General features: G+C 38.3%; 1 protein-coding gene across 2 annotated transcripts; it reads right to left on the bottom strand.

Annotated features, from left to right (window-relative positions):
• Nucleotides 1-38068: 38068 nt before the first annotated feature.
• Tmem168 (transmembrane protein 168) lies at nucleotides 38069-65057 on the bottom strand. 2 transcript variants are annotated; one of them, XM_027389927.2, is made up of 5 exons: nucleotides 64921-65057; nucleotides 58843-60094; nucleotides 49763-49905; nucleotides 47684-47958; nucleotides 38069-40058 (listed from the first exon to the last, which is right to left on the bottom strand). In XM_027389927.2, the coding sequence occupies exons 2-5, from the start codon at nucleotides 59968-59970 to the stop codon at nucleotides 39511-39513; spliced, it is 2094 nt and encodes a 697-aa protein (XP_027245728.1). In that variant the 5' UTR covers nucleotides 59971-60094; nucleotides 64921-65057; the 3' UTR covers nucleotides 38069-39510. The 2 variants fall into 2 exon arrangements, with proteins under 2 accessions (XP_027245728.1, XP_027245729.1); XM_027389928.2 differs by lacking the exon at nucleotides 64921-65057 and adding an exon at nucleotides 64598-64732.
• Between the last annotated feature and the right edge of the window lie 7032 nt (nucleotides 65058-72089).

The raw sequence follows: 72089 nt of genomic DNA, 5'->3' as shown, positions 1-72089 counted from the left end.
TATCCATGGGAGGTCTGCCTGCATCTGAAGAGAAACAGACTGGGTAGGAGTGATGTTTCAGGGAGATGAGAGGCTGGGAAACAGAAGTGGGAAGAGACAGAGAAGGGGAAACTTTGCCTGGATTGTAAAAACAAACAAAATAATTAATTTAAAGAAAAGGAAAAAAGAAAGGGGATTGGAGGCCAAGCGTGGTAGCGCGTACCTATGACTGACCCCACCAAACAAGAAGCTGAATGAAGTAGGAGCCTAGCAAGCTCAAGGGCAGCCTGGGCTACATAGAGAGACTCCATCTCAAGTAAAGAGAGATTCCAACAGTGTGGAAATACAGTCCAGTGGTCAGTCTCATCTGATAGTTCAAGAAGCATTAAGAACCAAAAGCAGCAGCGACAGAGGGTAAAGGGGACCGAGCAGTCTAAGAATCTTGGAAGAATGGGAAGGGAGTAAGAGTCAGCTATGACGGTTTAGAACTGTAAGAGGGAGTGTTCATGGAACAGATAAACTGTTGTCACACTGGGAGTGTTAGCATCCAAGGTCATTTGTCGTCTCACCTCTTGCAAATTTTCCCTTCCAATTCAAGCTGGAATCATTCCAAAGGCGGCTGTCACAGAGCGATCTGGAGCAGCTGCCTGGGGATTGTGGTAGCGGAAGGGAAATTTACTTTTCTTACAGGCATCTTTGATGTTCCTGAAAAAGCAATTATGTGCTTAAAAAGCTCTTTGGAGTGGAGACTCTTCTGGTATCTCAGAAACTGATCTATACACAAAAGTCTTGCTTAGTAGCCGATGCGACAGATTTTTTTTTTTTTAAAGAAATGATTTAATGCCAACATAGCTGTGATGCCCAGGCTGATGATAATCTCTGATGCAGATTAGACAGGAACTGTGCTTGGGAGTAGCAGAGGCTGCAAGAGAAGCCAAAGTGAGTTTGCTTTGCCATGTGTTAGAGTCTGCTCTGAATCCTTTCAAATGTTAATTCCTTTAACTCTGACAGCAGACTTCCTGAGAGGTCATCATTGCTCACATTTAGTGACCTGTTCGCATTTCACTCGCTGGTGGTATTTTAGATGGATTAAGGGTTTTTATGTAAATCCTGTAGTGAGTCTCTTCATGGTACTTAGAAAAAAGTGGAGCCAACTCATGCTCTGAGATGAAGTCAGTAATGGTACAATTTACATCTATTCAATGAGCTTCGTTAATCAGAATCGGAGAGGGTCCTGGGCTGACAAGAGGATCTCTTAGGATGTGTCGGCAACTTCTTCGTGATTTGAAAAGAAATCGTTTAATTTGAGAAAGATAATCTTTAATTACTGTAGACACATAAAGCATAGCACTGTGTTATTTTACAAATACAAGGAAAGAGTTATGGCGCTGCCGTCTGGGTTACAATTTGTGTTAGTCACTTAGCCCAGTTTGAATTCTAGCTTGTACTTTCTCATTTTCTCCTAGGAAATGAAATGGAGACATGGGTAAAATAAACAAACTACGTCTGGAATTAATTCTTATACCAAGAAAGTAACCTGGTTTCATGACCGTGCTTTCTGTCTTTCTACTATAAAGATCATATAATAAAAAAAAATCTCACTTTATTAAATATCATTTTATTAAGGAAAAAATAAGTTCAAAATGTGCATGTTCAAAATTTATGAGATCAGTAATTATTGAGGATGCTTGTGACACCCAGATCCATGTAGAAAGAGTAAGATAAAATATATGAGGTCAATGATTTCTCTTTTCACAAACAACTTAGGACAGTAATAGGCAGGTTTAACACAAGAGATCAACAAATCTCTTTCTACCTAGGTGCATTAGGAACAATGAGAATCAGGTGTGACAAAAGGAAGCTTTGATGGAGAAATGACTGAGCTATGCAGAGCTTGGAAATGCCTTTCAGCTAAAAATTTCTGCTACACATCTGACCTGGCCCTGACTGATGGGCAGGGAGCCACAGAAAAACTGTCTTTCACCCACATCTTAGCACCATGTTGCATTTTGTTTTGTGATTCTCTCTCCCACTTGCCTGACATCCATTTAGCTTCCATCAAAGAGTAAGAACAAAGGAATGGTAGCATAGTAATGAAGGACTTAGTATTCCAGATTGAGTGCTGCGAGGGAGAGAGTAGGACCCACAGAGGTAGACCACACCAGGAGTCATGCTGAGCCTGATGGGTAAGTGATAACCGAAAGCTTTGGCCACCGCGCTGGATATCACTGAGAGAAGCAAGCACCAGACCCAGAGCTTGTCTGTATCCACTCAGCTTTCCCCACTCACCTGGGGAACGCATCACATGAGAAATCCATCAGGATGAAGTCTCAATCTGAACATCTATGCCACAAATACAAAGGCATTCAAGTTCATAAAAGAAACATTATTAAAATTCAAATCACACATAAAACCTCACACACTTACAGTGGGAGACTTCAACACCCTACTCTCACCACTACACAGGAATGCCAGACAGAAACTTAACAAAGAAACAAAGGAATTAATAGAAGTTATGGCCCAACTGGGTTTAACAGATATCTATAAAACATTCCATCCAAATACAAAAGAATATAACTTCTTCTCAGCGCCACATGGAACCTTCTCTAAAATTGACCAAATACTTGGCAACAAAGCAAACCTCAACAAGTACAAAAAACTTAAAATAACCCCCTGTATCTTATCAGACCACCATGCTTTAAAGTGAGAGTTCAACAACAACACAAATTGCAGAAAACCTACAAACTCATGGAAATTGATTAAAGCCCAATTGCACCATTCTTGGGTCGAGGAAGAAATAAAAAGAAAAGAAATTAAAGATTTCTTATAATTCAATGAGAATGTGGACACAACATACCCAGATTTATGGGACACTTTGAAGGCAGTGCTAAGAGGAATGTTCATAGCACCAAGTGTCCACATGGAGAAACTGGAGAATAATCACACTAGAGAATTAACAGCACAACTGAAAGCTCTAGAACACAAAGAAGCCAATGCACCCCGGAGGAGCAGACACCAGGAAATAATCAAATTGAGAGCTGATATCAATAAAGTGGAAACTAGAAGAACAATACAAAGAATCAACATAAAGAGTTCTTTGAGAAAATCAACAAGATAGACAAACCTTTACCCAAACTTACCAAGAAGCAGAAAGTGAACATGCAAATTAATAAAATCAGGAATGAAAAGGGGGACATAACAACACACACAGAGGAAATCCAGAGAATCACCAGATCATACTTCAAAAACCTGTATTCCTCAAAATTCGAAAAATCTAAAGGAAATGGACAATTTTCTGGATAGATTTCACTTACCAAAATTAAATCAAGAACAGATAAGCAACTTAAATAGACCTACAATCCCTAATGAAATAGAAGCAGTCGTCAAAAGTCTCCCAACCAAAAAAAGCCCAAGGTCAGATGGCTTCAGTGCAGAATTCTATCAGAAATTCAAGGAACAGCTAATACCAATTCTCCTCAAAGTATTCCACACAATAGAAGCAGAAGGGTCATTGCCAAAATCTTTTTACAAGGCTTCAATATCCTTGGTACCCAAGCCACACAGACACAACAAAAAGAGAGAATTACAGACCAATATCCCTCATGAACATTGATGCAAAAATACTCAATAAAATACTGGCAAATCGAATCCAAGAACACATCAGAAAAATCATCCACCATGATCAAGTAGGCTTCATCCCAGGGATGCAAGGATGGTTCAACATATGAAAATCCATCAATGTAAGCCACCATATAAACAGACTGAAAAAGAAAAACCATATGAACATCTCACTAGATGCTGAAAAAGCCTTTGACAAAAATCCAACACCCCTTCATGGTAAAGGTCTTGGAGATATCAGGGATAACAGGAACATGCCTAAACATAATAAAAGCAATATACAGCAAGCCAACAGCTAACATCAAACTAAATGAAGAGAAACTCAACATGATTACTCTAAAATCAGGAACAAGACAAGGCTGTCCACTCTCTCCACACCTCTTCAATATTGTTTGTGAAATTCTAGCTAGAGCAATAAGACAACAAAAGGAGATCAAGGGTGTACAAACTGGAAAGGAAGAAGTCAAACTTTCACTATTTGCAGATGATACAATAGTCTACATAAGTGACCTGAAAAATTCTACCAGCAAACACCTACAGCTGACAAACACCTTCAATAAAAGTGGCAGGATACAAAGATTAACTAAAAAAAATCAGTATCCCTACTATATACAGATGATAAATGTTCAGAGAAAGAAATCAGAGAAACATCACCCTTTATAATTGCCACAAACAACATAAAATACCTTGCGGTAACACTAACCAAAAGAAGTGAAAGACCTGTACCATAGAATTTTGAGTCTTTGATGGGGAATTACTGTGTATGTTTATTTTATTGGTTGTTGAATAAAATACTGTTTGGCCAATGGCAGCAAGTTAGGCAGGACTAGGAGTCAAAGAGGATTCTGGGAAATGTAGTAAAGAAGTGGTGTTCCAGGCAGGAAGTGACATAGCAAGGAGACTCATATTTAAGAAAAGGAAACAGGAAGTGCCCCCTTTTCCCCTTCGCATCCTCCAGTGGCAGGATGTGAGCCACTGGCAAAGAAGGACTCCAATAAGGCATCCGATAAGATAAGTCTTACAAAATATATGGATTTATGATAAGGCTGTGCTAAGAGATAGGAATCCTAGCCATTGGCTAAGCAGCTTTGTACCTAATACAAGTGTCTCTGTGTATTAATTTGGGCCCTAACTCAGGCGGGCGGCTGGCGTAAAGTATACACGTGACAGTGGGCTCGGCGGGTTATGGTGCAAAGATTTATTGTAACAAGTCTTTAAAGAAAGAAATTAAAGAAGATACCAAAAATGTAAAGATCTCCCATGTTCTTGGATAGGTAGGATCAACATAGTAAAAATGGCAATCTTACCAAAAGCAATCTACAAATTCAGTGCAATCCCCATCAAAATCCCAGCACAATTCTTCACAGACCTTGAAAGAACAATTCTCAACTTTATATGGAAAAACAAAAGACCCAGGATAGCCAAAACAACCCTGCACAATAAAGGAACTTCTGGAGGCATCACCATCCCTGACTTCAAGCTCTATTACGGATCTATAGACCTGAAAACAGCTTGGTATTGGCACAAAAATAGACAGGTAGACCCATGGAATCGAGTTGAAAACCCTGATATTAACCTACACACCTACAAACACCTGATTTTTGACAAAGAAGCTAAATTTATATGATGGAATAACAAAAGCATCTTCAACAAATGCTGCTGGCATAACTGGATGCTGACATGTAGAAGACGACAGATCCATGCCTATCGCCATGCACAAAACTTAAGTCCAAATGGATCAAAGACCTCAACACAAATCCAGCCACACCGAACCTATTAGAAGAGAAAGTGGGAAATATCCTTGAATTAATTGGTACAGGAAACCACTTCCTGAAAATTATACCAGTACCACAGACATTGTGATCAACAATTGATAAATGGGACCTCCTGAAACTGAGAAGTTTCTGTAAGGCAAATGACACAGTCAAAAAGACAAAACCTCAGCCCACAGACTGGGAAAAGATATTCACCAAGGCCACATCTGACAGAGTGCTGATCTCCAGAATTTACAAAGAACTCAAGAAGCTAGTCTCCAAAACACCAAGCAATCCAATTAAAATTGGGATACAGAAGTAAATAGAGAATTCTCAATAGAGGAATCTAAAATGGCTGAAAGACACATAAGAAAATATTCAACATCCTTAGTCATCGGGGAAATGCAACTCAAAACAACTCTGAGATACCATCTTGCTCCTGTCAGAATGGCTAAAATCAAAAAACACCTATGACAATTTATGCTGGAGATGATGTGGAGAAAAGGGAACACTCCTCTATTGCTGGTGGGAGTGCCAACTTGTACAGCCACTTTGGAAATCAGTATGGTGATCCTCAGGAAAATGGGAATCAGTCTACCAAAAGATCCAGCAATTCCACTCTTAGGCATATACCCAAAAGAAGCACATTCATACAACAAGGACATGGGAGGAGGGTAGTGAGAGGGAACTGGGATTGACATGTAAAACAATCTTGTTTCTAATTCAAATAAAATTTGGGAAAAAAATCCACATTCTTTCCCATACTCAAGATATCCCAACTTGAATATGTACAGCCTGTCTGCCTTGCTGTGGACACAGATCATATCTTCTTAGCTTTATCTCTGAAGCTTCATTCTCATTCTTGTGCCCCAAAACTAATATCTGCGAATTCAGCCTTCACCCATCTGAACTGCCCTAAATATCTTTGCCTTGGCTTCCCTTCATGTTCTCTATCTTGAGCCTGGATGACAACTTCATTTATTCAAAAGGGATCCTTGTAACCTACAGCTATGGATATGGCTATATCCTGCTAAAAATCATCCGATTGCAACATGAATCAAATGCTGATCTACCATGCTGGCCACACTCCTTGCCACTCCCCAGCTCCTTTCCTCAGCCCTGAGTGCCAGCCTATCGCCATATTCCCTAGGTTCTTACCTGTGAGAGATTCCTCCCTCTGGACTCACTTCTTCCACATGGCTCTGGTAAGGCCAACTTATTTTCGAACCTATTCAAATGTGACTTTTTTCACCCTACAGTCCTTGACACATCATATTGTGCATTTCATGCATGTGAATGTGTTTGTAGGTGTGATTGTAAATTGTCTGATTAACATGATCTTTTTACTGTCTGTCCCCACCACTAAAGCAGAAACTATATCCATCTTTTCACTAGAGTCTTCAGGGATATTCAAACTAGTAGGTATTCAGTGCATGTATGTCACATTTGTTGAATATTTTAGAAGGCTATAAACCAGTAATAAGAAATTAAAATTCATGCAGTAAATGATTTGATGAAAGAGGAAATACTCATGAGCTAATTAGAAGGAATCGATTAAGTAAAGATTTTATTGTCCAGATGAGAATAATGAGTTAATGAAACTATGGCAAATGCAGATGTATATTAAATAAATAAGAATAATAAAAAGATATTACAGCAGCTCCAGTCTGAAAAAAGTAGTGATTAGAAGGTCAGTAATGATGAGAATGGCCTTTACTGTGTAAAAGGAACCAGAAAACCTCACAAGACTTCCAACTGGAACCTTTAGGGACCTGTCCAACACAGGTCTCTGAATTTATGGTTGCATTGCAATCTGAAAATCTGATTCGGCTAATGGAGCTATGTAGAAGAAACATGAAATGCCCAGGACAATGTTTCATTCCACCTTTGCTTCTCTAATGACATATCTAAGGTACAAAGAATTTATAAAAAAAAAAAAAAGATGTCTATTTGATCCATACATTTGAAGACTGAAAATCCAAACAGCATGGTGTAGGCTTCAGTGACAAACCACATGGTACATAACAGAATAAGTAGCCAGTGTGAAAAGTTCCAAGCAAGAAGCCAGAAATGATTGGGGTCCACAATACCCTCTGTTGACACATCCTCCCAATAGACTTCAAGTGGGCTCCACCTCTTAAGGGGCCTACCACCACACCTAGAACTAAGTCTCCATCATTGGAACCTTTGGAGGACAAACAAACAAAACTTGAACCACAGTAGGCAGTTAGTAAATAGAAAAAAATTCTAACCTTCATGCAGGGAGTCTTGCAGTGGCTTTGAAATCTGCTTTAATATACACACATTTTTAGTGAACTAAGAAGCTTTGTGATTGAGAGTGGACTAGGATAGAATGTGAATGTTATCTTCACATACTTCCTGTTGATATCCAATTTCAAGAGAATACTAGTCCCAAAATGACTTGATGGACAGTAGCAATTTCTTTTCTTTTTGTAATAATTTCATGATGGGAATATCATGACTTTAAGTATTTTAAATTATTTTTAATTTGAAATTATTATTTTTCAACCTCAAAGGATAGAATCCATCCTGTTTTCTTGAGAGAAAACGTATCTTACGTTTCTGAAGGCTTGGTATTTAATTAAATAATTAACCCCAAGTATATGAACTTGGAGATACATAGAATATGTCTCTTTTATATTTTAATCCCCAAATGCTGAGTACAGCACTCAGAGTCTGATGAATACCAAATACTATTAATCTGTGTCCTATGGAAGTGCTAATGCTGGCCTCTTAGGGAAAATCACTCTTGGAAGTTTCAGTTGGTATTCATAATGGTTTTTTCTTTATCCCTTTTCTCATGTTTCACTGGTGGCTTTTATTCATTTTCCTCTACTTAGTTTTCCTTACATTTAATTTAAAAATCTGCTTATTTACTGACCCTCACAAATGCTGGGCAAGCACTCTACTACTGACATACACCCCCTAGCCATCTATCATTATGGTTTTAGTTTGCTTTTCAGGAATAATACTGAACATCTTTTTATCAGCCAATTAGTTATTCATATATCTTGTTTCTCAAAGTTGTAACCCACTTATAAAACTATAAAATTGCTCACATGAATAGGATATGCCATAGTTACTTTTCTATTGCTGTGAAGAGCCACCATGTAGTAGAGAGGACATGGAGCCTGGGGATCAGACTGTGAATAATCACCACTTTTTTAGCAGCACTAAGTCTCCCAGTGTTACAAAGAAGTGGCACCTCCTTGCTCTCCAAGTGTTCACTGATTTCCTTTAGCTGTGTTCTGGGGAGGAGGTCTGTGCCTCTTTCATCATCAGTAATTTATTCCTGAAAAGTTTATAATTCCTAATGCTTAAGAGGAGCTTAATTTCCTAAGGGAGGGAAATTGATATTGTAGTTTCTTTTCAGATTATTCATTGCTAGAATACAGAAAGTTTGTGTATGTCCATTATTTCCCTAAATCTTGCAAACCTAGATTATCAGTTTTAGCAAATTTTTATAGATTCACTAAGACTTTCCCAAATAATACCAAACTATCTGCAGATAACATGATTTTTATCTGCCTTTCTACCCTGTGTGGTATTCATTTCTCTCCTTGCCTAGCTGTGCTAGCTAAAGCCCTGATACAATGTTGAGTGGAAGGAGTGGGAGTGGACATCCTTGTCTCTTCCTAGACCTCAGCAGGGAAAGCATTCACTCTTCCACCAATATTCCTTTGACTATGGATTATGCTTGTTTTTACTTGTTTGTTTGAATGGCTGTGGTCAAGGCAGAACTATCATTGACACCTGGTAAACTTGAAAAGCCTTCAAATGGCATAACCACAAGTTCCTTCTCTACTCATGGCTCATGAATAAGTTCCCACAACCAAGGAATGGTCACCAAACAGCAGGTGCTTTTGCTAATTGCCTCTGAAGAGTGGTATTCCAGCTCTACAAACCAGTAGGATTAATCAACAAATAAAATGACATCATTCTAAAAGTATCAGGCACCCCTTAACCTCTGGATATTACAAAATCTGTAATATCCTGTAATCCAAGGTCCAGGATGTTCATTCTATACCCAAGGGCCACTTCCTGTGGCCCACTGTGACAGGTGGTATCTTTTTACCATGACTGCAAATGTGTGGGATTGATATACTACAGATATCATATGTAAAGTACCTGTGACTAACAGTTCTGTCTACTCCCAAACCCTCCATCAAGAATACCTCCCTTAAGGGTGGGGTGCCTGGGAGACAGGCTGAGAAAGTATAGCTCTAATTGTAGCTTGAGAGATCTGTTTGTGAATTGAAATTAGATTTGTCTAATTATTTTCCTGAATTTATTGTGTTAATCCACTGGTGGTTTTTTTTATGAATTCATGCATTCATACAGTAGAATACATTAATTGATTTTCATGTATTAATCAAGTTGCATTGTTTGAGTGAATCTCACTTGATCAATATCATAATAATTCTCTTTAAATGTTTCTAGATTAAATGTCTAATTATTATTCAGTATTTTTTTGTAAATATGTTGGATCGATGCATTTCTCTCTTCTTTTGTGAGTGCTCCCTGGTTTTATTTTTATTTTATTTTTATTTTTTATGTAGGCAGGGCTGCTAAGCAAAAGATGTTTAGTTCTTTATTTATTTAAATATATTTTTCATTTTACATACTAGCACCAGTTCCCTCTCCCTCCCCTTCTCCTCCCCTACACCTCTCCCCATCAACTCCTCAGAGGGGGTAAGTCCTCCCTTGGGGAGTCAACAAAGTCTGGCATACCAAATTGAGGCAGGACCTAGCCCCTTCCCCCTGCATCCAGGTTGCACAAGGTATCCCACCCTAGGGAATGTGCTCCAAAAAGCCAGTTCTTGCATCCAAGATAAGTTCTGGTTCCAGTGCCAGGGACCCAACAGAACTAGTCACATAACTGTTACCCACATTAGAGGAACATACCTAAACATAAGAAAGGCAATGTCCATCAAGCCAACATCAAACTAAATGGAAAGAAACTCAAAGAGATTCCACTAAAATCAGGAAGACATAGATCTCTACTCTCTCCATATCTATTCAATATAGCACTGGAAGTTCTAGCTAGAGCAAATATGTTTATAAAAGGAAATACGCATTAGAAAAGAAGAAGTTAAACTTTTGCTATTTGCAGATATTAGCATACATAAGTGATCCTACAAACTCTACCAGGGAACTCCTGATAAATCAAACTTCGTAATGAGGCAAGATAAAAGATCAACTCAATAAACAAAAACAAAAACATCAGCAGCCTTCCTATATACAAATGATAAACAGGTTGAGAAACAAATCAAAGAAACATCACCCTGTAAAATAGCCACAAATAATATAAAATATCTTGGGGTAGCTTCCTGGTTTAAACATCAAGGTAAGATGATACCATCAACCTCTTAGAATAACTGATAAATTTTCCCTACTAAATACTTATTTCTTCTTTTCTTTAAACTTTATTTTTATTTTATTTTATGAGTCTGGGTGTTTTACCTGCACACAAGCTTATGTACCATATGTGTGCCTGGTGTGGGTGGGAGTCACAGGTGGTTATGGGCTGCCTTGTCGGTGCTTGGAACCAAATATGGGTCTCCTGAGAGTACAGCCACTGCTCCTAATTCCTCAGCCATCTCTAATTCCTCCTCATTTCATCTTCATTTGGATTTAGTTTGATTTTCACCTAGTTTCCTATAGGCAAAACTTAAAATATTGACTTGAGTTGTTTTTTTTTTTTTTTTCTACTTTTCAAACTACATGGTGGAGCCATACCCTTCCTATTAAATGAGGCATTACTTGTTTCCTATATTTTCAGAAATGGCTTCTATCATTCGGGTTGAAAGTTTTCTAAGATACCTGGTGACTTTCCTTAGTTGTATATAGTGCTCAGAACATTAATTTGCTCACCACATTTGGGCGGTTTTCATACTTATTCCTACTATTGATCTGCATTTCAATTTCACTTTAGTTGGAGAGCATCCATTCATTCAGAGTTTGGCTTGGGGTCTCCCATGTGGCCTATCCTAAAGAAAGTTCCAGGTGTGTTTGGAATGAATATATGCTTATCCACTGGAAGGGATATAGAATAGCAGTTAAGTTAAATGAGGGCAATACTTCAATTCTTTACTAGCTTCTTTGATTCTTTTTCCTTTTTGTCCTGCCAATTATCGAAAGTGTGACATAAAAGTCTAGTTATAAAACTGATGCTTTCATGATATGTCGATATTTCACTGTTATGAAATGCCTGTTAGTGTCTCTAGTAATATTTTCCTAATGTCCATTTTTGTCTTATATTAATGTATCCATTCTGGCTATTTTAAACTCTTTTTATTTTTAATCAGTTGAGTCTTGCAATCTGTAGTAAGCCCCTTTTAAATCCAATTTAAGAATTTCTGCTTTTTGGTTGTTGGAAAATCACACTTGATGTAGTTACTGATTTCGCTGAATGTATGTTTGCTGCTTCTCTTCCTGTCTTCCAAATATCTCATGACGCCCCTTTTACGTCAGAATTTTAGTGTGCCTTTTTAATGCCTGTCAATTTTAATATGTCACAGTTGTGTGTGTCCACATGATATGTTTAGAGGGACAGAGTCCACACACTTTTGTGTAGTGATAAGTTGGCAAACCTTAAGAGTCCATTTCCTTCTTTCTCCTTCATGCAGAGTTCAGAGATCAAACTCAAGTCTCCATCTTTAACATGGCAAGAACCTTTACTTGTTGACTCCCCTCAAAATGTTTTTGTGTGAGATTTTTTTATTTATTTATTTTATTACTTCAAGTTAGGGAACAGGCTTGTTTCACATGTAAGTCCCTTCTCCCTCTCCCTCCCCTCACCCCCATCCCTCCTCCACCACCTGCAACCTACCCCCCACCCCATCCAACCACCATTCCCCAGGTAGGGTAGGGCCCTCAACAGGGGCTCTGCAAAGTCCACCCATTCTTTCTGTGCTGGGCCTAGGCCCTTCCCCATGTGTCCAGGGCCAGAGTATATCCCTTCACGTGGGATGGGCTCTCAAAGTCCCTTCTTACACCAGGGAAAAATGCTAATCCACTTCCAGAGGCTCCCTGGAGTGCAGGGGCCTCCTTATTGGCATACATGTTCAGTGGGCTGGATCAGTCTTGTACTGGCCTCCCGGATAGCGTCTGGGTTCGATATGCTTTCCCTTGTTCAGGCCAAGTGTTTCTGTGGGTTTCTCCAACCTGGTACAGACCCCTTCAATCTTCATTCCTCCCTCTTTTCAACTAGGTTCCAGATTTCAGCTCAGTGTATTTCTGTGGATGTCTGTGTCTGCTTCCATCAGCCACTGGATGAGGGCTCTAGGATGGCATAAAGTGTAGTCATCAATCTCATTTTAGGGGAAGGGCTTTTAAAGTTACCCTCTCTTCCATTGCCTGGATTATCAGATCGTGTCCTCCTTATAGGTCTATGGAGATCTCCCTGGTTCCAGATCTCTTCTCGGACCTATAGTTGCTCCCTCTAATATGGTATCTCTCATCCTGCTCTCTTTCCTCTGTTCTTCTCCCTACTCAATATCTCTGCTCCTCCATTTCCTCTCCTCTACTCCTCTTCTTGTGCTCTTATTGTGGCAGCACCCTCTCCCCTACCCTCATGCTCCCAATTAGCTTGGGAGTTCATGCAACTTCCCATTCCTGGGGACCATTTATCCCTTAGAGTCCTTCATGTTTCCTAGTTTCTTTGGTGAAGAGGATTATAGGCTCGTAATCCTTTGCTCTATGTCTAAAATTCATATATCAGTGAGTACATACCATGTTTGTCTTTTTGTGACTGGGTTACCGCACTCAGGATGGTTTCTTCTAGTTCCATCCATTTACCTGCGAATTTCAAGATTCCATTGCTTTTTTCTGCTGAGTGGTACTCCATTGTATAAATGTACCACATTTTCTCTATCCATTCTTCAGTTGAGGGGCATCTAGGTTGCTTCCAGGTTCTGGCTATTACAAGCAATGCTGATATGAATATGGTTGAACATATGTCCTTGTTGTATGAACATGCATTATTTGGGTATATACCCAAGAGAGGAATGGCTGGATCTTGAGGTAGATTGATTCTCATTTTTCTGAGCAACCACCATACTGATTTCCAGAATGATTTTACAAGTTCACACTCCCACCAGCAATGGAGGGGTGTTCCTTCTTCTCCAAATCCTCTCCAGCATAGGTTGTCATTGATATTTTTGATTTTAGTCATTCTGATAGGTGTGAGGTGGTATCTCAGAGTTGTTTTGAGTTGCATTTCTCTGATGGACAATGATTTTGAGAACTTTCTTAAGTGTCTTTCAGCCATTTCAGATTCCTCTGTGGAAAATTCTCTGTTTAGTTCTGCACCCCACTTTTTAATTTCATTGTTTGGTGTTTTGGTGGCTAGCTTCTTGAGCTCCTTGTATATTTTGGATATCAGCCCTCTGTCAGATGTGGGGTTGGTGAAGATCTTTGCCCATTCTGTGGGTGGTCGTTTTGTCTTACTGACTGTTTCCTTTGCCTTACAGAAGCTTCTCAGTTTCAGGAGGTCCCATTTATTAATTGTAGACCTCAGTGTCTGTGCTCCTGGCGTGATGTTCAGGAATCAGTCTCCTGTGCCAATTTGTTCAAGGGTAATTCCCACTTTCTCTTCTAGAAGATTCAGTGTGGCTGGATTTATGGAGAGATCTTTGATCCATTTGTACTTAATTTTCATGCATGGATATTTTGGCTTAGGGATTTGTTGGACTTGAGGTTTTCTTTGGTTGATGAATGTATATCCTCTAGTGAGTCTTCAATAGCTGAGATCCTCTCTTCTGTCTCTTGAATTCTATTAGTTATACTCACGTCTTTAGTTCCTGATTGTTTATCCAGTCTTTCCATTTCCAGCATCGCCTCATTCTGTGTTTTCTTTATTGTGTCTATTTCAGCTTTCATGCTTTGAAATGTTTCAAGAGCTTCCTTCACTTGTTTGGTTGTTTTTTCTTGGGTTTCTTTAGATTCTTTAAGAGACTTGTTTATTTCTTGAATTTTTTGGTTTGTCTTTTCCTCCATTTCGTGTAATTTTTTGCTTGCTTTTTCTTCTATTTCTTTAAGAGATTTTCTTGTTTCCTCTTTAAAGGTCTCTATCATCTTGATGAGATAATTTTTGAGGTCCATCCCTTCTTCATGCACTGTGTTGGGCTTTTCAGATCTTGCTGGAGTGGAGTCCCTAGATTCTGGTGGTGTCATATTGGTCTTTCTGTTGTTGAGAGAGTTCTTATTCTGTCTTCTTCCCATATTTTTTTCCAGTGAGTGCAGGTGGGGTCTCTCTGTCTCCTCTTGTTACCCAGTAGTGTGTGTGGGCCAGGAATTCAATGTCCACAGCTCTGGATGGTCTTGCCTCTCCTGGTAGTCTCCTCACTCTGAAGGAGTTAGGCCTCCATAGGGGTCAGGTGTGTGTGGGGGTGCAGGACAGGAATTAAGACTGGGATGTTTCCAGGCTCTGGGAGTTCCTCGCTGACTGGGCAGGTCTACCCCAAGCAGGAGCAGGCCTGGGGAGATCTGGGTGGATGGGGCTTTGGAAGGGAGTTGGGTAAGAGCAGTAGATCACTCACCTCGTAGCGAATCGGTTGGTGGAAAGGAAGGAAGAGTAGCCTGTACCCAGATTCAGGGAGCTCCTCCCTGCCTGGGCGTGTCTACTCCAAGGAGGCACAAGCCTGGGGAGATCTGGGTGAATGGCGCTTTGGACAGGAGTTGGGTAAGAGCAGGGGGTCACTCACCTCGTAGCGAATCGGTCATCGGAAAGCGAGATGGTTTTATATGTAGCCCAGTCTGGCCTGGAACTTGTGACACTCCTGTTGTCTCAGCCTACTAAATGCTTAATTATATATATCAACCACACCTAGCCCTTTCTATCAAACCAATAAGCATATATTCTGAGTTATTTTCTTAGGGCTATGCTATAGATTACTGTATTCTTATCAATAGTATATAATTTATCACACTCCATATCAGGTTAATGCACAGGAGGTAAATCCTGCAAAATATTGAAAATTTTCTTCAGGATGGGACCTTTTCTTTCTCCTTTGTGTTAATTGTCCCACACTTCACAATTAACACCAGTCTCCTAACAGTATGCCATCATAACAACTGCTTTGTACAACTTCGTGTCTCTTAAGAGTTCAAAGCACAAATTTATTTTTTATGCATTTTCAAACAATTACATCTTTACTATATCAGTTCATCTTATGGATTCAAGTTATCATCCTGTATTATTTCCCATTAATCCAAAGAATTTTTTTAGTGTTCCTTGTAAGGAACTTATGAAGTAAGGAACTTACTTATGAAACATTTTCCTAGATGTACAACTCTTAGTTGATGGGTGGTTTTCCTTCTAGTACATTGAATACTATTGCTTACTGTCCATTCTTAAGATAATCTTGAACAGAACAGATTTATGCCTTCTTCAGATCAAAATCTAGGTGCTTTCTGCCTGGTGTTCTCACCCATTCTTTGTCCCTGTGGTTGGCTCTCCTAGCTTACATTTCTGACTAGCCCCGGAACCCCTGGGTCTTGATTATTACATGTTCCCTTTATTATAGGACTAACATGTAGAAGAAAAGGTCAACTTAATTTTACTTGTTCACAAAAGCACTGATTGCTGCTTTTCTTGCAGAGAGCCAACAGCTAAGTCTAATTTGAAAATAGCATTATTGGCTCCCAAAGTAGCCATTGTTCTCTTTATAGAACTGTCTTCTCACCATCCTTTTAAACCTCTTAACCTTTCTAATAGCAAATCATCAGAAACAAACCAAGGACTTCTGTTGTTGTTTTGTGTGCATTTTGGTTTGGGTTTGGGGTTTTTTTGGGGGGGGTTGTTTGGTTTTGTTTTTAGCTTTGAACACCACCATCTTCATCTTATTTACCAAGACCAGAAATAGAGAAGGGAGACCTACTGTCTGGGATTTTTCTGACATATGATTTCTGTTCATGCAGTAACAAATCTAACTGTTGTTCATTTTTACCATAAAAGAAAGAAAATTACAACCTTTACAATAAGCATATTTTACTCCCCAATAAAATATAAAATGATGGCTTCCATTCCTGTTGTTAAAAGAAACTTCAGATCTAACCAAAAAAAAGTTAAGTGTGATGGGAAAATATTTAGTAACTCGGGAAGAGTTTGACTGACTTAGGAGGCGTAGGGAACATAATAAGAGACTTGGTCTGTATCCATTGTCTCCACTAAGATCCTGTCAGGCTACAGCTATTATACGCTAGATACTTAACAGAGAAAATATAACATGAGGAATTGTTAACTAGGTGACTGAAAAGGCAAAAACAGAACATGAAATAGCAACTGCAAGAAACAGCTGCCACCCTTGGGTGGGGGAACAATGGAAAGAGGCTGGTCATGGCAAAACTTAGAAGCCTGGAGAAGAAACCCCATAGAGCTTAAACTCCCACCTTGCAGAGAGGTCTCCAGACAAGCTGGTCCTGGCATCTCTGAAAAGGCACAAGCAAACAGCTTTTGCTAGTGATATGATGGGAGGAAATTGCCAGCTCAGAGAGCAGCAGGAGGCAAGGCTGGTGTTCCCAGGAATAGGAAGGAGACAGGAAGCTTCAAATAGTTCCTTCCTCCTCCCCACATCTTGTACCCTCTAATCACCACCCTGCGCAACTACCATCATCCACATCACAACCAACAGAGCTTCATAGTAAACCAGCTGGTAACATGGAAATGTGGTTTGTGAAGTGCCAGCTTCAGCATCACGAAGCAGATGGTAGGAGACACTTGGAGCTGAGATACAAAACTTAGTCACTGGCACACTCATTTAATTCTCTTCCTGCATGCATTCAGTCTCTTTGTACGCCATACACCTGCTACCACCTGAGTATTCTGGAATGACGGTAGAATTAAATAATCAAATATCATAGTCACTTGTAGTTTCCAACCTTTTCACCAAGGCTGAATCAAAGTTAATGTTTCCTTTCCATTACTGCAGAAGATAAGGGGACATGGGGAAGAGAAGAAAGACAAAAAAAGATTACTTTTTATTTCTTTGTGGTTTTGTGTGCTTTTGTATGTGTGTACATAGGTAGGTAAGTAAGTGTGTGTGTGTGTGTGTGTGTGTGTGTGTGTGTGTGTGTGTGTGCAATGCATGTGTTGTTCACATCAAATAAGCAGGAGATACACGACAGAGAAACCACAATATAAAACTACAATATAAAAAAGCCATCTTTTAAAACGCTTTTATATGAGTAGGGAGGGCATAGGTCCTAGTGGGGAAGCTATTGCTGTTCTTCTACAAAATGAACATGATGTGCCTGTCAAATTGCCTCAGAAATAACTGTTCTTACGCCAGTAGAACTGTTGTTCTATCAGATTCGCTCAGAGAAGTTTCATTTTACAGTGGTCAGTGGAGACAGCTTGTCAAAGTAGTGAGAATAAATGACTGGGATGCCCAGCCACAGAGAACATTTGTATTTCCTGCCTGCAAGACCCCGGGTACAGCTGGTAAGAAAGAAGCACCTGAATAATTGAAATTCTGACATCAGGGCATGATATGGATGTTGCACTCTTTTTGTTTTTTGTTTTTTGTTTTTGTTTTTTGTTTTTTCGAGAGGGTTTCTCTGTGTAACAGCCCTTGCTGTCCTGGAATTTGCTTTGTACACCAGGCTGGCCTCAAACTCATAGAGATCTGCCTGCCTCTGCTTCCCAAGTGCTGGGATTAAAGGCATGAACCACCATTGCCCAGTGGCTGTTGCACTCTTGAGCTCAAAGCAGATGTGACTACATGAACAGAACTGAAGCCATGTCATGGAATTGGGGAAGGGGCCTATGGGGCTCCACTCACCCCTAAGGGTGTATATTTAGTTAATGGCTGCTTGGGAAAGAGACATTTTCCTCAGTGGTGTAGCCACTAGTGAGGCATTCCGTGTCCCTGTACTCAGACTTTCACCTCTGTTCCTATAAACAAACCTAATGAAACTCAATGGGCCACGGTGGGAGGTGGGGACAGACATCTTAAAGTAAAAAGTTGTCTGGTTGTGGATTAGCAGGAGGGCAGAGGGCACAAGAGAGGCTAATGTATAGGAATATTTTTGAACTACATCTATGAAAACACCATAATGAAATCCTCTATTACATAAAATATATGATAACAAGAGGCATTAAAAAAACAAAATGATCTTTTGTACTTAATTATATTTAATATTATTTACTTTTAATGTCATGAACTAGCTTTAAATGATGATAAGCAAAGTACTAGCATTAATAACTAGAAAAAGAATTATTTGTATCTGAGAATTTAAATGACATAAAAAGGCTAATTGCTCAGTGTGAGTGATTTTTATCATTGGGAACATGAGATTGCACCTAATGACAATAGGCATGTGTAAGCAGACATTTCCTGTCCAGACCACCCAGTTCCCAATAACCTAATCAGAGGGGGACTCAGAGGATGAATATAAATTATAAATACTCAGTCAATTGCTCAGGTTTGTTAATAACTAACTCTTACACTTAAATCAACCAATTTCTATTAATCTATGCATTGCCACGTGGCTAGTGGCTTTACCTATCCTTTAGCAACTGACTCCTTCCTGAGCAACTGACTGGCATCTCTCTGGACTCCTCCCTCCTTCTTCCCATCATTCTTAGTTTGACTTTCCCCGCCTAACTTCCCGCCCAATTACCTGCCTGTCAGCCTTTTATTAACCAATGAGAGTAATATATAGTCAAAGCATAGAAAAGGATTGTCCTACAGCTGGCATGGTGACAACAGAATCAGAAGAGGCCTGATTGGGGCTGAGGCAAGGCCAATGACTAGGGATCGGAGGCCATGAGATTTTTCCAAAAAACAGGCAAAACAGATAATGACTCTGCCAGGAGCAAAGAGCTGGGACACTTTTACTTTGGATTAAAAGAAAAACCCTGGCACGGAATCTGATTTTCCTAAAATACAGCTAAAATGTTAATGCTGCCAGGTCATCAACCCAGGCCTTTTTTTCTTGTCTGCTGTGGTTTTTAATTCTATTTTCATCTGATGTCCTTGATGTGGAAAAGCAGTATATAATCCAACCCAGTTTCCAAATTATCTGGATGTCCTCACTTACAAATCTTTGTTATTAACTTATCTGTGTTAGAAAATATTAGAGAATAGACTATCAACATAACTTTTACTTAGAACTTGTATTTTTAAATTTTTAAGTCCAAACTTTCCACTTAAAAAAATCTATGAAGGGATACAGAAATTATATTAATCCCTTAATATTTTCAGAATTAACATCTGCCCCTGCTTTCATTTTATAGAATTCTATGTGTCTGTCAGCTTTCTATAACAGCAAAAAAATAACAGAAATGTTCACCTTATGAAGGGGAATGGTTTGTTTTGAACCCACAGATTTAGAGATTCCATCATGTGCTGTATAGTTTTATGTCAATTTGACACAAGCTAGAGTCATTAGAGTGGAGGGAGCCTCCTCTTGATCAAATGCCTCCATAAGATTTAGCTGTAGGCAAGTCTGTAGGGCATTTTCTTAATCCAGATTAATGGAGGGGTGTCCCGCCATTGTGGGTAGTACCACCCTGGCCTTGTGGTTCTGGGTTCTTTAAGAAATCATACTGAGCAAGCCATGAGGAGCAAGGCAGTAAACAGCACCCCTCCATGGCCTCTGCTTAGCTTCAGGCTCCAGATTCTCACCTATTGCAGAACAATTGTTTAACAATGAAAAGATGTGTTGCAATTTTTTAATTGTGTAAAGATGTATTGCTGTTTTACTTTGCCTGCCTAAGGCACCTGATTGGTCTAATAAAAAACTGAACAGTAAGGGAGGAGGTACTGGTGGAATTTACAGAAAGGGAGAGTAAGTAGAAGGAAGAATTTAGGCTCAGGGAAGAAAAAAATGACAGGGAGACCTCAGGGGACAGACAGACAGACATGGAGGAAGCAGGAAAGTAGAGCATACAGAATGAAAGAAAGGTTTAAAAAAAAAAGCACCAAAGTAAAATGTAGATGAATAGAAACAGGTTAAAATAAGTTAAAGGAGCTAATGGGAAAGGCCTAAGATAGGAATAAGCATTCATAATTAATAAGAATCCTCCATCTTCCATGTCTTTATTTGGGAGCTAGTTGGCCGCCCAATGAAAACCTGAACTCCACTGACCTGTTTGAGTTCCTCTCCTGACTTCCTTTGATAATAAACAGCAATGTGGAAGCATAAGCCAAATAACCCTTATTCTTCCCAAGTTATTCTGGTCATGGTGTTTCAGCACAGGAATAGTACCCCTAAATAAGACACAGCCCATGATTACAAGGGGGCAAGGACTCATTGCTTTTGACTGGTGGGAGAGAGAGGTGGTATGTCATGTTGGGCTTATGTAGCAGAGCAAAACCACTGACTTCAAAGCTGGAAAGGGAAAGACAGGAAGAAGATACAAGGATCCTATAAACCTTTTGAAATCAGACTCCCAACGATTAAAGATCTGCCTGTAAGCCCCAGCTCCTCAAGATTCCACAACCTCCAATGGCACAAAAGGCAAGGAGCATCAAGTCTTTAACACATACACCTTTGTGAGATATTAAAAATTCAGACCATAGCACCATGCCATGTGCAAACTTAAATAAATATAATGAAATCCACTGTAACCTATAGAGCTGCTGTGAGGATTCATGAAGCACACAAAGCAAAATATAAATGTCAGGGGTAGAAAGTCCGGAGATACAGAGTCTTTTTAGAGAACTAGATGAAAAATCCAGTTTTTTAGCTAGATTTCCTACTGCTATGATAAAACACCATGATGACAGCAACTTGGGAAGGAAAGGGCTTTATTTAGCTTGCATTTCCACATAACAGTCCATCACCTAAGAAAGTCAGGGCAAGGACTCAAGACTGGAACTTGAAGGTAGGAACTGAAGCAGAACAGTGAAGGGGTGCTGCTTTCTATCTCACTCTGCGTGCCTTGCTCACCCCGTTTTCTTATACAACTCAGGACTGCCTGCCCAGGGGTAGCACACCACATCAATCATTGTTCAAGAAAATGTACTCCAGACTTGCCTGCATGGGATCTGATGCTTGCTCTAACGCAGTGACACTTCCCCAGAGTGCTCAGACCTATGTATTAATTTATATACACAACTCTCCTGCAATGGCTAAAGAAGATATGGTACTAAGCACCCTGTAAAGGCCATTGATCTTTGCCCTAGAATGCCTGTGCGATCCTATGTCCTGCAGGTGAGAGAAGAATAAGATAATCAACAACTTTAATGGAAGCCTCCTCTGCTCCATTAGAAGTTATGTGGTGTCCAGGACCCCACCAATGAACAGTCACTCATTGCGTGCCTAACCTGCCCCCAAACTACCACTACTCCCATCATCACCATAAACCTACTCACAACTCCCACTGGAGCCCCCCCGGCTCTACCAGGGGCCATGCAAAATGCCAGAACACCTTCTAGATCACAGACCATGACCACATCACTAGAACTTTGGCTCCGAAGTCAGGTAGATACACTCTACTCTACCACAGGCCATTCAGACAAAAGACCAAACAGGAAAAAGAATCCTATGAAGAAAACACCCATCCAACAAACACAAACTCAGAACTAAACACCCAGGCCTATAATCATCCCAAACACAGATGCCACCAACAACAGCAAAGGCAATAGGCCACCACCAGAATATAGTTAGACAGTCTACTGCAGCAAGCATTAAATATTCCAACACAGCTAAAGCACAAGAAAATTAACTTAAAATCAACTAATGAAGATGGTAGCAGTCCTTAAAGAGGAAATTAGTAAATCCCTTAAAGAAATCAAGAAAAAAACAAACATAAAGTTGGAATAAATTGATAAATTCCTTAAAGGAAGACAAGAAAGCCAAGAAAGATCAATAAGTAAACAGTTGAAGGAAACAAAATGTTCAAGACCTGAAAATGGAAATAAAAGCAATAAAAAACACAAGCTAAGGGAATTCTGGAAATGGAAAATCTAAGTAAATAGGCCAACAGGAGCTATAGACACAAACATCACCAACAGCACACAAGAGATAGGAGAGCAAATTTCAGGTTTTGAAGATACAATAGAAAAATAGATGTATCAGTCAAAGAAAATCTGAAAGATTACTAACACAAAACATCAAAGATATCTGTGACACCATGAAAAGACTAAACCCAAGAATCATAGGAATAGAAGGAGAAGAATCCCAGATCAAAGACCAAGAAAATATCTTTAACAAAATCATAGAAAAAAATTTCCAAACCTAAAGAAACCCATGCCTATAATGGTACAAGAAGCTTACAAAACACCAAACAGATTGGGCCAGAAAAGGAAATCCCCATGTCACATAATAACCAGGCACTAAACATACAGAAGAAAGAAAGAATATTAAAAGTTGAAAGAGAAAAAGACCAAATAACATATAAAGGCAGTCTTATGAGAATTACAGCTGACTTCTCAATGGAGACTCTAAAAACCAGAAGGATCTAGACAGATTCTGCAGACTCCAAGAGACCACAGAAGCCAGGGTAGACTACTATACCCACCAAAATTTTCAATTATGATAGATGGAGAAAACAAGATATTCCATGATAGTCAAATTTAAACAATATCTATCCACGAATTCAGCCCTACAAAAAGTATAGAATAAAAACTCCAACAAACCCAAAGAGGTTAACTATACATCCATGAAAACACAGGAAATAAATAATTTCACACCAGCAAAACCAAAAGAAGGTAAACACACACACACAGAGAGAGAGAGAGAGAGAGAGAGAGAGAGAGAGAGAGACAGACAGACAGACAGACAGACAGACAGACAGACAGACAGACAGACAGACACAGAGAAACACACACACTACCAACAACCAAAAATAGGGCTTTGATAGCTCTGTATATCAATGGACTGAATTCCCCAATGAAAAGACACAAACTAAAGAATCGATGAGAAAACAGAATCCATCCTTCTGCTGCCTATAAGAAACACACGTCTTTATCAAATACAGATATTACCTCAGAGTAAAGGGATAGAAAAAATTTCCAAGCAAATGGACCTAAGAAGTAAGCTACTATGGCTATTTTAATATCAAACAAAATATACCTCAAACAAAAAAATTAATCAAAAGAAATGGGGGAGGACACTTCTTTCTCATTAGAGGAAAAACTGAAAAAAAAGATGATCTTTGAATTTTTAACATACATTTCCCCAAACTCAAGGGCACCAAAATTTGTAGAGGCAACACTTTTTTTTTTTTTTTTGGTTTTTTGAGACAGGATTTCTCTGTGTAGCTTTGGAGCCTATCCTGCCACTCTCTCTGGAGACCAGGCTGGCCTCAAACTCACAGAGATCCGCCTGCCTCTGCCTCCCAAGTGCTGGGATTAAAGGCCGGTGCCACAAACACCCGGCCAAAGGAAACATTCTTAAACCTAAATCACACATGGACACTCACACATTGATAGTGGGATACTTCAGTATCCCACTGTAAGACCAATGGATAGGTCATCCAGACAATAAGTGACTGATCAGAGAAATTCTGGAGTTAACAGCATTATAAACAAAATGGATAAAACAGGTATCTACAGAATATTTCACTCAAAAAAAAAAAGTACACATTTTTCTCAGCACCTGACAGAACTTTCTCCAAAATGAACCATATACTTGATCACAAAACAAGTCTCAACAGATGCAAGAAAATTGAAATAACCCCCTGCATCCCATAAGACGACCATGGATTAAAGCTGGATTTCAACATTAATAGAATCAACAGACAGCCTACAAACTCATGGGAACTGAGAAAATCCCTAGTGAATGACTACTACTAGGTCAATAAAGAAATTAAAGTCCTCCCTCGGCCCACGTCCTAGGGCCCACAGCCCTGTCAACTTTATTGGAGCCCAGGCTGGTCCTAGAAACCCCTCGGGTAAGAAATGCACACCACCCACTAAACACCTTTCCCAACCTGAAGACTTGCTAGTCACCAGAACCCTTGGCCATTTAGTCCAGAAGACCAGAAAGGAAACCAAGGAATGAAACACCCATCCACCAAGGACAAATGAGGGAGTCAACACCTAGACCTATAACCCTCCCAAATCCAGATGCCTAAATGACAGTGTAAGAACACAATCAGTAACAGAAAGGGTAACATGACCCCAGCAGAACCCAGCTATCCAATGACAGTAAGAACTGAACAATCCAATGCATCTGAAGCACAAAGACAGGACCTTAAAATGACTTTATGAAGATGGTAGAGGTCCTTAAAGAGGAAATGACAAATCCCATAAAGAAATTGAGGAAAAGACAAACGAAAAATTGGATGATATCAATAAATCCCTAAAAGAATGCCAACAAAGGCAGAAAAAAATAGGTGAAAGAAACTATTCAAGACCTGAAAATGGAAATAGAAGCAATAAAGAAAACGCAACCAAGGGAATTCTGAAAATGGAAAATACGGGTAAGTGAAAAAGAACTACAGATAGAAGCATCACCAAAGGAGTACAAGAGATGGAAGGTAGAATATCAGGCATTGAAGACACCACAGAAGAAAAAGATTCATCTGTCAAAGAAAATGTTAAATCCAGAAAATTCCTAACACAAAATATCTAAGAAATCTGTGACACTATGAAAAGACCAAACCAAAGAATAATACGAATAGGAAAGTCGGCCAGGTTAACCTATGTTTTTAACTTAGTTCCTGAAATAACAAATCTAGCTCAAATAGTTTACTTCACTGCTGATGAGCAGACTTATAAAACCTTGTTTAAAAACCTTACTTTTCAGTGAGTGAAATGGATGGTTCAGCAGTTAAAGGTGCCTGCTGCCAAAACTGGAGACCTGAGTTCAATTACCAAGACCTACTAGTGGAAGGAGAGAACCAGCTCCTGCAAATTGTTCTCTGACCATCACATGTCTGTCATGGCATATGTGTACCTACAAACATGCACATACATGCACACATACACACAGTAAATCAAATATGTTTTAAATTATTTCTATATATGGTGTTTTTAAAATTGCTTCATATTAAAAATGATTAATTATTTGCAGCAATTCTAACATTAAATGGGTTGATTAATGTACCACGGAATTGTCATTTCTGGAATCCACTTTGAAAACTAATGTATTTGGCTCACTTTAATCTGCTTTGCTTAGACATGTAGCAACTCACAAACATGTGTCTTTCTATCAGTAATAAGTATGTTTCGATTCAGATGGCATATCTGTGTATTGTTAGGGACCCAAGCTTAAGGGTGCTGTGGAACTACAATAAAGGAAAGCAATGATGACTTGCTTTTCCAAAAGTATACTTCGTAGTATGCTGCAGTTTTTAGGTCACTTCAAATAAAGTGGCAATTACAGCTGCCACATTTGACATTTAAGAATTAGTCATTTGCATCACAAAACAACCCTGGCTTATCAGCTTTCTGTTTCTCTTCTGTGGATTGTTCTTAGAGATGCTTTAAATAGATGATGCATGAGCATCATGATGTAAGCAGTTCGTGTTATTAAGCTTAATTTAAAATGTATATGAAGAGCTCTGAGGTCCATAGATGATGAGCACAAGCATTAAAAATCAATTGCTGATGGAGTCTATGCATAAAGTTAATGACTTGATTCATGTTTTCTGGTAACTCTTCATCTCTTGTAAGGGATTTTCCACTAGAAACAGGGTTTCGGACCATTCTGTCCATCCATTTATCTTTTTTTCTTGGGATAATTTTTCTTTCTTCAACTTGTTTTCTTTTAGTGGCCCTCAGAGAATCTAAGGTCACATCACCATGAAATTGAATGTTAAAATACAGATGCACTAGAAACTACTGCTAGTAGAAACGCTTAGAACCTGAGCTATCAGTAAAGTGAAGGTAATGTACATGAATACACCTGAATATAAATGACCAAAAGGAAGACAACCAGCATTCTCCCTTTTTATACTTTAGTCTCCAAAGTTCTCATCTTGTGGTAAATAGAGAGCATAAAAATAGATTGAATACTTTTAAAAGGCAATATGGTTGGAAGATAACTGTGCTCTGTGAGAACCATAGCCAACACTAGTTTCTTCCTGAGAATTCATTAAAAGAGAATTGATGAGCAGGTTTGATATTCTTTAGAATAAATTAGATTTTATTTTGCACAAATTTTAGCTGGAAATGAAGTTGTAAATTAAAATGTCTCCTAATGTAATTACATTGTCTTCTATTGTAAATCATTTTAGAATTGAAAACTCTACTTTTTAATCAAGAAATGAATGCCTGATTTCTAGCAGAATTAAATGGAGACCTAAGCAGAACCTGAAATGCATACACAGTGTGGACCACAGATGAGAAAATAAGATGCAGAGCCAGGCCATGAATACCTAATATGAAGATAAGTGGCTATATAGAGGATATAGGTTAAGTTTAGTATGTTCATTTTGAAGAAGAATTTTTATAACTTGAGAAATCTCAACTTTTTGCATTTAAAATAAGGTAGGTTTGTGGCAAAGGGTTTGCCCATCTGTTTCTTCTGGATAATTAAGAACTTAGGATATATTTGGGCATGACTAAACGGAATGGTATTAAATGCACCATTGTTCCAATGGGGTGTGCTGTGTTTTGGGGTAACTTAGATCTGGTTTGAATGCTATTTTTTTCACTTACTGTCAGAACAATATTAGGCAAACCTCACCTCTAACTGGGGGGCCTCAAAATCTGCCATGAAAGTTGGTTGTTGAGTACTAAAAGAAATGATGGATGCAGAATGTTTTCTCCATCACTTAGTAACTAAAGTACCCACAAAATAACCACCATTGAAATGCTATTTCAGAAAACTTATTGGAAGGAACTCCTTAAGACAAAACAAAATGGATTGCCTCTTTCCCACCCAGCTAGATTTCCTTCTAGAATATCTGTTGGCAGCAGTTTTTTCAACGTTTGAACAACTGCATTATATCATCATCTCTGAAGAGCACTTTTCAAGGTATAGGATTTTTTCTTTTGGTAATTATGTGCTTACAACCTATTGGCTTTAATTCTGTTGCTTGTGGTTCTTACTGTTGCTATTAATAAGACAGAGCTATCGGGTACTTTTTACCTATTTTAAGACAATCTTTTTTGAATTAAAAATGGTTACTTTAGGCCTTTGTCTTTTCTAGTTTCACTGCAATATATATTATATAGTGAGATATATATATATATATATATATATATATATATATATATATATATCCTTGCCACTGACTTTTATCTCTTCTGACACATAGGTGAATGTATAGGCTCCTTACTAGTTATCAACATTGTGTTTATTCCAATAAAACAACAAAAATAAAAGCATCAGTCCTGGCCGCAATAAAGCTTCAACACTGGCTATGCATACATACACATACACACACACACACACACACACACACACACACACACACACACACACACACACACACAAACACACGAAAAAACATACTTCTGAACTTACAAAACATACAAACACCAAGTTCTTCATTTTATATCTCCTCAGTAATGAAAGGTAATTATTACTTGTTTTAATTTTCCATTTATAAGGTGTAAGAAAAATGAAAGTTCCTCAAGGATTCAAGAACATCAGCTAGATGATTTAGCAAAACCTGCTAGAGCTGAGAAAGGATTGTTTTTAGTCTTCTATGGAGGTTATGACCAAGAAATGAGTAAGCAATTGTGATCCTAGGGCTATATAATTGAATGTCTGTTATATTCAGAAGGGTTCCCACTTAAGAATCCAAGAACCAGTTTGCATGGACCAGAGGCAAAGAATTGAATGAGGACTACAAGTACTTTATTGCACTAATAGGCAATCATGGATTTGGTGAAGTTTTGTAATGAAGCCATTTGTTCTAGTCAATACAAAGCTGTAATTTATATCTAAGGTTGGAATATCAGAACAAGCTATGGTGCAACTCTTTGGGCAACAGTCCTGTTACGTCAAGAGACTTCGGTGACTGTTACCTGCTGAAGAATAGCATCCTGGCATCAGTTTAAACATTTATTTGAAACATCATCCTTTATCTGTACTAATGAGAATGGTTCCATGTGAGTAGGGTCTATGCTCTTTCTAGAAGTAGAGGTTTTATATTTCAAAACTGTAATCCTCCACAAGGGGGACCCCAGAGCCCCTTTATTTGAAAAATGATATTAGATTTCTTATCTGTTAATTCTTTCAGAAATCTTATGATTTAGTTATTTAAAACATGCCCCTACTTTATGAACAAGTTCTCCATATTCATTGTCGCTCTATTCATAATAGGCAAGAATTGTAAACAACCTCCATGAGGTTGAACCTATACCTTATTGTTAGGGAAGCCAAGAACCTCAGACTCAACAGTTTCTTGGGAGAAAACCTACTACTATGAATGAATAAAACAGTAAAATGACTCCCAATGACACATTGCCATACCCATAAATTAAAGCATCACTCAGTTCTCATCAGAGAAACTTCTTCTCAAAGTAGATGGTAATTAACACAAACCTACAACTGGGCAATATAGAGAGTGAGATAACATTTTTTATTATTAGGCTTTGTTTGTTTGCTTTTGTTTTTTTAATTTGAGTGAGAAGAAACAAAAAGAATGTGAAGTTGGGTTGGGTAGAGTTCTGGGAGGAAGAAAGTAGGGGAAAGAATATATAATCAGAATATATTGTATAAAAATTAATAATTTTAAAAAGAAAAAAGCTCTCTGATCTAGTTTGACAACCTCTGATATTTTAATCAAATGATTAATCCATAAATTATTAATATAGTTGATTTTAAATTTAGCATCTTGCTATTTGCTTTCCATATGCCTAGTGACACTACTCATTCATGTTAATTTTTTCTATTTTTCTCTTATAGATTTTAATGTCTCTTTGTTTTAATATAAACATCCTGTTTTCAATAAATTTCCAATTTATTTATATCCATATGGACACAGAGTTTCCAATTTTATAACCTATCGCTATGGTTATTTGTTGCACAGATTATCTCAGCTCTGCCCATTGTTAGTTGTTCCAAACTGATCTCTGTATCTTTTTGGCTATGTCATGTCATTCTCAGAGCAATATTTTGCCTGCTGGAATTAAGACAGTCCAAACTCACTTTGTAATTTTGACACTCAACAAAAGTAGACAGAATTAATTATATCTCCAAAGAGCCCTGTTTCTGACAAATAATGTTGAAGAGCCAGGATCTGAGATCCAGTTATGGTCCTTATAAATACTCCGTGGTTTTCTTTATCCTGAGTTATGTATTAAGTATTCAATTGACTATAGATTGAAAATATTTGCTAAAGACAGATTCTGCCCTGAACATGGCATTATTCCCTAAACAATACAAATTTACAATTATTTACATAACTCACTTTTATCACAAGTAATCTGAAAATGACTCAAAGGAGAAAAAAATACACATAAAGCAGAGACAAATACTACAATGTTTTACATCAGAAGCTTGAGGATCCACAGCTTTGGGTATGCAAGAAAGTTCTAGAACCAGCTACCCATGATGTGGAGGAATAACTATATCTGCATTTCTCCAAATCCAACACTCTAGGGGTTATTCTATAACTATTCCTATATTTTAGGTAAAATTTACTCTCATTGTTTTCATTTTTCCTTAGCTAAGTTTCCTGTCATGTTACCCACCAATTTCCCATCATCCCACTCGCATGTTTTATATTCATGTCTTCCTCAGCCTATGCCAAATCATTCCTCTTTATAGAATATTCCTTCATGCTCTAACACTCCACGCCACACACCTAACTCACCAAAACCTCTTGTGAATGCCACTATTTGCTTTTAAATTATTATCTAAATATATAATCATTAGTCTTAAATTTTCATTTCATTTTGACCCTTTCTCTTTTCCCATTATACCTTTTCTTCCCTATAAATTTATCAAAATTAATTTTAATTCATTTTTACCTGATGATAATATGAATATAAATATCTGTGTTTTCCAATGGTCTTAGGTGACCCCTGTGAAAGTGTTGTTCAAGCCTCAAAGGTTTGACCCGCAGGTTGAGACCTACTACTTAGCAACACAGACTATTGATAAAATGAGGGTGAGATTAAGAAGTGGGGCTCGTCAACTCATTTTGCAGTTACTAGTTAAAGGTCTTTATTTATATTGACCAATTGTCCATCTCTTCTATGCTCCAAATTCATGCTGAGACTTGTCATGGCAAAGTTGTGAAAGGTTTTCTCTAGACTAAAGGAAGGCCCTGAACACAGGATTAAGGGGGGTCATACAAGTCACCCCTGTTAAGTGTATATACTACAAGAGCAAACAGTCCTGAGAGACACTTTAGTGTCTGATGAGTTCCCAAAGGAAGAGTAAGGAAAATAGGCAAGTGAAAGCAGGTAGGAGATTACCCCAGAAAAGGAGGATCAATGCTGAATGTGCTATAAATCCTGCCCAGATACACAGAGCTTTACTTCTTCCTCACCACACTCACTCCCACATCCTTCAAAGGGTCCAACATTTAAGCTGAAGAATGATGATTACAGAAAACATTCATCTTATCCCATTACCTAACTAAAGAAGGTAGGTCTACCTAGAATTTTGATGAAGCTGAGATCTTTGATCATTATTTCACGACTATACGGAAACTGCATTTTCAATTTATGCCTAGAAAGAATGAACAAGAAAACCTGCAATTACTTAAGTTTTCATCCTGCCTCCCAGGATGAATTAGGCCTATAAAACAGATTGAAAAAGACAGTGGTAAATCAAACTGTAGATATATTAGGAATCAAATCCACAGAGTAGAAGAAGACAAGTCATGGTTCCAATCTAAAGTCTTCTAGAGAGCCATGGAGGCATCTCTGAATTTTTGAGTCTCCTGATTGGTCTGAACTCCAAATCTGCTAGTGTTTCTAGGAAGTTACTGCTCATACTATTTGAAGGACATGGTAGAGCAGGATTCCCCTCTTTGTGGAGTTGGATTAATTTTTGATTACATTGGTTGACTCAGGCTTGTGGTACATTTCTTAAAGTATCTAGAGTAAGAATTAGATCTTCCACTTGGGAATTTGAGATCTAGTTACATGGAGTGGGACGAATCCCACTTAATTTGCACATACCCTGAATCTCTGATTTTATGAACTGACAAGCCTTATCCTGAGTCATGAGGCCACATGAGAATGACTTAGTATCTCACAGATGCTGGCCATGACTTTCCACCTCGTACTTTGATGAGACATAGATGTACACAGATGCTGAAGAAAAATTTCCAAGCATAGTTTTGCAAGTGAGCTCTTTCACCCATGGTCTTGTTAGTTCCTGTCCTGTTTTCCACAATCGAGATAAGAGACACTACCATGTGTTCCAATAAAGCTCAGGTGGAATGTGTTCCTGCCTCTGTAGTAAATGGGACTTGTGGTGCAGAATAGCTTTGTACATAAAGTTTAATCCTCTAGACCTAGCTCTCCACCATATCCAAGGCCTTACCCTTCCCAATCATGATCCTTCCATCTCCAACATTTCATGGGTACTAATGACATTACATTCATCATTCAGGTTGTTATACTAATTAACTGCTGTTCATGCCTGACATCTACTCTGACAACTTCTGCTGGATTCCTAACTGTGATTCATGCAGAGTATAGAAAAGCCCATCTTGTACCAGATTCAACCCATAAGAACTATCTGTCTACTCTGTCTGGTTGGTAACTGTGACTAATGTCATAGCATGGAAATGTTTTTAATTGCATGGCTTCTCTGAAATTTTGCAAATAGTTCTTGAAAAATAATGAGGAATGGTCAGAGACTGCCAACTGGCACACCAGGTGTGATATCTCAGAGCAGAGGTTCTCAACCTTCCTAATGTTGCAACCCTTTAATAAAATTCCTTAGTTGTGGTGACCACCAATCATAAATATTTTTGTTGCTACTTCATAACTGTAATTTTGCTACTGTTATAAATTGTAATGTAAATATCTGTGTTTTCTGATGGCCTTAGACAATCCCATGAAAGGGTCATTCTCCTCCTCCAACCCCCCCCCCCCCCACAAAGGGATAACAACTTGCATGTTTAGAACCAGTGTCTTAGAGTGAATGCGATAGGGTAGTTCTGACAAATACATGTTGATCACATTCAAAACAAACAAAATCAAAACACAAATCATAACTTGAGATAGTTAAGAAAATGAAGGGTCTTTATAAGGCAAAGGCAGTAGGAGTGGAGACATGGAGACGGCTTTACAAACACTAGAAAGAACTGATAAGACTTACGAGTCTAATATGTTATGAGAATAAGGGAGTAGGAAAATCAAGGGTAAAGCTTTGAGTATTAAGCAGAGTAGTGCCATCCATATGTATGAATCAAGGGAATGAAGCAATGTGGAGGGGAAGGTGGACTCTGACGGGCACTTCTTGATTTTGAGTAGTCTGTGAAAGGCAGTGCTCAGTACACAAATGTTAAATGCATGTGCTGAGAGCATTGCAGAGACAATTGGCTAAGGAATACGCCTAAGAATAATCAGTGGGTTGCAGATGAACTCTCAAATGTGGATAAGGTTACTGAACGCAACGGATAGTGAAATCTTCAGATTAATAAGAGAGAAGGGTTGGAAATTTATACCAACTTATGAGGGCATCCTGAGAAGGAAGAAAATTGTTGTGGGATATTTGTACACTGTGTGAAGATACATTGCTGTGATTGATTTAATAAAGAGCTAAACAGTCAATAACTAGGCAGGAGGTATAGGCGGGACTTCTGGGCAGACAGTGGATGTAGGAGATGAATCTAGGTGTGCTAGATATGCCAGGAGATCTGGAAGAAGCAGGATGGGTTTTAGCACAAATAATAAAAACCCAGAGACATATTGGGGTTAAAGCTGAAGATCATAAAAGCAAAGTAGGCAAGCCATTAGAGACTTCTTACCTCTCCCAAGGCTCAGACAAAGGGGTGATCATGTCCTCAGTATGACTACAGACTGATTGACTCCTATTCCTCCTACCTTATTTTCCTCCCTAGTACTGGTATTAAAGCTGAGCACCACCGTCCAGCCTCTATGGGTAACTATTGTGGCTGGCTCAGCTGTTAAAGGCTAGGCTCACAACCAAAAATCAAAAAAGAAAAAAAAAAAGCATTCTATACACAATGTCACTAACTTCATATATGAAACATTTCTTCAGTATTCTGGGGTAAGGAAGATCAAATAAATATAGCCTACTTGAACACTTGAATTTTTTGAAGTAGTATGGATTATATTTAAATGCAATGCAATATTTTCTCAGGGATAATTGGTATGCATTTTAATATGAAAACAGTTTTATCCATATAGAGGAAACATTGCTGCTCTAGAAGATATGCTGAGCATTGAAGAACTCTCTATGTTCTTCACAGTTCACATAGTGTCTGTTTTTATTATAGCTATTAAGAAACATAGGTGGTTAGTGTAATTCCAGGTGAGTTTTACATAGTCTAGCTGTAATAAATGATTTTATTGAATTATCCTATCTGAAACCCATTTTATCACTTGACAATATGCATGAATGGGTGTGTCTTTTTTGCTGACAGATTTTTCTCTGTGTTTACAACCTCATAAAATTTTCCCTGGTACAATGATTTAATGGTTGTTCATGGTAAACTTCCCTTCCACAAACTTGGAGACAGGGATTGTAAGTTTTCCTTCTGTAGTCTGCCAATTAAATGGTATGACTTCCAGGTAGATGAGAAGACATCCCTGTGTAATAATCTGACAAAAACCTAGTTTATATTTTGAAAGCAATTTATGTGATTTCAAAGAGACAGTGATAGGGGAGGTCCTTCTGTATATACTCTTATTGTCTGATGAATAAAACACTGATTGGGCAGTAGTCAGGCAGGAAGTACAATCTGGGCTACCAGAAGGGGAGAATTCTGGAACGAGGAAGCAGAGAGAAGCTGCCAGGAGATGCCATGTAGCCACCAAAGGAGTAACATGCTGGAGTATTTTCCAGTAAGCCAAATCACATGAAGATACACAGATTAGTAGAAATAGGTTAATAATTAAGAGCTAGACAATAAGAAGCCTGAGCCAAACAGTTTATAATTAATGTATGTTTCTATGTGTTTATTTGGGGCTAAATGGCAGTGAGATCAGGCAGTAAAGAAATTCCGTCTACAAGACAGAGAAGATGATGATACTATTTTCTAGATAAAGACACCCAGGAAGAGTAGGGACAAAATTGACTATACTTGTTGTGGGAGAGTTAAATCTCTTACTTAAAATTAACATTTGCTTTTCAATAAACAGAGTCCAAACTGATTCTAATTCTGTAGTACCAGAGAGGATAGGAGATGATATCAAAATGTTCTCTTCATATCAGTCTAGGGGATTTTACCTTCTTTTTCCCAACACACAGGCAATGCAGCATCTGTATGAAGTGGAGTTACACTCCTTCTACTATTGGGTAAACAGAATGGAAGATCACAGTGTGCTGCAGAATATAATAGATTCGGTGCTGCCGCTTTAAATATGGGCACCCTATAAATCTCTATCATGTAAAATAATTGCTTAATAATAAAGGATAGAATTTTTAAAAAGAAGATATGATGAGCTCCCCCCTTTATCCTTAGGACGCTGATATAAATTTATGGTTTGTGATAAACTGGTGTTTTTAAGTCTAGACCAAATAAACAACAATAGCTTACTAAAATTATCTACCTCATTCTAACTATTTTTTGGTTCAAATTGACTACTCAACTTGCTTTTCTTAATCAACCAAACCAGCATTTATGTATCAAGGCATATAAAAATACAAAAATAAGTAAAAAACAAAATCCCAGTGCTGGTTGTCTCTACAATTTTGTTCAAATGACTGAAGAACCTGGAAAAGCTGTTGCTGCTATTGATGAATAACATACTGCCATTATTGGTCTTTTATATAAACATACATATATCCATATATAATTTGAATTTTTGGAAACTTTAGCTGTGCTGTCAACTTTGGAAAAAGGTATCCCAGTTTACTGTGTTGAGTTGGCATCGTACAAAAATTAACAGCCATATTGGTCTAGAAATGTTGAACTTAATTTTTTCCCATTTGTACAGGCGTAACTCACTGTATTAAATACAAAAGGTATTTAAAAAAAGAAAAAATACAAAAATAAAACATCTTAGCTGTTTAGGTTACCAAAATTTTAAGTTTTGAATCAGGTTGGTCCAAGTAATAAATGGACATTTTCCTAAACACTGACATGCACTTTATATAGAATAGTGCTCAAAATTATTACACCTAAGATTTAATCATTTCATGTTTTATTTCTATACTTTGCAACTAGTAAGGAAGATACTCTAAAAATGAGACTTTCCCTACTTTTCATTAAATTATGTTAATAGGTCTAGTTTTCTGGTTATACAACTAAATTGTCACTGATTATGTAGCCAGGCTCCTTTGTTCATCAGTCATATTTGGTAAATTCAATTTTTGACAATTCTTCAATCTGACTAGATGTAGAAATGGAGAAAAATCCAACCTTCCTTGTCTAGAATTGAGTACCTAGTTCAATGAAAACTAAAATAAAAGCCAGAAATATATTATTTATTCATTTACTTGCTTGCTTACTTTATTTGGGGGGAAGGTTGTTATTATATAGACCTGGCTGATCCTGGATTCATGATTCTCCTGCCTCTACCACAGGAGTGCTATGGTAAGACAAAATATTTAAATAGAGCAACAACATAATTAAAAGGTCATGGGGAGAAAAGAAGCCTATACTGGCGTGCATATCTTTCAAAGAATCAATTTTGTTTTTATATCCTGACAGCAATTTCCCCTCCCTCCTTTCTTCCCAGTCCTTCCCCTACCCTATCTCCCCCCCTACGTACAAACCATGGATTTCAACCAGCCAGGGTATATCAAGTTGCAGTGAGACTAAGTACCTCCTCTTATTAAGGCTGCAAGAGGCAACCCAGTAGGAGGAATGGGTCCCAAAAGCAGACAACAGAGTCAGAGACAGCCCTGCTCCCACTGTTAGGAGTGCCACAAGAAGACCAAGCTACACTATTGTCCCATAGATGCAGAGGCCTTGGGCAGTCCCAGGCAGGCTTCCTGATGGTTGATTCATCTCTGTGAGCCCCCATGAGTCAGGGTTAGTTGATTCTGTGGGGTTTCTTGACCCCTCTGGCTCCTAGAGTCCTTCCTCTCTATCTTCCACAGGTTCGCCAGAGCTCTGCCTCTTGTTGGGCTGGAGTCTCTGCATCTATTTCCATCAGTTGTTGGGTGAATCCTCCATGACAGATGGGCTAGGCACCAATCTATGAGGATAGCAAAATATCATTAGGAATCATTCCATTGACATTTTTTTTCAAGTCCTGTTTGGTTCTATCCTAGGTCTCCAAGTTATCCCACCTTTGGGTCCTGGCCCTCCAGGCAGCATGGGGGTGAGCTCCCTCTCATGGAATAGACAAACATGGTATGCACTCACTTATAAGTGAATATTAGCCATAAAGTAGTAGATAACCATGCTACAACCTATAGGCCCAGAGAAGCTAAGTAACAAGAAGGTTTCAAACAGAAGGACACATGAATCTCACTGTAAGGGGGAAACAGAATAGTTATCATGGGTGGAGTGGGGGGTCATCAAATGGACAAGGATGGGAACAGAAGGGATCAGGTGGGATGGAGGGAGAGAATACTGGAGAGACACCTGGAATCTAGGGGCATTTCTGGGAAAAGCTAGAAACCTAGTGAAATGAAAATTTAGGAAACTATGAAGATGATCAATGGGATATAGGAAGCCTGAACTAGCCATCTCTTGTAACCAGGCATGACTTCCAGACGAGGGATTGGGGCACCAACCCAGACAAAACCTTCCATCTACAATTTGTCCAACCTCCAAGATATGCTGGAGCAAAGGTGGCGCAGACAACATGGAGCAACCAATTTATGACTGGTCCAGCTTAAAAGTGTTTTAAAGGTGAAGCCCTTTTGTGATTTCAGAAGGGACGCATATATTATGATAAATTATCTTGAAAACTATCCCCACGTAATCCCTGTTTTGTGTAAACTTAAGGCTTGGCCTAAACTAATTCCTTTCACTGCTAATAACAGCTTCACGTCATGACATAGATAATGGCATCTTCTGAATAAATAACAATCACATTGTTGATCGATTCTTTCAAAATTTTAGGTCAGAGTGAGCAAATATTTTATCCTTCTTAGAAAGTTTCTTCTTTGCACTATGAATTACTGATTTAGATTCAGCAGCTTTAATTTAGAATTCTATCCCAGTGTTAAGGTTTTTGTTTTTTATTTTGAGGGGCAGGAAAATTAACCCAAGTGCACAAACTATATTTTTTATTAAGTTAACCCAAGTCACATTTATATGCCAAAGACATCTTTTGATTGTACTTACACAGAACACACACACACACACACACACACACGCACGCACGCACATACTGCTTGTGGTTTCAAATGGCTGCCATCTTTTGAATGAAATTCTAATACCATTTAAATAATACTACTATATAAAAAAAATGAAGAATAGATTTTTTACTTTTGGCTTTCCCAGAGTAAAAAAAAAAAAATGCTTTACTTAAACTAATTTGCCAGCTGCTGGCTGAGAAATGTGAGGAGGAAATTTTAGTGTTAACTGTTTTAAGAAGCCATAGACTAAATAATTTCATTTACATCATTATTCAACAGGACAATCATGACACATCATCCTAGCGCACTTAGATTATACCAATATAAACAATATGATGTTGTATGCTTTCAAATCAACCTGCCACCAAACATGAAACAGGCATTTTGCATAACCTCCACTTTTAATATAGTAAAATATTCAGAACTCTTAATTTCACATTAAATGAAAATTTAATCTTTAACAAAATTTTATTCAAAGTATTAGGAATACAATATTCCAAACATAGAAATAGTCAGGCTGTAGCAATGCTGCATAGATAGTGGTATACGAGTTCCCTGATGCTGTGACTTCTTCCTAAATAAAACTTCAGTGTTCAGGTTGGTAGAAGATGGTAGATGCATTACCTCTTCTCTCTGGGGATGGAAAAATGGCTTCAGTGGTAAGAAGCCATATCACTTTAACAGAAACTAATCTCCCAATGTAATTATATTTCCCTCTTTCAAAGATGAAAATTTGGAATGCAAGTATTATTGGAAGGGAACAAGAACTGAATTACCTCTTAGGTGATATCTTGATCAGTGCCTACTTTACTCCAACAAAACACTGAATTAAAGTTTAAAAATTATAACCACACCATTATGCTTACCTAAAATTGCCAACATGAATACTTTTTCACATAATACAATACAGGTATACAATAACAACAAAAATGATCTGTTCCCATCCTTTGACCTTCAGCAGAAAAAAGTTTACAATAGGATCTGAAAAATAATTTTCATGGCAGAGCACTAATTCCACAGAGATACTTAAAAAAGAATGAACTGGTCAATGAGAAATGGCTACATTTATTTTTAAAGAGTACTTTGCAAAAAGAATGGCAATTTACTTGGAAGGAATTGTAGCTGGAAATACTACTCATTAAGAAAACATAAAAGTTACCCTGAGAAAGACTCTTAAAATTACCAGTATTTTCAGAGTCCCTTACTAATGCATAAAGAAACAGTTTGTAGGCTCTAAACTCTTATTGTTACCTACATGAACAATGTTTTCATCACAAAGGCATTTTGGGCTTCTCTGCTGTACTGGTAAAGGTCATAGCCAAGACATTTGGGTGTGATGGTGAAGGACATTTTGCAGTCATATGAGCAGGTCTCTTTGTGCTCCAAGAGTTTATTTTTCTGCAGATAGTCCTGGGGTCAAACCTATGAATCACACACATGACGGAATCTTCTATTAAGTAAACTGGTAGTTTTCTTAAAATAGTAAACACATTTGATGGTCTATATTCTCTAATGTATGCCTAGAAAATAAGGCATTAAGAGTTAGTTCTTCATTGGCCACTGCAGAGCATAGACAACTTTTTCCTTTCAATGCAGAGAAATGGAAACATACTTGAAAGTGCTTTGCTATTTTTAACATCTCTTACACATTTACATTCAGCATTTTTATGACCCTTTGTATACTTTTAGTATAAAATCATGCTTACTCCCAGTATCTTACATATCCCATAATTACTTAAGAAAGGACAAAGTGAGAACAGCTACAAAAGTAGCAAGATATTTTCCACAAATAAAAATACAGTATACAAAAAATGGCAAGTTAGTGATGAATGGTAACATGAACTCTCAGTAATATCTTTCCTTGGTGTCCAAATTAAGATTTGACAAGTTTGAAGCCTTGTCCTGTGTCCAGCACTGTAGGAAGAAACCAACTCATTTTTAATCTTTTCAAGCACCGAAAACAAGTTTTGCAGATCCAAAAAAGGTTCAGACCACATAACCAATTTGCCAAATGCACTAATGGATAGGTAATACGAGGGAAGTGTAACATCCAGTGCTTAGCCACATCGCTTCCTGTGGGCAAGTGAAGGGTGTAGTCACTCCACCGCTTCGACACACCATACATGGCTTTCACTGTGCGTCCCTTCTCAGTCCAGCAGATGTTGTTACTGGGGTTGCAGTTGTACTCTACCCAGTCTTTTGTAAAGTCGCCCAGCTGTGGCAGGTCAGCTTCTTCAATATCTACTGTCTTCGCCAGCTCAGCTCCCTGAACTGCAATATACTGGTCATTAATCTTTCTCACTTCCTTCACCCATGGGGTTGAATTCTCGCTGTCTAATATGATAATAAGCCGGGAACAAAACGAACCATTCTTTTCTCTCCACCATTCTAAAAGAGTATCAAGGCGAAGTATGTCTCCACCTGTGAACAAGAAGAAATGCACTTCAGTGGTGATTTCTGAAGTCTCTTATTTCTTTAAATTTTTAGAATATTAAACAACTACAATAATCAAAGATGAAAAATACTTTCAAAGTGTCTTTTCAGAGATACTTTTTAAAACATACTTTTAGACCTATAACTTACATACAAATATAGTAGGATAACTGAAGAAAATTGATTTCTATGCATATGTTCCTTGATTTACAATAGGGTTGCATACAGATAAAAATCATTTGAAAATGAAAACAATGTAAGTTGAAATTGTTTCCAATATACAGCACCTACTAAACACAAACACCAAAGCCTACCAACACAGTACATTCAAGCCTTGGCTGTCCACCACTGTGACTGTGCCTGGCTAGGATCTACAGCTGGCTGACACTGCCCAGCATCCCAAGATTATCCCACTGCTGCTGTAGGAAAAGTAGCAAAACCTAAAATATGCTTTGCATTGACTGCATCTGGCTCTTGCACCACTGTAAAATCATTAAGCTGTACTGCTGTAAGTTAGAGACTGTAGATAAACTTAGTAAAAGAAAAGTAAAATTATACAGAAAAGCAAACATTTGAAAATTAGGTAGCAAATGACAGCTCATAATCCCTAATGAAAGCTGCCACCTGGCTTTTATGACCTTAGAGTTGACATTACATTCTTACATAGTAGAAAGTCAAAGACAGCTTTGTGAAACTTTAAATTTAAAGAAAATTCAATTTTATTGAAATGTTACTATTATTAATTAATAACTCAATAATTATTTCCACAAATAACTTTACTGGAACCAAACCACTTTTCCAGTTTTATCACTGATTGCTTTCACAGCTACTGTGGTTACAGGGGTCTTACAGCTCTTTCCGATTTTGAAGTCACCTGAACAAAAAGTGCTGAGCCATCCAGAGTGAAAGGAAGGAGTGAAAGTGTAGGAGTGAAAGAAGAAAGGAGGGAGGGCTGGGGAGGGAAGAAGAGAAGTGCCATGAAAAAGTAACACTCTAAAAACACTGATGAAGTAGATCACTACTATCTATATAGTTTACATTCCCAGCACCCATAGTATAGACCAGAGGCACCGTACTTTTTGCTCATATGAATTTTGTTAGGTCCAAAGCATACCCCAAAGTGGCAGTGCTGCTGACTATGTCCTGAATGAGGCTGAGCTCATCTCAGGCTGGACTTTGACCAGGTAAACAGAAAAACTGCTATCAGTCAAACAAAACCTAACTCAACATTCATCAGAAACCTTGTAAAGTGGGTTTCTGTTTGTCAGGAAAGCTGTTACTTCCCTTATCCCTTGCCACCACCCCCCAACTACCTCCAATAAAGGCATCTAGTTTCTGATTAACTCAAGACTGGAACAGATCAAAGTCCCCAGCTAGCTCCCAGGCTGTTCTGGCTCCCACCCCACTTCCAGCTACTCAAACTCGCAGACTGTTCTGTCTCCCATACATCATCCCACTGCTGCCTGCTCCCCACAAAATCCGCAAGGCTCTTCTTTCTGCCATTTGCTGTTCTCTCTGCCCACCCCACAACAGCCTGGCAGCCTGAGTTCCTCAATAAACCTTTATTTCTACCCACGGAATGATAAAGTGCACTCACTACTATATACAAACGTAGTTTACATTTAGTTTACATTTTAGTTTTGTGGTTTCACCCACTGGGCCCTCACTTACAAATTTAAGGGTTTTTTTTTTTTTCTCATTTGTAAACAATTTTGTTAGTATTTCTTAATGGGCACTGCATTAAGTCTGTAGATTGTTTTGCAAAATGGCAGTTTAACAATGTTTCTTCTCCCAGTCTATTGCTTTCTTACTTGTTTTATAATCTTCACTATAGTGGTTTTTGTCCTCCTTGGGTAGTATTATTCCTAGATTTTTGTTTTGTTTTTCTTTTTTCTTTGAGTCTGTTGTGAGTGGAATGCTTCCCTGACTGAATTCACTACTGATATACAAAAAGGGAACTTTTTGTATATTTGTATTCTGCCATTGTGCTAACTTTTTGCCAGGTCTATGAGTCTTTTGGTAGAGTCTTTAGTGTTTCTCAGAATAGAAAATGAAGGGAGTTGCACACTTCCCCCTTCAGTTTTGTGCCTCAGGCAACTGTCCTAGTCAACCACCTGGCTCTATCTTAGTGGCCAAAGGACACAAACATGTTAATTCTAGGAATCTATCCCAAGAAAAGAACAGGAACAGAGGCAAACTTACAAATATTTTTTTTACAACTGATGTCTACAGTAACACACAACCTTAAACAAGGAGAAGAAATAAACTATAAAATTATCAGGTTATTTTATAATAAAACAAATTTTGGGGGAATGTTTATATCATGAGGACAAACACAATACAGAAGCTTATCCACAGAAATTATAGCAGTAGGAATTACTGGGTACTTGGAAATCTGTTTCCCAACAGAAAAATACTTTTTTCTATTTTCCAAAATGTTTTTGATGGAGCACCTGTAGAAGGCAAAACGTGCTTGGTGTCTACAGATAAGCACTAGACAGTCCAGGAAGGTGAAACTGGAGGAAGGCATCCTTCAAAAGAAAGGAGATGTTCAATGTGTCCTCCTAGAACTCTGGGAATGGATGCAGTTCATAGCCTGCTGATCCTTTGCTGTCTGAGGACTCAGGCTCCATCAATATCTTCTAGAATTTATGTTTTAGTTACTCCAGACCCTTCCTACTTAAAGCCTGAGCATTACTTCTAGGCCTTAAAAGTCATCCCTGTCAGTGGTGCCATTTGTACTTCCAACAGCCTGACTTCTCTGTCATCTTAGGTTGAGTTTACCTCACTCAGTTTCCCTAGGCCCTTATTGCTGTGCAATAACCGTTTGGTACGCTGTAAATACGTATTGCTCTCAGTGGTCCATAAAGAGCTGACTGGCTGATGGCCAGGCACGATTTTCAGGGCAGAGAATGCTGGGAAGAAGAAGGGCAGAGTTGTGAGTAGATGCCATGAGACACAGAGTGACCAGGATGGCAGTATGTAGATGAGTAAAAAAAGCATTGGGCAGCACACAGATTAATAGAAATTGGTTAATTTAAGTTCTCAGAGGTAGCTAAAAACAAGCCTAAGCTATTGGCTGGCCAAGCTTTCTTAATTCATAAGAAGTCTCCATGTGGTTACTTGGGAGCTGCGGGCAGGACAGAAAAGTCCAAGTACACCTTATCTTATCATTTTTTCTAGGTCAAGAACCCATCATATGGAAGAAGTAATATGTACTTTGTAAAAGCTGCAATGAAAACATGCCTTCAGCTTTGCTGTACTCACAGGGCTGAGTGAGTTGTTATCTGAAAACTTTTTCCCAAAAGTTGTGCAAATATGGCAAAAAATATATAAGCTAATGTCAGATTCTGGACATCCTGGCCCTGCACCAGTAACAAAATTGGGCAAAGCCCAGTTTCATTCTTGTTTTTTCAAGGATCCTTCCCCTGATAGCTATAAAGACTGAAGGAACTCCCCACAGAGCAACTGTTAACTTTTACAATTAGAAAATGCATTAATATGTTGGAATTTAATAGTGAAAATCCAACAAGCTAATTTCAGAATATGTATTTCTACTAAGAGAAAGCATCCTCTTTGCTAAGCTATCAAACTAATAAAAGCATCTTTTGCAATTTGCAACTCTGCTTGTAATAGGACCTCAGAAGCCAGGCTATGTCACATTATCTCTGTATAACTAATTTATTCACCAGCTCTTTATGAGAAAGGCAGGATGAAAACTTTTTAATGCATTTCTCTAACATTCATGCATATGGTTTTAGAGGAACAACTTCAATACATGCTCTCCATGTACTACTAGTATTCTTCCACTTTTTCAAAAAAATGTCCAAAAGTTAATTTTTTATGATTTTCAGATATAGGAAATGTCTCTAGATTCAGACTATACAGACTACAAGCAATGACACAAATTCTACCCTCCACAGAACATCACTTAGCATGGCACTCAGAACTATTTCAATATTCTTCAGCATATTTGGCCCTAATTCTCTTTTAACATCAACAAGACACTTACAGCAATAAAGCCTTGTGAGTTATTTGTTTTATTTTACTCTGCTTTCCTGTAGGCTCTGTGCTACTCTTGGCTTTTGGCCCAAATACAAAGCACTTACCATTTATTTCCAATAATAGCTATTCAATATGTTTCAAGCAACCAAGACTCTTTTTAAAGAGTCTGTGTATCTATGATAAATTGCTATATAAAGTAGCTTCATTTTTTTTTATTTCTTTCTGTCTCTGATAATTATCCTAATTGTCTTTTATCCTAAAGCAACAGCTCTCAATCTGAGTGTTGCAACCCCTTTGGCAACTGAATGATCTTTTTCCAGGGGTCATCTAAAACCATTGGAAAACACAGATGTTTATATTATAATTCATAATCATAGCAAAATTGCAGCTATGAAGTAGCAACAAAAATATTTTTATTTTGGGGGAGGAGGAACTGCACTAAAGGGTGGCAACAGTAGAAAGGTTAAAAACTACTGCCCTCAAGTAAGGAGGCAAAATTATCATGTTTAACAGTAGAACTCCACAAATCTGAAAAGGCTACATACTCTAAGTACTGTGTGTTAAAGTGAAGGACAAAGGCACATTGACATTCTCTTTTCTAAAGTAACATTGTTTGGAAGTTGATGTTAACTTGTTAACCCAAGTAAAATCTAGTGCTAATGGGACATAGTTCAAGGCTGCTGGAGAGATAGGCATTAATAACTTATCAGAATTTAAAGTCCCTTGTCATTTGATTTGAAATAAATTAGGGCACTTTCCACAGAGCTGGGGTGTTCCACTCAATTTCAAGGCAGCATCAGTGTGCAAGGCTGGTCTTAGGCAGGTCCAGGTACTCTATCTCAAGAGTGTTTATGGCTCTGGCTCATCCTACCTACTTTCAAAAGAGACAGTTTCCCATGACAGTATGCATCCAGGAGCTACATGATAAGTCAGGCTAGTGTCATACCCCACTCTCTATTGTAATTCTTCTTACTTTCTATAATAAACTCTAGAACAGTTATAAAAACCATAAAACTTTTTAGCTAACAAAGAAAGTGCATAATGGCCAATTTACTAGATGTGTATTTCAAAGACTATAAAGATATTACTCTAGAATGTTACATCTAGATATTTATCGAAGTTTTAAGTTTTCATAAATTGTTCCTAAGTCTTCATAAAACTTAAGAATACCAAATTTAGATACTGTCTATTATTACTGTTGTTTTCCAGCAAAGAGAAAGGTAACGTAAGTATTAGTAAGCTAGATGTGTAGGACTTATTTTTAAAGAAGGGCTTGAAATAAATTTCAACACAGTTAAGAAGAAAATGTAAAAGTACTGAAAACTCATATTAGTCCTTAATGGCCACACACACAAAAGAGTTGCATTGGAATTTATAAAATGTAGTCCTGGGCTCCACTGAGGAGCAGTCAGGTGTATCATTTGAGGCCACGAGTTCAAGACCAGCCTGAACAATACAGAAAGATGATCCCATTCCTAATACTGACTTGTAATAGTTTTAAATTACAGGGATATGTGAATATCCAATAAAATTATGCCCCCTCCATACTGGGTTTGCAATGTTTATTATAAATATTACATTTACAAAAACCAGTTCTTCCTGTTGTCTGAGGTTTTATTCTGTAAAGTGTTTTTAATGGACTAGAACTTTTCTATAGGGCTCTGAGTTCGAATGTATAGAAGCCTAGTCCTTACCTAAAATGGAATAGCCATGGAGGCTCTTTTCTGGATTGTCGTTCAAGAGCCGTATGTTAAGGAAATGAATTTATAAAGTATGTTCGAGGAGTTTGCTGCATCCCTTTGTGTATATCCCACTCTTCTTGAAAATGGGCGATGCATGCTGACAACTCTCTACTTAACCACAGCATGCTACTTCTGCAATCAGGTGCCTGCTGACATTGGTAGCATGAAACAGAGCACAGAGTGGGGGGGAAATGTGTCAGGAAGGCCTGGGGTTGATCACAGGAAGTTACATCCTGCCTCCAGCTTCCACTATATCCTCTGAAAACTGGAAGGTAACAGAGGTGATCAGATGACTTCATATGTAATTCAACTCTAATATTGTTTAACAAATACTAGGCATAGCAGATGACATTTAAAATGTGCCCACCATTGCCTTTATTCCCAAAATAGCCACTGTATTATTTAATAGTAAACTGCAAAAAAACTGAATTTTTTTTTTAAAGCTGCTTTTTATGATAAAGCCTCAGTCACAACTCAGGCCTGAAATTGGCAGCTCAAGGTGGCTTAAAACCATCTGCTATTTTGAGCGTGTTTCCTTCTGGAGTTCTTACACTGCACTCTATCAATATCTGGCTTGGTGTTTCTGACTGGAGTGTAGGTGTGATCCACTTTTCATCTACATAACAAGGCTTCTGACAGAAAGAACTTAAGGACATCAGGGTTTATTCGGCTCATGGGTTCAGGGGTGTCAGCAATCATGCGGGATGCAGCAGTGCAGAGTGGCTAAGACAGGGCAGCAGAGAAGAAGAGGAGGGGTGCCTGGGCTCTCTCCCTTTTTACTTCACTCAGCCCTACAGACCACCAGACTGCACACCTACATTCAGGGAAGTCCTCCCAGGCCCAGGGGTAATCCTCTCTGGAAATGCCAACAGTACTCACACCCGGAGGGATGCCTTACTAATCTCCTGCTTACTACTAAATCAAATATCACAACATTTACATTTACATTTGAGCACTAGTTATTACTGTTTTGATCTGAGTTTAAAACTAGGCCAGATATAATTAAATCTAAATGAACGATTTTCAATCTAAAGTAAGTAAATTACCTTACTTTTTCATGGTATAGTCCATGATTTTCCTTACCTAGGCATTAGGGAAGGCTGCCCCTATCATATTTTCTTAGGTCCTGGGCACATACTAACCCACAAAACAAAACTAATTAACTCTTTATTATAGTTAGGGAAGACTTACAAGTTCATGTAATATTGTAACATCTCATTTCTCTGGAACTTCATTTAGAAAAAAAAAAAAAATGCTTTCTTTTTCTATAGGCAGGTAACCCTAAGCTTTTTCCCTCCTCAAGACTCTAAAAAGTATAAATGCCATCAAGAAATTTAAAATAACACTAAAGAACTTTATAGCTCACAATGAAACTGTGGCCACTCCCTCCCTTGCCCACTTTTTACAGATGTGAAAAGTAAAGACACTAGGACAGAGGCTCTCGACCCCGCACTGCTCCACTGTAGCCCAGCCTGACACTTCATAGAGCCTGGTGAGACTTTAATACTTCCTGCGCATGTGCAGCACTGCGGGATCGGTGTTTCCAACACATGGAGACTGACTGACAGCAGTTCTCAGCTTCTACAAGATATCACTGTGTGGAACAGATCTGAAAGCCATTAAAGGGAGACTGATTACAAGTCTCAAACATGTATTTTCCTCTTTGAATACTATAATACATAATTCTCAATTCCTTGTTACAGCTTACTGAAATGAAACAGGCAATCTCAAAGAAATTAAAAGTAATCATCCAACCTTGATCATCTGTGAAGCAGTGAGCTGAAAGCTTTAATGTCTCTATGTGAACATTCCATGAATATATATATATATATTTGACAACAGTGAAACTGACAGAGGTGAACTGACCTGCCAGAGCCCACTCTCCTGAGCCATGGGTGTGCCCACTATAATACAAAACATATGTATCATGTCTAGGTCCATCCACCGTCCGAAGTTCAAGGAAAGCTTTCAGTTTGGAATGTAGAGTATCAAAAGACAGCCCACTTGTGGAATAGTCACATCCATAGGTCTCAATCATGTGATATGCAAAGAATCTTTGGATGCCATTGAGCATACCAGTAGACCTCAAATTTAACTCCTGGACATGTTCTGGTGGAAGCAGTGTTGGCTGACCATCAGGACTGCAAAAGGAGAAAAGAAACAAAACCAAAAACAATTATTCTGGTTTTTAGAAAGTATTAATTATTCTATGTTACATTCTCATGTGTCATCTATAATTGATTATCCAAGAACCATAATCGGTCATGCCAACTAAATGGCAAGTTTCTCTTCTATAGCTCCCTTCATGCTAACAATTAAGTTTAGAAAACTCAAAACCCTGTTTCTAAAGTTTGCATTCCTTATCATGAAATTAGTAGCACTATTCTTTGTCCCCAATTCTTATTTCTTTACTGAATGATAGATACTGAATAAGATCTTTTAAAATCAAGATTATACTAAATGTTTCAAGAACACCTGAGTAGGAACTAAAAAGAAAGAACATTTTATTGTTGAGAAAATAAAATTCACATGTAAAACATGGGAAGCAAGAATGTGATTATATATTTAATTTCCGTAGTGAAAAACAGGATCTTTGTAATGTGTTCAAAATTTACTAACTCAAGGCACAGTCTAAAAATAGAAGAAATAATCTATTAACAAAGATAACTTTAAAATCAGTATTAAGACTTAACACTAATCCTAGAACAAATAGCACCCTGAGAAACACACTAAACTATGTTTTATAACTAACAGATATAAAAAGCTTTTAGTGTAAAGGAACAAAAATCAACACTACTTTCCTCCTCAAAATGGAATTTCTATCAGAAAATTTGAAAACTCTAAATTTTATTTCAAGGACTATTAATCCTACCCTAGTAAAGCTTCAGTGTTTATTAAAATAAAAACTTTACATACTCTGACATTTAATGGTAACCAGGGCAAAAATTAACTGTGCATATTACTATTTCCACAAATTCTTTCTGCAGAACTGTCCCATCTTTTCTTAAACACATCCATTTCTTAGGAGGTCCTCGTACTTCCAGCAAGCCTCAATACAGAAGAACTATTACAGATTTATTTAGGGTTTCCTATCAAATATTTGAAACCAGATTTTAAAAATTACATTTAAAATATCACCCTTACCAAAGAAACTATAAATAACATTTAGTCTTCAGGACTCATTTATGACAGAAACTATTTTTTTCTATTGTAAATAAAGCTCGCTATTAAAAGATTTAAAAGTAGTGGTATTTATAGTTTCAAATTTCTCCTACATATGGAGGACAAATTATATGGAATGAAACTAAAATAAATTTTTTGTTTTTGTTTTTGAGACAGGGTTTCTCTGTATTGCTTTGGAGCCTGTCCTAAGCACTTGCTCTGTAGACCAGGCTGGCCTTGATCTCCCGGAGATCTGCCTGCCTCTGTCTCCTGAGTGCTGGGATTAAAGGCGTGAGTCACCAATGCCTGGCTTAAACTATAATAAATTTTTAACAAACTTCACTGCTAATCTTTCACATTTGTGCAGAATTGTTCATGGTACAGAGTATCTCCACATCCTAAATCTTACCAGAAAACCAGTATGTTCCTCTAAGAACGGTGATACTACCATTATTGTGTTAAATAAGAACACCGAGGTTGGGAGCTATTACAATTTGTTCAAAGACAGAGAACTGGATTTGCAGGCTCTTGGGTCCAGCAGACATTCATTTCATTATCACATCAGTTCACAGGAACTTTCCTTCAACCAGACTTCCTGAGCCCTAGCTAAAGCATGTGTCCACATATTTATATTTAATCCTGAAAACGACACTATCATTTAGAAAGTCAAGTTTCATACACAAGAGCACTACAGTTTGGAAGTGAAGTTATTAAAAAATAATCTATCATAACTATTAAGAGAACAGTCAAGTGGTTACTATCAAGTCCAACAGACCACAGTACCTGCAGAAGTTGGTAGGGATCACAATAGCATAGCCAACAGAGGTTCCTCCCAAACAGTTACCCAGTTCATGGAAGAGACCATGAGCCAGGGACTCCAGTGGCAAAACAATGAGAAACATGCTCAAGAAGATTCCATTTGTGGGCTGAAAAAAGTAAAAAACTGTCATAAGGTTTGTGGCTATTTGCATACATGTGTATTGACTCACAGTTTTTACCACTACATTCAAGGGTACAAATGGCAACTGATAATCTAAAAACAATAATAAGGAAAAGAACACATTTGTAGACACAGATAAATTACTTGAGTAATGACCCTTAAACAGATGTCTATGTCTCTTGGAAATTGTAGCAAAACACAGCACAATGTTTTTAAAAATTTGTTTAAAACCCTTTCATCCAAACTGAAAACATGAATATAACAATTCTGATGTGAAGGAGAAAAAAAAAATCTCTCCATGTTCAACCCACATATGCATCAGTTTTCCAAATACCATGACTATTGCTTTATCAAAGAGGTTGCTTGAGGAAGGACTCCCTGCCCCATCCCATGTGGAGCCCAGAGTCCAGCAACTCTGAGAATAAAACCGGAAGGAAAATCAAGACCTTAAAGCTAAAAAGTTCATTTCATTTTTATATATTAGTTTACCTTTTAAAAATCCCAAACTAAATTTGTTTAAATTGCAGATCATAACAAAAAAATGTTAAGGATATTTAAATACCTTTTAAAGAAGCATATAAAACAAACACAGAAAAAAAATTTAAAAAGAAGCCAAGTTTCAGTATTAACTAAAACTAAAAAGAGAAAAAAAGTGCCCATTTAAATTGAAATAAAACAGAAAGATGATAATTAATCCTGTACTGTAGCATTTTAATATTGGCATTATTCCAGATTGTTGCATTGCAGCAACAAATAATGGGCCTGTATGCAGGAACCAATGTCAACACCAAGGAGGGGTTCATCAGATCAAAAGTAGAAAATTTACCCATAATGAAAGAAACAGATACATTGTCCAATTTGGTACACTCTAGTTTATCAATTATAACATAAATTCTAGTAAATTATAATTATTTAGTATAAAGAATCAATTTATAGATGTGGATCTCTGTGAGTTAGAGACCAGCCTGGTCTACAAGAGCTAGTTCCAGAACAGCCTCTCAAGCCACAGAGAAACCCCGTCTCGGGGAAAAAAAAAAAAAAAAAAAAAAAAAGGATGATGCATGAATAAACTGTGTGTATTCAGTATTAACTGACATTGCCCTTCTGATATGTTCAAAAAAATGAATCAATTTATGAACATCGAAAAATATGAAAACTGATTAAAATCACTTCAAGTAGTCTTTTTTAAAATATTTCCACATTTCATACTATATATACATACACACACATACATACACACACACATACACATTCACACACACACGTATACATCTAAGCCACAAATATAGGGGTTGGAGAGATGGCTTAGTGGTTAAGAGCACTTGTTCTTGTAGAGGACCCAAGTTTGATTCTGAGTACCCATACAAAAGCTCACAATGGTCTGTAACTCCTGTTTCAGTGGATCTGATGTCTTCCTCTGACTTCTGCAGGTACCAGACACACATGTGGTACACAAACATGCAGGCAGGCAACACACACACATAAAGTAATTAAATCTTTAAAAATGTTTTTTCATCATGAATGTTTATTTGTACACATAGGTCTATTTTTTTTTACTAAAACAGATGATATATAATATTTCTGTAATGTCATTAATTTGTATGTATTTATACTGTCATTTGCCAGCCTAATGTCATCCAAAACCCTTTCAGTGTAAATATGCTATACCTTATACAATTGGTATGTAACTTGTACATATTTTTTATGTAATACATGTCACATAATTTCAAGACTTTATGTTTGTGCTTATTGAATTAAAGTACTTATGCTTGTTGAATTAAAAGTAAATAAATGGGAAGATTAATCTCTTTAAATTTTTAGTTAATGTGTCCCTGTGTCTATGTGAGTGTACATGCACATGTGTGTACAATTACACACACCGACGTGTACAAAGACCAAAAGAGTGAGTCAGATCCCATGAAGCTGGAGTTATAGTTTGTGAGACACTGTATTTATTATATGGTTGTTGAGACTCTGGTTTTCATGGTTGCATAGTAGCCATTCTTAATAACTAAGTCGTATCTCTCCAGCCCCCAACAAAACTCATGAAGTTTTCAGAAGCAAAAGATAGAAATCTACAGAACTTTTTTAAAAAATCTACTTTTTAAAAACTTTTTTGAAAATGTCTAAATATTAGTTAAGAGATCTTGACATACAGTCATCAAAGTCCTAATACAAGTATTAGAAATCCATCCTGTCACGGAGTACTCTCAAAAGAGACAAAAACCACAAAAAAAAATTAAAGCCACAACCCTTATAAGTGTGAAAACACAGTTACAAAAGTGAACTCGGGCAAATCTATTATCTTACATTTCTCTATAAGCAACAAAAAGAGGTTGAAGTATGTAAATTCTATGGTCATGCCAAATCTAAAAGCATGAAACTGTACAATAGCCAATTGCAGAGTAGAGGCTTCCTGGAAGCCAAGCTTCTAGTATCTCAAGAGCATTTCTGACCTGCAAAGGAGAACAGCAATGATAGCTATTTCAAATAACTACGAGGACTCAATATATTTATACACACAATACAGAGAATGGAGTGTTAGCACACAGAGAACAGTTGATAAATGGTAGGTCCTATAAAAGTGAAACCAAGGATAATCTAGTAGTTTTTTCGTGTTGTTGTTGTTGTTGTTGTTGTTTTTGAAACAGGATCTCAGGAGGTAGTTTTAGCTTGACTGTAGCTTGTCATTTAGGTAGGCTGGCCTTGAACTCAAGAGATCCACCCACCCGCCTCTGCCTCACAAGTTTGAGGATTAACAGCATGCACCACCACATGGCTCTCATGGCTGGAAAACCAGGTGAAGAAGAAAAGATAGTTATGCACACTGTGATAATATTTCAGTTAACTGTGGACCATATGCACCATTTGTGTGCATGTGAACAAGTTATCCATTCAGGATCCCATAAAATCGCAAATGAACTGAAGGTTTCCTACTGTCTTGTAACAGTATGATGCAATGATGCTTTGCTGTGCTATATGTAAACAAGCCTACACTGTCAGTCATATAATCATGTATTGCACACAGCCAACAACAACAAAAAAAATGACTGCTAATGGTTCACATATTTACTACCTATGCTTCCTCCACATTAGAAAGTTCACTGCAAAGTATGGTATGCCATGCTTACCCAGCAACAGCTCCACACTGTGTGTTTGCTGACTGCATCCAGAGACCAGACAGAGTGACTGAGATATAATCTCGATTTGTGAAAGTACATGCTATGTTGGTCTCTGTGAGCTGCTCAGAACTTATCTGTTGGGAACTGTACCACACCCATCATTCTTGAAGAAAATGCTCTTCAGACCATTGTTTTTGGTGTTTTAGTGGGAAAAGAGCACTTACTTACTTCAAAGGAGCACTTACTCCTTTGAAGGGTTTCAATATGTTCCCCCAAAGCATGCTCTGGAAACTTAACTCTCCATCTAGCAATCTTAGAAAATAGAGTCTAATGGGAAGTTTATTGGTCATAAGGACATGGAACTTATAAATGGCCTTCACAATGAAGTAATGATTGTTACATAAGGATTCAAAGCTGTGAAACATGCATCTTAGTCCTTTCCCTCCATCTATCATCTATCTATCTATCTATCTATCTATCTATCTATCTATCTATCTATCTATCCATCTATCTCAACTTTCACTATTGAAATTGAGCTTCCCAATCTTCATACTGTGAAAAAAATAAATGTCACTTCTTTATAAATTACCTACTCTGTGTTACTGTCACAGCAACACACAATGTACATCATCCAATTTTATAGAGTTCTGGGAAAAGTGATAAAATTTTAGCTTCAGGCTGCAATAATGCCCCCCCTCTGTAACCTAGACTAAATGGCTCTAAGCTGGGGAAAACAAACGAAACAAAACAAAAGGAAAAATGTGAATGCTGTGCACTTCTAACTCAGCAGCAGATTGGAAAGCTCCCTGCTCCCCAGGCCAAATGAAGGAAAGGCTGGTCCTTCCATCATGCTAGAAGTGAAGTCATGCTGTATTAATAGATTTCATCTCTTCACTGGAGGTGAGGCTGATACTCAAACTTCTATCACACCCAGAGATCATCTCTTTCACCTACAGTGAAATTAACTGTATAATGACTTTTCTGGTTTGGCTAAAAGGGGCTTCTATAAAAAGCTGCACCAATTCTCCATGGAATCTTCAAATTACAATGGTTAGCAAGGCAAGGCATATAAAAGCTCAAGTGAAAGATTTCAGAAAGAATGTCTACATATAAGAAAATGCCATGGGGTACGCTTCTAAGTGGGATGCAGTTTCCCTTTAGGCCTTCTGTTGTAATTACCAGTTCCCATCAAAGCAACACTAGCTATGCTACGATTCTGTGCCTTTCTAATTAACTTGTTTAAGGGAAAAGTTTAAAAGACGGAAGCAAATGGCAAGGAGTGAACATAATACAAACTGTGGGAAACAAAGGCTGTAATGATGCACTTTAAAGTCAGGATGAGATGATGAGCAAACCACAACAGAAGTTAATGTGAAATTCCAACTCTTTAATGAAAGTAACTGCGAATGAAACCATTGATTCATTCTGACAATATTATAGCAGAAGAATTTACAAAAACAAACTACTAAAAAAACTCCACTTTTGTGAAGGTTTCTTAGCTATGACATTAAAAAAATTATAAGTGAAAAATAACTGATGTGTTATGCCATATCTATTTCATCTATACTAACCATGGCTGACAGACTGGCCTACTTAAAAGTTGCTTTACTTTCTTGGTTTTCCTTGTCATATTTGGTTTGTACCCACCCAACCCTTGGGAAAACTTTCCAGTAGAAATCAACTGAAGGATAAGCTAAGGAGACACAAGAAAAAATGTTTAACACTTCAGTATCATTCTTATAGAAATGTGGTGTGTGTGAGAGAGAGAGACAGAGAGAGAGAGAGAGAGAGAGAGAGAGAGAGAGAGAGAGAGAGAGAGAGGAAGAGAGAGAGAGAGACAGACAGACAGACAGAGACAGAGACAGAGAAAATTAAGATTACTATAAACGTTAGGAAAAACTGTTCAATTTAGAAATCTATATTAAAATCCAATTTAATGAATTTGAGATAACTAAGAATAGACTTGGATTGGCAATGTCATTCGCTCCAAAATAGTCTTGCCCAACAAAACCCTCAACTGTTTCCCTTTCACTATGTGATTTTCTGATTCTAAGTCATTTGAAATCACTGGAAATTTGTGGACCCAGTAGGTGCTTCCCAAATTATGTATACTATGAGTGTTACATTTGCTCTTCAGCAAAAGTCAAAGGAGAGATCACACATAGAAGTTAAAGGGTGTAAGAGCTGGTGAGGAGGGTGATGGGATTAATGAAGGTTAGAAAGAGATTTCATAGACAGATGAGTATAGAAATGCTGCTCTCTCAGTATTTTCCTTTACTGCCCCCCCATACTTGTTTACATTTCACAGAACACTGGGTAAAATAAAGTTTTTTAAATCTTTCTATAATCAATTAAATTAAAATTAAGCTAAAAAGTCTAATTTCCTGCAAGGAACATGCCAACATAATAGACACACTTATCAAGTATTATGCAATTGGGGAATATAATACATTCCAGTTCATTTACATTAATTTTGAACAGCTAAATTAATAAACCACTGAATAGGATTTTCTCAAGACTTTAGCAAAGCATAATTCTAGGCTTGTCCCCAAATTACTGAATTCCAGTCTTCAGAACTTCAGCAAATTCTGCAGAAGTCAAATGTACAGATGTCAAGAACAAGGCTAGGCAAGCTTGTTCTATAGTTAATATTTTAAGCTCTGGAAGCAGGTAACAGGGTTTTTATTGAAACCACTACACTATGCCATCTATTATGATAAAAATCAAGGACCAAGGAGTTCCAAAATCTTTTCCTACATTTATGAACACGTCTTGAATACACAAAGCCAAAACAAAACAAAAACATTGGGGTGCTAGAGATGGGTCAGCAGTGCAGTTAAGAGTGCTTACTGCTCTTGCAGAAAATCATGGTTCAGTTCCCAGCACTCACATCAGGTGGCTTACCACACCCTGCAAATCCAGCACCAAGGAATCTGACACCCCTGCAGGGGCACCTACACACACACACACACACACACACACACACACACACACACACACACACGATTTCTTAAATGAGAAAACACACATTTTAATATCTCTTAATATTGATGGAATTAGACAGAAAATCATCAAGGATATTGATACAAGAACAAAATCACTACCCAGCTCAACTTGGCTTGTATTTATAGTATACTCTGCCTAGTAGCACTGTAATCTTTTTCAGATTATTTCTAAGTGAAAATGGACTTAAACATATGCCAGGTCATAAAAAGGTCTTCCTCAAAAAACTAAAATCATACAAATTGTGTCCTCTAACCATAAAGATAAACCAGAAATAGTAATAATAATAGTAATAGTAGTAGTAGCAATAATAATAATAATAATAATAATAATAATAATAAAAGACTGATGGTGGGAAATCCACAAGTATTAGGATTTTACACAAGAAAAATATACATAACCCATTGGTCAAAGAGAAGAAATTACAAGGAATATTAGAAAATACCTTTAAATATACTATAACACTATCTGAAAGACAGATGTAGATCAAAATTTAAAAAAAATAGCTCAGATGTGGTCTCACAATTACATTTAATTATGGTAGACATATATGCAAAGACAATTCAGCTGAGAAAATGTCAGTCTCCAGTCTTTTCAGTAAAGGTTCTGAAGCAACTGGATATTCGTAAGCTAAAGGAAATTGAGGTGCTTATACTACAAACAAGAAACTAAAATGAGACACAGACCAAAATGTGAAGGCTAAATGGTAAAGATTCTGGAAAAAAATATGGGAGAAAAAATTTTGATGACCTACAGCTGAGCAGAATCTTGTATAAATAATGAATACACAGTTCATAAGAGAAAGAACTGATAAACTGCATTTTATAAAGCCAAAGGTGTTTATTCTTCAAAAAGTATCAATAAGAAAGTTAAAATATAAGCCAGAACAAAAAGAAATTTTGTAATCCTTTATCTGATAAAAGACTTAGATCCAAATACACAAAGACCTCTAAAACCCCAAGACAAACGTTGGGCAGTGGTGGTGCACACCATTAATCCCAGCACTTGGGGGATCTCTGTGAGTTTAAGACCAGCCTGGTCTACAAGAGTTGTTCCAGGACAGGCTCCAGAGCACACCGAGAAACCCTGTCTCGAAAAACAAAAAAAAAAAAAAAAAAAAAAAAAAAAAAACAACAACAAAAAAAAAACCTTCAAGACTAAAAATAATGGGTGAAAAATATGAGCTAGACTCATTGAAGGAGACAGACTTTCATTAGAGACCTATAAATTAAAACCCAAATGAGATACCACTTGAGGGCTAACAAGTGATTTTCTCAAGTAAATCAACTTTAAGAAACACTTCCATGAAAAGTTACAACACGGAGACTGATTCTCCTAACACTATCATTGTTGAAAGATTCCTTAGAAAACTTTTGTGTACCCCACTGGTGTGTATACTTTACTTGAAGATCACTGGCATATGTAAAACAGAAAAATCTAGTGACCAAGAAAAGTATCTGCTTAACCAAATTTCATCACCTGGAAAGGCATCATCCATGAATGAGGCTGACTTGGCAAAGAAAAAGTGGTTAAGACTAGGAAAGTGGCCAACACAGGAGAAGGGGAAAGGGGAGGAAAATTCTTGCTAGAGTTCTGACATCATCGTAATTCTGAAAGTCCCTAGCTCTGGCAAGTAGGCAAAATGAGGAAGCTACCATGAGGCAATACCCAAGATGTTTTCACCACTTGTTTGACTCCCTCACAGGCTCCTTGAGGCAGCCCACACAGAAAGTGTTTCATGTCTAATGCCCTTTAACACAATCCAGAAATCAAGCAGTAGCAACAAACTGACGAGAAGCAATTGCTCTTGTATGCCCACATCCCAGCCTGAGGTACTCAAATGATGCAGTGTGTCACATTATCAACAGTTTGTAATCAAACTTTTCATGTTAGCCTCTTTGTCTCATTACAGAGTAATCCATTTTGTAAGGGCAGAGATGTTCTGAGCTCTTCAGCATTCAGCACCATCTCTAGCTAAATGTCAATGAATACTCAGAAGAAAAGAAGGCAGATTCATGAACCATGTAGTGAAAACATGAAGGTCTGGGTCTGGATCCCCAGAACCCATGGAAAAAGCCAGGTGTGGTGGCCCATGTCTGCAACTCTAGTGCTCAACACTACAGACAGGAGGGTCCCTGAGTGGGCTGAACAGCCAGTACAGCCAAGTCAGTGAGAGATCCTGCCTCAAAAAATAAAAACAAAAAGAGAAAGAAAAAGAAAAAAAAGGTGAAATTGATTGAGCAAGATACTTGATGTAAACATATCACCTCCATATGAATACACATAAGCACACGCATGTGCATAGACACACAATACATACCCATATTTAAAAAATCATACACATATAACTTAAAACATTACTATAAATCCAAACTCTTAACTGCAGAGTTTGAATGTCCATAAAGCATAATTAAAAAAAAAAATTGGGGGGGCAGGAAATATGCCATAAAATCCATTTTTCTCTTACATAAAATTCAGATTCCCTAATCTTTATTTTGGAAGCTAATATGGTACTATGCATATAATTTCTTTTCAAAGAAAATCTTAAGAAAAACGCTATGCCTTAAACATGCTATATACAAAGACAAAAAAAGAGAAAAAAGAAATATGCTACATACATAAACCACAGAAGGCAGGAAAGGTTTTAGGCTAGAACCATTAACTCTGGCTATATCTTTCAAGTATAATCTTAAGTATGTCAATAAGTATAATTAATCTAAGGATGTCTTTAAGTATAATCTCCAATTGGTATTGACATAAGAATAAAAACAAACAACAACAAAAACACATGAACTTACCTGCCAGGACACTGCTCCCAAAATTGCTGTTGCAAGAAGACTAAAAAAAACTAACTGCTCTGAAATTAAGCAAAAATGACGCATCCCTTTGGATGCCATAATTCTATCAAGGCTATTGTTATCTGCCCTGTGGCTGATATATACTTTATGGCAGTCGTTTAATTTGGTATGAAATCCCCAAAGAGTTAAAAGAAAAATAATATGGCAAATCATCCAAAAAATTCCAAAAATGGAAAAGCCAGGTATCACAAAATACCAGAGATGAGTGTCTCTGAGTTTAAATGCTGAAAGAATGAAGAATGTAAGTTCTATCATTCCAATGAAAACCACTGAAAGTCTCCGGCAAATTCTTCCACGATACAGAAAAGGTTTCCACCTTTCAGTTACTGACAGTCCACTAAAATAAATGTCAAGAAAAGGATCAGTTACTAAGCAAATAAAAAAGCACGCAAAGGCAATTGGATTCTTGGGAGTTTCCAATGAAGAGACAAATAACAATACTGAAAAAATTATTAAGTTTAGAATAGCTAGAAAGGACTTCATTCTCAGGTCTATAATGAGCATGGCTAAAGCGACGACAAGCAAAATAACACTCAGAGATTTCTCCACCAACATAGTTGTACTGGCGATGGCAAACCCAACAAGTTCCAGGAACTCTACTGTGGTTAGTAAAGTGGGCCGATGGCGGACATAGCCAGAAACTCTCTCCACCAAAGCACACAGTACCCTTAATACTATAGACGTCAGAAGCAGGTATTTGGTGGATTCTTCTTTCACATCATTTTTAAAGGATGAATTATCAAGAAAACATAGAAGGCCGAGCAAAAATCCAAACCACAGATTGGAGAGACTTAAGCTTGCTGCTTCCATTGAAAAATAATAGTAGAGGATGCTGGCGATCCCAAGAACAAAGAGGCCGAGAATAAAAATCACCAAAATTAAAGAATTTGCTGTTTTTTCCCATCTTACATAAAGGCCTAAACATATAGCCACCAGTAAGTTGAGTCTGGCTAAATAGCCAAGATACCGCACGGAGGAATGCATGTTCACTTCTCTGTTTACTTCTTCCAGCCTTGTCATTGCTAGATAGAGACAATGACTAAAGCAGTAACGCAGTGATTTACACATGTAATCTGGCAATGTACGTGTTTATCACACGTTACAAAAATCAACTTCTTGTGTTTCATTCAACAGATCCAATGTGGTGGTAACTCCTATTCCAACATTTTTCCAAAGTTATCTTTATAGTGACCTGAAAAGAAGAAAAAATATTTCCCAGTTAATTTTATATACTATTTTGTGTCGTCTTCTCTCTACTAGATAGATGCTCCCCTCACTTTGGTTTTTTTCAGACAGGGTTTCTCTGTGTGTAGCCCTGGCTGTTCTAGAACTTGCTCTGTAAACCAGGCTGGCCTGGAACTCACAGAGATCTGCCTGCCTCTGCCTCAGAGTGCTGAGAGACATAAAGGCCTGCACCACCACCACCCAACTATACTAAAAAGATGAGAAAAATTCTGAAATCCATTTCAAAGCCTAATTGCATATATCTTAATAGCAATGTTTCATAGCTTACAAATTCTGCAAGTTACACATAGAAAAATGTCCATGATTTCTATTCATATTGCTAAGAGTGCATCACTAAGTATCAGTGGAGTCTTCCTGTCAGTGTTAATGCTCAATCTGCCTACTCTGTTCCTATTTGAGTATTCAGTTCAACTTACATCATAAGCACTTGGCTTGACACAGGGAAATGCTACTCAACTTTTAAATGGAATGAAGGACTTCATTAGTACTTCTAATTTGAAAACACTAGTAAACAGAGATGTTAACCATTATTGTTGTCTTAATTCCCTACATCTTTTCACAACAGTTCTAAAAATGCTATAAATTTCAGTCTTTATATGGTTTAGCAAATAAACCTAGCTAGAAGTAAGATTTTACTCAGTCCTTAATGCTGAGCCATAATTCTTGTACTTTCACTCCTACAAAAATAAATTACTTAGATTATCACTTACTTTTCAAATCTAAATACTATCTAAGTAGTAAATCAATTGCTGAACTTTCTACTCAAAACCCATATACTAGAATGCTTAGCAGGTCATGGTAAAGTAAATGAGGAACTTCTTCAAGTCTACCTTTTCAAAAAGTCACTACACTGCAACAATTACTTGCTAGCACCCAAATAATTATTTCAACCTTAAGTGCTTCCATGAGTCCATGAGTTTGAATCAAAGTCAATGAGATAAGTCCAGTCTCTGAGACTCAAAATGAGAGGAGAGAACCAACTCCTACAAGTTGTCCTCTGAAACATGCACACATATTGACCATACACCAAACACACACACACACACACACACACACACACACACACACACACACACACACAAATATATAAAAACAATTGTGAACCATCCACTAGGTAGTCCTTTAATGTTTCCTAGTATACTATATGAACAGGTCTAATGCAATAGCTTATGGTCATACAATAATCAGTAGCCCCAAATACTCAGAAAACAGAGAGTTCATATTCTGGGGGTGGGTAACAGTGCTAGAGTGCGCCCCTAAAATGTATAGGGCATTGGGCTTGAGCCATAGCAATAAACCCACACTAATGGTGGGGAGGGGGTAATTAGCTATTTTCAAATTCCTAATGGGGGTAGAGTAAAAGACACACTTTGCAACCATGAAATAACTTAGAATTAACGGCTAAGTAGCATTTGGCTGGAGAAGAATGTTTCTGGAACAATCTTAGAATCACTAGCACACTTCGAGTGTCGTTACTATTTCTACTGCTGTTTTAGGCTCAAAAGCATATTTTTATTTCAAAATCTATTCATTAGGTATTCAAACCAAATTTCCTTTACTATGGTTTCATGTAAGCACTTCTTATCATGTGAAATTAATGAAAATGTCTCCTTTTTATATATTGTGAATTTTTATATTAGTGTAAGAAACTGATGAAATCTAGAATACAAAAATGTTTTATAAAATATGACTCCTATGTACTATATTATATACACAGGGATCAAGGGAGAGAAGGGGGTAGAGAAAGAGACTCACAATATTGATGATATAATACAGGCTCAGAATAAGCACTGCTAGAGGGAGAAAAATCCAAACAATCTGCTAAAAGGTACCACTCCACATTCATGAGACACCTCTTCTGTGTTTCCTGGTCAATACTCATTCTCACTCTGTGACTATTCTGTGACTCGTTCTTCTCAAATCTGTACCTCAAATCTGACACCTACATCTCACTACATTTTTATCACGACTGCTTCCTACAGGGTCATCAAAGGCGAATTTACTTAAGTTTCCAATAAAACAATCCACCTCTATCGGTAAATCTGAATGCCAACGAGTACCCCTTCCTTTGTAAATTTTTCCTGTTACAGCATGCCATTCTTCTCTCAACTCTCACTTTTTAAAAAAAACTACTAAACCAAGGGGTAAAGAGACAAAAGCAATCTTTGTTCTCCCCATCTCTTCTACCATATTCAATTTTCTTCCTTCTTGACAGCTAATGTTTGGTTGTTTAAGTTCTCATACACTCATTTCAAAACTCGGAACAGTACAAGTCCCTAGGTGTAACTGCTCTACCAACTTCTGGAATGATCAGCAAGTTCCTGAATATGATGGAACCTTTGCAAGCTTCTGAACATTTTGTTTAAAAGCCTTCACAGTGTTGAGTACTATTACTTTCTGTAACCTTCCCTTCCCTTCCCTTCTAAAGACCAAGGATCCATATTTTCTTTCTAACTCAGTGGTTTCTCCTTGGCTGTCATCAAAGTTCTTCACTTCCAGCTCATCTTTTTGACATCCAATCCCCAACCCTAGGCTCTGGGAAATCTCAATTATTTCCATACTTTAACTATATAATTTAATAAAAGACAATGCATCTCTATCATGGAATATTATACAACCACATTCTTACAGGAATTAATTTTAAAAGTTTCTGCTCATTCTGACTTTCTTTAAAAGACAGCCTGTCTTGAAATGTGTAATAGCAATTACCTCTTGTATGTCATGGCTTCTACAGCTTTGAAAATAACCCTTGGGGGGGGGGGTGTTTCTAGCTTGAACTAGAAATAAAAACAAATCAAAAAAGCCTTATAATACTTTTCATTTGAGCTGCCTTTCCTAATGATTTCATAGAAAATTCCAGAGGCAAATACAACAAACAGAGCACAATGGAGTCAATCAGCAAGTCACTGCTAAAGTGCATTTGAACAAAATCTCAAGGTGTGTGTAGAACTCAGAGAGCATGTTAGCATGTTAGTATTTGGAGGCCCTGGGTTTGCACCCAATAGTATGCCCCAACCTTCAATCCTATATTTTACTTTAACCCTCTTCCAAACTTCTTTACCACAAGTTAAACTTCACCCATTGAATTTTCTTTCTTCTTAGCATCTCTTTCTCACAGTTCTTCTGCTTCTTATCCCCCAAGTCACCACCTCAATTTTGGCTCCCATGCTTGAATGTTTTCCTTTTTTTTTCTTTTTTCTTTTCCCAATCTACTCCTGCCCTTCTTATGGAAATTGTGGGGTTTTTTTTGTTTGTTTGTTTGAGAAAGGATTTCCCTGGATAACAGACCAGGCTGTCCTGCTACTAAATTTGTAGACTAGGCTGGCCTCAAACTCACAGGGATCTGCCTCACCTGCATCTGACTCCCAAGTGCTGGGATTAAAGGCATGTATTACCATGACCCAGGTAGAAAGTGTGCGTGTGTGTGTGTGTGTGTGTGTGTGTGTGTGTGTGTGTGTGTGTGTGTGTGTGTGTGTTTATTTTGTTTGTTTGCTTGTGTTTTGGTTTTTAGAGACAGCAGAGACAGAGACAAGCTGATCTTTATGAGGCCAGCCTGGTCTACAGAGTGAATTCCAGGGCAGGCTCCACAGCTACAGAAAGTGTGTTTCTAAGAATTTTACTGTTACTCCACTATGCAAACTTCTCTAATGGTTTTTCATCCCTCATAGTACTATAGTCTAAACTTCTTCATTGCCTTATAAAGTATTCTACATTGGACAGGAATACTTTTCCAGCCCCATGTGTTACTGCTCTTCCTCTCACTTTGTATTCCAAAAAAAACATAGGACATTTTGATTATGAACTACATAAATACCATGCCCTCTCTGGACACATTCTTTTTCCTCTTCCTAATCCTAACTGCCCTTTGTCTATCAAACTCTTCAGGTCTGGGCTTAAAATCATTTTCTTAACAGAATCACCTCTCACTAGTCAGACCTGCAGGTCCTCTGAAATAGAAAAAAAAAAAAAAAAAAAATTCTCTTTACAACCTGTTCAATGCCCGCATTCTTCGCTAGGCTACAAGGTCTCTGGTGAAATCTGACTTCCACAATGCATGCTCAGTATCTAGCCAAGTTCTGTAACCAAGTTAACAATTCGTTTTTAAAGACGAATACAGAAATCACTACTCAACGAAGGCGGATGAAATGTTACAAGCAGCACTGGAAGTTCAGGGAAGATTCCGGAAATCCCTGGCTGCTGCTTCTCTGCTTCCCTGAATTCACCAAACGTCTTCCAAAACTGAGCGTGCCCTTCGGGCGTCCCATCTAAGACCTTGGGCTTCAAGACACAATGTATCGCTTTCATGAAGAGTCGGTCTTTCGGTGGAAATCTATTTCTGTCCCACCGAGAGGAAGTACCAAGACCTGACAGAAGCACACCGAGAGAGCCAGCCTTGGAGAACTAACAACCTTGCTCGCCTGAGTTCCTGCCAACAACTTTGTAGACCCACCTCTTAATCAACGCGCGGAATGGCAACTCAAACTCTAAATTCCTCCTCCCTGGGGAGCAGCCACGGTAACTTGTCTCCCATTAGGCCTCATCCGAGCGAGGGTGGAGAGATGCGGCCGGGAAGCCCGGCTCCTCGCCACCCCTCGGCTCCGAGGGAAGACGACCCCGCACGGCGCCGGGCTCGGGGCGACGAGGGGCACCGGGAACGCCCGCCCTCGGCGATCGCCTGTCCCCGGCTCCCGGCTCCCTGCTCCCGGCGCTGCGGGCCGGCGGCGGGCGGCGGGGGCGGGGCGGGGCCTGGCCGGCTCGCCCGCAGCCACTTACCTGACTCGACGCTCGCCGCCGACCCTCGCTCCGTCCGTGGCGAAGCTCGCCAAGGCCGTGGGGGCCTCCGAGCCCGCGACTCGGCGGCGGGAGGTGGGGAGCGGCGGGGACGCGAGCCCGAGACCCTCACTAGCACCGCGCCGCCTCGGTAGAAACTTTCTCTAGGACCAACGCGGCCGCCATGATTCCGCCGACTCCCGGCGCTACGGATCGCCGCCAGGGTCAAGCCGCGCCGCGCCGCGCCGCGCCGCGCCGCGCGCTTCCTTCGTTCCCAGGCCCGCCTGGACTCTGAGTGGCTCTCCACGCCCAGCCGCTGCGAGCCTCAGAGAGGCAGGTGCGCCTGGTGCTGCACGAAGGCCAGCGGCCCCACCCTGGGCCCAGCCCTAATTCTCATCTGGGATGAGCAGCAGGGACAGGGAAGGGGAAGACCAGCACCCCCCCACCCCCCCAAAAAAACCTGTAGCTCACCGTTTAGGAATGGACCCAGACTGGGCCAGCTTGGGCGGGATGGTTGCAAGGAGACTGTGTGTGTGTGTGTGTGTCAATGTGTTCCTCACAAGATTGTGAAGAACAAAGCCTTACTCACAAGATTGTGAATATACAGGGTAACAATGTGTGTCTCCATGCCTATAATGAGTTTTTAAAAATATTCAATACCTGTAAGAACACATTGTTACAGAGGGCTGTATATATATATATATATATATATATATATGTATGTATGTATGTATGTATGTATGTATGTATATATATATATGTATATCATTGCTGCTCTTTCATATAGTAGTATAATATATGGCTTTGCATGTGATGACCCTTTCATATAGTAGTATGTGATGACCAAGCCTTCAAAGCCCTTCTCGCCTTCCCTCAACCTGCCTTTTAGAGTATATCTGCCATTAGTCCACATCCTGGACGTCTTTATTCTACAGCCCTATCTCTCCCTGGCTCTGAGCAACTTTCAAACTCCATTGATGATTTGGCACTCTGAATTCACATGGCCATACTGTTGGAAACCGCTTTTCACATCTGCTGTGGTGCCGGGTAATCTGGGGTTGAAATCTGGTTGCAGTTTTGGTTTCTCTATCTATGAAGTGGTGCCAAAGCCTTCCTCACAAGACTGTGAACATACAGGGCAACAATGTGTATCTCCATGCCTATAATGAGTTTATAAAAATTTTCAATACCTGTAAGAACACATTGTTACAGAGAGCTGTATTTAAGACAGTCATCATTAAGTAATTACAGGGACCAATTTAATTCCATCTTGAAGTGGAAGTGGAGATAATGGTTTCTAATCAAAATGGAGCTCATAGAAGTGGGAATTTAGGGATGGGCAGCCAGGTGTAGGGATGTGTGAGTGGATGGAGAATCACAAAGAGAAAACAGAATTTAGGGAGACAGTGACTCAGCGACTTAAAATATAACAGTATATCAGAATATCAGCATTATATCAGTATAACAGCATTCCTGCTAAGAGACCAAGGATGACTACTTGTTCCCTAGGAAATGGAGAGATTAAAAAAGAACATCCTAGCTAAAGTGACTTCATAGCATTCTTGGTTACAAACTTGAATAAAGTTTGGCCAGACAATAAAGCAAGAAGACCCCTTTTCTTTCCAAAAAGTCCTTAGTTCCTCCCTGCCTTCTGTTTCCATTCCGTGCAGCTTGCAAGTGTCAGTGAGGTCAGACCATTTCAAAGCCCTAGTCTTCTCATATGTAAACAAAAACTGATAACATCTATCCTGCAAAGGTTCTTCTGTGGATTTAGGGAGAATATATGTTTTAAAAAATACCTTACAACCTTTAGATGGCTTATCCTTTCAGAGAAAGCTCAAAATCCTTAAGTAGACCATGTGGGTGTTATCTGAGTGGCAGAGTGCTTGCCCAGCTTGCCTGATGTTCTGGCTTCGAAGAAGCACTGCAAGGGGTGGGGGGTGGAGGGGTGACGACATCTTAAAATAAATAGGGACAAATTGTGTACTTTTCACCTTTAGCTTAAACTCCCCCACACACCCATGCTCTGCACTCTAGCCTGCTTTCATTTCCTCGAATGTAGGGCCAGGCCCAGTTTTACTCCCTATTCCAATAGCTTAGTTCCTGATAAAGAGTTTAAAACAAAATGATGGGCCCTCACTAGTTCTCACCACTCAATTTATATTAGTGTTTTCTGAGTCTCTTAATGTTACAGTTCCCCTGAGACCATTGAGGACACCAAGGCTTAATGTGAGGACACATAAGGGAAAGCTATCTCCTCCTGGTCAAAAGAATGGAATTTACATCTGCCCTGGTTGGAGACCCGACATTATGATCTGCTTCAAAGGTTGGAACATTCCATATCACTGTCTCCTCCCTTAGGAATCAGTAGACTAGGCCTGTCTGTTATTATCTGGCCAAAAGACCATCCGTCAGGAAAGCTGCCATGCTAAGGAGATGGGAGGAATAATTATCCTCTTAATGAGATAATGTACTTTTCCTTCCCACAAATCTCAGCGGCTTGCAGAGCCTCTGCCACGTGGCTTGCCTGCTCTTCTAAGTTAGGAATTTTTGTCTTTTTCTTCTAATACTGGGAAAAACCTAAAAATATTTTCTCGGACATTTTGGGGTCTTTCACTCTTTCTCTGAAGCCATCCTCTGTTTGTCAAGCACCTATTTTCTTCCATGTGACTGCTTGTGGACATGGTTTTCTCTCTTTGTCCTTCCTCCTAGTGGCTACCAAGATTTACAGCCTGCTTGCCTGTTGTTTTCTCTCAAACTCTAATAAAATTGTCCTTGAGCTCCTGAATCCACTTTTAAATTCTTTTATTGGCAAGACTAAGAACTCAAACATGGAACCCCAATTTCTCTGGTATGAAATGACACTCTACATGGAGTTCTCCAAAATTTCAGGTTAACACTAATAAAGTGGTAAAACGTCATCATTTTCATTTAATAAATCTAGGAGGTCCCAAAAGCCACTACATCTATAGGGTTGAACCACATTCAGGTTCAGATGATACATATGGAAATAAAAAGATTGGTTTAGATTCCCTTTAGACTCTAATTCTACTTCCTAACCAGACTAGCAAATCTGTATTTTTGGACCTTCCACCTCAAGGAAACTGTCTTCATTTCCAATTCAGCATGCCTTTTTTGGATACTTTAGATGTTTTTCATTTATTTGCTTTATGCCCACTATCTGAAACCACTTCTGAGAAACTCCCACCAAAGGAGTCCAGTGGCTGAAGCTGAAATGAAAAAAACTCGTGCTTCAACCTGTAAGACTTCCAGACTTGACATTATGGGAGTGATACGGGAATGAAGAAAGGACAGACACACAGACATACTTATAGAAAATCTGGGATCAGGTAGGGCACACACTCTGATGGAAACAGACAGCAGTCTGGAGGCATTTATTATATGCCTCCAAACAACGGGGTAGACTTGTATATTTATTGGATGCTGGAGTTCAGTTAACTAACCTAGATGGTGGTCTCTGAAGGTGAACAGTTTCCAGTTATACTCATCTAAGAGGAGGGAGCTGTGGTTGATAATTTCTGGATACACTAATTTTAGTTAAAGGTCAATAGTTTTTAACCATCTGTACTTGAACCAAAGGAAGGCCTTGTCATTCCTCTGATTCTGACTTGCTGAATTGTTAAGGTAAATCTTTCTGCCAAAAGCCGCCCGAGCCCTACCACCACTTGGGCGGTTTCCGCCAGCTGCCTGAGTTCTGCCCACTGAGTTAGGGCCCCAATTAATGCACAGAGACTTGTATTAGGTACAAATGCTGCTTGGCCAATGACTAGGATTCTCATCTGTTAGCTCAGTCTTAATTATCACAAATCTATATATTTTATAGGACTTATCTTATTGGACGCCTTCCATTGGCATCCTAACTTGTTTATGTATGAGTCTCCCTGCTATGTCATTTCCTGCCTGGATCATCACATCTTTACTACATTTCCCAGAATCCTCCTTGACTCCTAGTCCCATCTAATTTGCTGCCTCATTGGCCAAACAGTAATTTATTCAACAATCAATAAGATGAATATACACAGAAGTACTTTCCCCATCACTGAATGTCTAGCCTTTCCCATGATTCTGAATCATTGGGATCCTTGACACGGTCATGTGCACTGTAACCAACACACATTCATTCAGGACTTCATTTGCTCCCCACAATTTTGTTGATCTGATCGTGAGTACCACCAGGGGGAGACTGATCACGTAGAAAAGCTTCAGCTGCAGGAGTGGAGTGGACTGAGGTAAGTTCTTGGAACAGTAGTGAGGAATAGGGGTTATGGCATCTGGCATTCACTATTATGTTATGATGCAAAATGACCATGCGTCACAAATATAACCCTAGTACGCACTTTCAATTGGTTTTATGGGTTACTAAATCATCTGTGGATAGCTTTGTGGCCAATTATAGACCCTTGTATACTAATTATTTATCTGTAGTTTCTATCCATGTATTTCCACACCTAGATCCCTGGGAGTCCTTTGAGGTACCAAACATCCTCTAGAAGATTTATTTTCTACTTAAATAGCACTAGCTGTTTTATGTTGGTCAGTACTAAGATTCTCTTTAAAACAGCTCTTCTTCTTCCTTAAAAATGACCCTCTGCCTTGTGACTTTGAATCCATTCCAGACGTTAATTTTCATTTCCATATACTCAGGAATATTTTATGTTTGAAAGTATGTAAATCTTTATTCTGTACAGTCCAGGGTGGTTAATTTGCATAATTAGATGTACAAGTACACTTTCTATGTCACTATGTAGAATCTGACTACCCATATTAATTAGCATGAAGGTTAGAAGGGATCTTTCACTGTGGAAATGGGAAGTGTTCAAGGTAAGTGCCTGGCTACAACATCACACAGGCAATTCTTCCTTCCCAAGAATCAAACCCCTCCCCTCAAGGGTTGGGGACCTGGGAGGAAGAGGAGGTAGAAAGACTATGAGCCAGAGGTAATAATGGATGACACCAAAGAAACAGTTTCTTCCAGGCCCAACATCACTGGTGCTCTGATGAACTCACAGAGACTCTGGCAGCAAACAGAAGACCTGCACAGGTACAAGCCAGACACGGTCTCATCACTGAGAAGGGGAAGTGGACACAAAGTCCTACCCCTAACAAAGACACTATTTCCATTTGATACCTCCTGGCAAAGGGAAGATCATGTTCTCCAATGGAATGTCACTGGTTATACCAACCACACTAGGGTAGGCCCCATGCCTGGTAGCTGGCCAACACAAAACAAACTCAGGAGTATTTCCTTTCCTTTTGTTTTGACATTTTTTTTTTGTCTTATTGGTTTGGGCCTATTTGTTTTTATTTTTGTTTTGTTTTGTGGGTTTCTTGTTTTTTGGAGGGAGGGGATTCTTGGATTTTTTTCCCCTTATTTCGTTGAGAGAAGAAACAGACAACCACATGGGTTGGATGGGTGGGGAGACTCTGGAATGAGTTGGAGGAGGGGAAACATGTCATCGAAAGACATTGAATGAAATCATTTAAAAACCCAGAATTAAACTTTTGCATATAAAGGATTGATTTTTTTTATTTTAAATCTTCTGCTAGCAGTATGAAACCTTTCAGAGTGATTCTATATATCTAGATAGGTTTTTAGTTCTTCCACAAATCCTGTTTGAGCACTGCTACATGTCCCCTTGCTGGGAAGGATTGTGTAACAGTGTTCAGTCTGAGGCTTGATTTCATTACAAGGTAACCACATCGTAGCAACAGAGGTGATCCTGTCCATTGATCTTTTTGTCTTTTCTTGTTTTAAGTTAGCATATGACTCTTTCTTTGTACTTATTAATTGTCTTCCTAATCTCCCCTAGAATCTCACCTCTATTAATCTTATTGAAAGTTACCGAAAGGATCTAAAAATTTGTGGAGGAATACATTTAATTAATTAATTCATTCATTCATTTTCTTTCTTTTTTTAAGTTGGGAGGGCAGTGAGATGCTTCAGCCAGTAAAGATGTCTGCTTCCTAGCCTGATGACCTGAGTTCTAGCGCTAAAACCCACACAGTGGAAGAAGGATAGGACTGAATCCTGCAAGTCGCCCCTGACCTCCAAGCACATGCCAGTACCCAGTCCCTAACATCTGGCATAGCCACAGTCAAACACCTGGACATAAGACAGTTGTTTGGGACTGAATACAGTGTCTGGAGATTTTGGGCTATGGTTATTGATGATAATATAATCATCCTAACAGCTGGAACAGATGTTCTCTGACACATGCTTCTTTGCAGGCAAAATCTATGTGGTTCATGCCAAGAAGTTCACACAGAGCAGTTAATTCAGATGAGAAACACCTGTTAAAAATAGAACCATGTTAATAGCAAGAAAGGGTGGAGGGGATAACACCTGTGTCACAAGAAGAATGGCAGTTTCCATCATGTGTTCCAATACTGTGTGGCAAGAAGCCATCAGTGTGAGTCTTATATAATTTCTTCCCCATAGTCTGTTGCTTTCCTTCCTTTTAATTCTTCAGTCTGAATCTGAGGCTAAAGTCCAGGCTCCCATGGGATGGTAGCAGTGTACCATTTTGGTTGCAAAGTGTTTTTCTCTATATTATATAATCTTTATAAAAATCCAATGCTGTAAGTAGCTCCATTAGTTTAAAATAAAGTATTCAGGATCCAGAGAAACAACATGGCTTCAGGTCCTCATAATTTACCATCATAGAGCAGGAACTTAAACCTGTTTTATGTTTTATGGTTTCAGTTTTGCATCCTCACTGGGGAGCAATCTTATCATCGTAGTTTACAGTAAGTAGGAAAAGGGCTGTAGTGCTACTCTTGGAAAAATCTTAGAGCCATCTCGAAAAGTCTAAACTAAATCCCCACTCCAGGTGTACTCTCTAGTAAGTCCTAGGTGTTCTGAAGTGATTATAATAAGGGAAGTCTCAAAATCACTGAGGCCTTACCTTCTTCCATACAGTGGTGCTTCAGTGTGGGCTCCAGAGGAGCTCATCTCAGAACCAGTTAAAAAAGGAAGAATCATCCTCTAACCTCAGGTCTATTGAACAAGAGCTCCTGAGGGTAGGTCCAGGATTTAAGGATTAAATTCAGAGGTATATGGTTCATACTACTTAATATTTTTTACTTAAAATTTTAATTTTATCTCACTGTTCTCTGTGTACTCAAAAGTACATAAAAATACTGATCCTTTA

Source organism: Cricetulus griseus (assembly GCF_003668045.3).
Source record: "Cricetulus griseus strain 17A/GY chromosome 1 unlocalized genomic scaffold, alternate assembly CriGri-PICRH-1.0 chr1_0, whole genome shotgun sequence".
Classification (NCBI taxonomy): domain Eukaryota; kingdom Metazoa; phylum Chordata; class Mammalia; order Rodentia; family Cricetidae; genus Cricetulus; species Cricetulus griseus.
This window is presented reverse-complemented; position numbering and strand designations above follow the sequence as displayed.

What these genes read in the sequence shown, in the direction of transcription:
- Tmem168 (XM_027389927.2), bottom strand. Translation starts at nt 59,970, where the DNA reads ATGTGTAAATCACTGCGTTACTGCTTTAGTCATTGTCTCTATCTAGCA. An exon ending in TGGGAGCAGTGTCCTGGCAG is followed by an intron (nt 49,906 to 58,842) that starts GTAAGTTCATGT and finishes TACTTTTTTCAG; the next exon opens with CCCACAAATGGAATCTTCTT. An exon ending in AGGAGAGTGGGCTCTGGCAG is followed by an intron (nt 40,059 to 47,683) that starts GTCAGTTCACCT and finishes TCTTGTTCACAG; the next exon opens with GTGGAGACATACTTCGCCTT.